This window comes from Maniola jurtina, chromosome 17 (genome assembly GCF_905333055.1).
Source record: "Maniola jurtina chromosome 17, ilManJurt1.1, whole genome shotgun sequence".
Taxonomy (NCBI): Eukaryota; Metazoa; Arthropoda; class Insecta; order Lepidoptera; family Nymphalidae; genus Maniola; species Maniola jurtina.
The window spans coordinates 11,890,028-11,946,513 of record NC_060045.1 but is presented as its reverse complement, the minus strand read 5'-3'; the positions used below and the strand labels follow the sequence as shown (position 1 = coordinate 11,946,513).

Below are 56,486 nucleotides of genomic sequence, written 5' to 3'. Positions count from 1 at the left end.
AAAGTCAAAGTCATCACCTTAAACCTGTAAAGAACAATAGAAGTAAAACTATAAATGGAAATAAAAGACTCCATGAAAATAATTCTTCAGAAGGTTTTTTTTATCATAATACATATTATTATCATGTATGTAGTAATAATTATTATTATACCTTTTAATCTATGCCACTAACTACTCATATCCGTTAAAATGGCGGCCTCAAAACAGCTGTTCTGTTTGGCGGTCATCACAGAAATCCTAATCTTTTTTCTAATTCTGTGGTGGTCATATTTTTAGAGCGGAGATTACGCGAGGCGACCGAATATACAGGATGTTTGGTAATTAGTATATAATGACGACACGTACCCATGCTACTTTGATCTGATAAATACAATGGACTCCATGAAATTCGTGTATCTAAATTTGTGAAATAAATTTTCATTTTCATTTTCATAAATGCTGAAGTAAAATGACGAAATAAAATTATAAAAATTTTCATACAAAATTTTAATTTTTTTTATGTCCAAGTTTTCATGGCTCAAAACTTTGACATAATTTTTTTTAAATTTTGTATGGAACTTTTATAAGTAATTTTATTTCGTCATTATAATTCAGCATTGTATTTATCAGATCAAAGTAGCATTGGGTACGTGTCGTCTTTATATACTAATAATAATTATTACCAAACAACCTGTAGAGTTTATTTTTAACAGAAATTATAGGGTAGGTACCTACCTAATCAAAAGTTTTCCGCTCTACATAATATGTATTAATAAAACTTATTGTTGAGTATGTAAGGTAAAGTAATTACTTAACAGCAATCAACAAAAAATATCTAACTTATTGCGATAGTCATGACATAATTCGGCATTCCTCTACATAATGCATTATGCATATGCATATGCATATGCATACACCTACCTACATTACCTATATTTATGTAGGTATATTAAAACCACATAAAACGTATTCAGCATTGGCATGAAGAAAGCATAATATTTTAAATTATGCCTATAAAGGTACCTTTTATTTACCGGTAAAAGATATAAAAAATACCATTTTGACAGCGATATTAACCGTGCGTTTTATTTCAGTTTTATTCGCTTTTTATTGAATTGTAATGCAAGAGCTGTGGTATTATCAACCTTGTTAAATAAACACGCATATTTTTTATATACAAAAATAAACTTGTCAAAATATGAGAGTCGGACTCACATACGAAGGGTTCCGCGTACCATCGTACATACTAGATACGATATTAGAGGATGCCCGCGGCTTCGTGCGCGTGGATTTTAGGTTTTTAAAGATCCCGTGGGAACTCTTTGATTTTCCGGGATAAAAAGTAGCTTATATCCGTCCTCGGGATATAAGCTAACTCTGTACCTTCGTCCGAATGGGTTAAACTGTTGGGCCGTGAAAAGGTAGCAGATAGACAGACACACTTTCGCATTATAATATTAGTAAGGATTACTTGATATTACTTGTGCTATACCTAAAACCCACCTACCTACCTTTCGTGATTCTAGGTCAACGGGAAGTACCTTATAGGTTTTCTTGACAGATACGACAGACGGACGGACAGACAGACAGACAGACAGCAAACTGACCCTATAAGGGGTCGGTTTTTCCTTTTGAAGTACGGAACCCTAAAAATAGAAACACAAATGAACTTGTACTTGTAAATACTCACTTGTAAGCTAAATAGGTTTTAGCAATTAATCAACTATGTGCGTTTTATAATATGCTCTTAAAATACATATTGGCGAAGTCTCTCAACAAGTTCAAATTTTTTATAAAACGGCACAATTATGAAGTTCCTAACTTCTCATCAAGGTTTTCATCTATGGCTGAGATCTATAGACCCGTACTTTGACTTTGCTCAGACTTAAGTGTCAGTTAAAACGAGACAGATATATCCCAGTGATATAACGCTGTCTCGTTTTAACAGTGTCTTAAATCTAAGCTAAGTCAAAGTGCGCTTCATCTATCTCAAACTACATATATAATTATGTGTATTCGAGCGCCAGCTCCTCGCCTAATGTAAGCTTTTAATAACAATAATTAGCGATGCACGTACCTTTGTAAGTTGCCGCTTTTTGCATTGAATAGACTACACTGTAAATGGTTTGTCGGTCTGTAATTTGAGAACGATAATTGAAGCATTTTATTGCATTTAAACCCAGTATCAAGTAGGTACGCTTTTTCAGTAAGGTAATATCCTTACCTACAACATCCATAATAGGATATAATTATTATTATAATAAACTGACTTAAGTGCTTCCTTCGACGCTAGAACCATAGTATAAAGAGAGACACAGTAATGCAACGCCTTTGATTTCGTGGTAAAAATCCGACCAAGTGCGAGTCAGACTCGCGTACTGAGAGTTCTGTACTCGGGTATTTTTCCCAACATTTTTCACCATAAATTAAAAACTATTATGCATAAAAATAAATAAAAAACTGTTTTAGAATGCACAGGTAAAGCCCTTTCATATGATACCCCACTTGGTATAGTTATCTTACTTTGAAAATTGAAACACATTTTAATCACTTTGTTGTCTGTCCGTCGTGTCTGTCAAAAAAACCTATAGGGTACTTTCCGTTGACCTAGAATCATGAAATTTGGCAGGTAGGTAGGTCTTGTAGCACAAGTAAAGGAATAAATCCGAAAACCGCGAATTTGTGGTTACATCATTGAAAAAAAAATTAGAATGTGTTTCAATTTTCAAATTAAGATAACTATACCAAGTGGGGTATCGTATGAAAGGGCTTTACCTGCACATTCTACAACAGATTTCTATTTATTTTTGTGCATAATAGTTTTTGATTTATCGTGCAAAATGTCGGAAAAAGTACCCGAGTACGGAACCCTCGGTGCGCGAGTCTGACTCGCACTTGGCCGGGTTTTTTTCTCGCCACTTTACATTTACGCGCTGGAGTAAGTCCTAACAATCGTATGAAGCCTCAGAGTGACGTCTTCCTGCCTCTCCGGATGTGGCGGTGCTGATAAGCTAAATAACTGGTTTAATTATTCGCAGCTGGTTGTCTACTCTATCAGTTATATCTAAGTATTAGAAAGTATAATCCATTATATACCGCAATTTGCTCTTCTAAAATCCTATGTCTGTCCCCTGGACGCGTATATAATATATACCTACGTTTCGATGTGCAATAGGAGGCCGTACTGTTGAAACACTAAGGGTTGAAGGGTTTGTGACGCTAATTTCTTTCCAAATCCGTGTTCAATTGTTGAATTGATGCGCCGGCGCAGCGTCTCGGGCAGGTTTCGTGGAACAATAATATCCACGCAACTACGCTCAATGGGAAATAAATTATACACCAACAAAATAGGGATGCCCACTTTATCGATAACTGTTGCAGATATTCTAAGAACATTTTGATGCCTGCGACAAATGCCGTAACACATCGGCGGTATCTCTGGTGCTGCAAATCTTCATGGACGGGAGTATCCATTTTCGTCGTGACCCGCCTGCTCGTTTGCTCGCTATTTAATTATTTAAAAAAATAAAGCTTGTGGCAAACAGCAATCGTGTGGACAGGTGGTTGTTTGCACATGCTTGCCAACACTTTGGAGCATTCTGAGTGGCAGGCAAGCCATCTGTGGTGTTTGCCGATGCTTGCTGTTTGTTGTTTGCCACAAGCGTCTGGCGCCAGCTTAAGAATATTAAAAAAACTTGTCATACCCTAACAAACTTATCCTAACCCTAGCAAAGATCGATTCAAAGCGATGCTGCCGCCAAATTTTACTGCTATTTTTGTTGTACTGTTTCACTTTTGTGTTTCATTTAATGATGGTTTACACTAAAGCATATGTAATTCATTCATTCAAACTTTCAGTTTCAAGCTAAGGTGTTATTATTATTGATTATTGGAGGGAAAACTTCTTAAGCTGTGATTTGAAACTCGATGAAACGAAAAACAACACTGAAAAGATAACACATACAATATTCATCTACAGGATTTAGTCTGTTTAGTCTCTCGTGATGTTGAAATTGAAATCTGTTTTACCTCATATGTAACCTAATATAAATGTAATAGGTAAGTATATTAAATACAATAAATTCTAAATCGAAATTACTTTGCCGGCGACTAAAAATTTGAACGGAGACTGTTGTACCTAATAAAAACCTCTAGTGTTTTTGTAACGCGCGAAATCAGAAGCTCAGCGAATGAAGGGGCGACGGAGCGAGTTTCTGAAGTAGCCTATAGAACGTCTGAAAATCATCGATAGTCGATAAAGTAAACATCGATGGTCATTTCGCAGCACTTAATTGCCCGCGGCGACGCGACGTTGGCAGCCGCCGCTCGCTTATTAAATCCTTCGTCCCGCCCTAATGCCCCTCCATTAGGGCAATAAGGGGCATGTAATAAAATGCACAAGATGTACCGGCCGAGGATGCTATTAAATTGACATTAGCGACTGGAACTCGAAGGCACAGGTACCTGTGCCTAAACTAAATAAGATAAAGTCAAACAGCACTAAAACCAGACTTGGGAATCCCACTTTTTGGGGCGAAACATCCGTCATGTCAATTTTTTCGTATAAAATGTAGCCTATGTCACCCGGGGCATAATAACGAATCGTTTGACACCTCTTTCATCAAAATCGGCTCAGTAGTTTAAGCGCTACGATGATAGATAGATTGCTAAAATCATAACCCTTCCTTTTGGCTTTGCCGTAGTCGGGTAACAAAGATGAGAGTTATCAGTACGATCATTATAGACAATAAATTACTATACATTTTTATTCAAAATTTCTTTAGGTCCTATATTATAATCTGATGGAACTGTTATATCTATTAAAAATGTTTGGTTTTTTTTTCTCTCGTCTGGCTTTACAAAGATTAGCCAATGTCAAGTTTGTAGTTATTTGTAACAAGTTAGGGAAATATACAAGTATGGAACCCGTCTGTGCCGCGCTCGCCGACACACGCACGGCACCCCCAGAGCGCTTTCCAGTTAGTTTTAACATAAAAAACACTTAAAAAGGCAAACATTTCTGAAAAACTGAAAAATTGTCTCAATGAATGGGAAGAAACTTCTGTTTAGAGGTAGGCATTTGCAATTACTTGATTTATTTATTGCTTAATACAAGTTTGGTAAATGAACAATAAAAATAAATAAAATAAGAATCATATTTTAACACTTTTCAGTGCTTTTATGTCTATTACAATAATAATAATTATTTATTAATGATATGCAAGGCATAAAGGCGACTTGTGAATAAATTATATGATCACGAAAGAGGTGTATCGGTTTATGTTTATGCGAGGTACGCGCTATGAAGACGTAGACAAGTTATGGCTTGCCTGCTATCGGTTTTATGAGCCGCGGTGTGCCTTTGATATGGAGGAGAGATTCTAGTAATAGGAGTAGCGAATTAATTGATAGCTTAGTCTAAAAAAAATCGGTCAAGTGTTATAAACAATGACACTTGACCGATTGACTTGCTTGACAATACAGCATTGTAAAGTCGAAATCTCCTGAGGATGCTCCGGTGTCGGGGCGAAACGTGCGTCGAGAGTAGTGGAAAAGTCTTGTGTGGTGGTGCATGTGAGTGGTGGTGGCAGTGCTTGCTTGGGAACTTGGCTTTATTGCTTGGTTGGGGAGGTAAGCGGTGCTTAGCTTGTAACTGCATGTTTGACCATACAGATTTTTTCTGTTGGCGGATTATAGCAAAATAATTTTAACTGTTTCTTGCTAAACATGAACTTCCGCAAAGAAACGCCTGATTTTATCCAAGTGTTATAAATTCGAAAGTGTGTTGGTCCATCAATCAGGCTGCAACAGAGCAACGTAATCAACGTACATAATATATGGAGACTTCGTCTGTGTTGGTGTTAGCTGGCGGGCGTGCTCTGCCTTTTTGGAGTGTTTTTTTTGTTAAAACTGACTGGAAAACGCTCTAAGGGGGTGCCGTGCGTATGTCGGCGAGCGCTGGCACAGACGGGGTCCATACTTGTATAGTTTAACTAACTTGTTACAAATAACTACAAACTTGACATTGGCTAATCTTTGTAAAGCCAGACGAGGGAGAAAATAATATATGGATATAGTTAAGGACTTCGATGTAAGTGACTTGGGTACTTTTCATCCCGTAAAAACAGAGTTCCCACGTGATTCTTAAAAACCCTCCACTTTTTTTTTTTTTTTAATAATAATAATTTTATTTGATACTTATACATGGGTTACATATCAAGATTGAGATTCCTACCTTCTGCACTAGGAAATACCTGTATTGCAGAAGGTAGGAGTACAAAGTTTACTACAAGTACTTGTGTTTGTTTGTGTGGGCGTGTGTGTGTGTGTGTGTGCGGTGTGTATGCTCGCGCGCTATTTCTTGACTATTAAAATATTTTCTGTTTCGTCATAGCCCTTAGCTACCAGCCAGCTTTTAACTGCTCTGGTTAGATCGAATTTATTTATTCTGCTTATGTTGATACCTTTGCTAACCCTGTTAAATATATTATATGCATATGATGAGCGAAATTCGAATATGGGTGCCTTCAAGTTAAGAGTGAATAGACATCTTCTAGGCAAGCGCGCTCTATCTTAGGCTGCATCATCACTTGCTAGCAGGTCTGATTGCAGCCAAGCGCTACTCTCTAAATTAAAAAAAAATGTGCATGTACATCAGAATTTTCATTCGTCTTCCGCTCCGCTTGTCGCCGTGAACCTGTGGTATCACAAAGATGAGCGATTGCGATTTCAAACACGGCCGTCTATTCACAGACACTTCGCGTTACATCGATGTCGGGTACCTTACTCACGTACGGTATATACTTAGTAGGGTTGGCAAATAAAATTGACAATTTTAAACTTTTTAATATTTAACCCGCGACTGTCCGTCTAAGTTTAGGTTAAAATCTGGTGGGAACTTTGATTTTCCGGGATAAAAAGTAGCCTATATCCGTCCGCGGATTTCTTTTAATATCCTTATTACTTTTAGTTTTCTGTAGACTGATTAGGAGTCATAACATCGAGTAGGTACCTACTTATTCAACAAATAAAACAAAAAGAAATAAATAAAGATCTATTTATTTATAACATTATATTGCGGTATAAATATGTTAAGGGCCTGTTTACAACCACCAAAATCGCAAGTCACAGGCTCTAACCAGAACGCTAGCAAAAATGAAGTCAGATGATAGTATCTACTGATGATTACAATAAGATACCATACAAAAAAAACTACGAAAAAAATTTAAGAAAACCGGTAGTTTCAAAATTACACAATATATTACAAATAAAAAATTTGACTGGTGCTAGAGGTCAACGAAAGTTCCGTAAATAGGTCACTCGAAGCCAATGCTCGTCGTAGGTGGGTCAGTGACCCGAGTTTTGCACGAAATACAATGCAGGTTTGAAAAATACAAAAGATAAGGCAAATTGTTATTGGCATTGGATTGTGTTAAGGTTAGTATAATAATAACGCTAAGTTTTTTCTAGCGTTCAGGTTTCACCCTGTATATGAATGCAACGTTTCTTAACTGTATGATTGCTAAACTGTGACAATATGCCTTAGGACGGCATCATGCCCCTCCTCTTCCAACACTCCCGTTCCAAAGCACCTCTTTTTGAAATTGACATATTACATATTGCCCGGTCATTTGAATAATTCCCTGACAAATTATGATTGATAACATTCAAAATAATGTCCGTGCAATACTCGTATCATAATGAATAACGAAATTTAAACGAAGTAATTTTTTATGCGCTATGTTAGATACATTTAGGCAATTTGACTGAGAAGTCCCAAAGTTCATGGCGCGAACTGTCAATGCACGCGTTTACACAAGCATACGATTGTAGGATTTGGTTATTAATTTGGTTTTTCGCAATTTGTAAACTAATACGACAAAATAGGCTTATGGCATTCTATTTGCGACAATGGCAGTATCATCCTCACCTATTTGTATAAAAATCTTTACTTGAAAGGGTCCAGTTTAAAAAATTAGCCCTACTATCGATTGTAACTCACAAATTAGTCGATACTAGAGCAAATTTTTTAAGCTGGACCTTATCAAATAAAGATTTTTATATAAACACGTGAAAATGACAATGCCATTGAAAAACAGATCCAGCTGTTATCCGATTTAAAAAAAACGGTAAAATTCCGGTCCGGTCGTACTAAAAAAATGCCGGATCCGATTTTGTGATTCAATCCGATTGTAAGATCCGGCAAAAACCAGAACAGGTGGGTTGGATAGGCGGGCGGGGAGACTACATTCGCCGACGACACTATACGGTTTTTTAGGATCCGATATGTAGATCTGACAAAAGTTGATGCCGTGTGAACGGGGGGTTAGGAAGTTAGGACGGCATCATGCCCTGACTGCGCTTCCACTGCGCGCCTTGTCGCCTGTTGTGGTTGCCGCGAGCTGACTTGTGCTTCTCCTTTTTATCCCTGTTTTGAAGTACCTCCTTCTCTTGACCTTGTCCTTTCTGTTTGCCAACCACATCTGTGTTTCTGTAAAAACAATAATTAAAGTAAATAAAAACCACGGCAGTCTTGTAAAATTTTGCTTCCCATGTAGTACGCGACAGGTCTAGATGGCAATCAAGGAACAAGGCGGGGGGACGCAACGCATACTCGCACGTCAACCGCGCTATCCCACAGCGGGCTAGTGCGGGGGCAGTGTGGGGCGCCTCCACCCCGATTACCATTTCAACCTGTGCGTAGTATACATACTTTTTAAATACCTACTGCACTTGTGCTTATTTATGGACTAGCTGATGCCTGCGACTTTGTTCGCGACGATTTAGGTCTTCAAAAATCCCGTGGCAACTCTGATTTTCCGGGATGAAAAATAGCCTATTCGACGTTCCAGGTCTTTAACTATGCCCATGTAAAAATCACGTCGATCCGTAGCTCCACTGCGACGTGATTGAAGGACAAACCAACAAACAAACACACTTTCGCATTCATCTTATAAAATGTGTAGTGATACTGCTCACGTGGTTATACTACACAAGCACAGTTATGAGTATGTTATACTATGGTATCAAAACTCAAATCATCTATTCAAAGTAGGTATTATTGCACTAATTTTGATGGTCAGAACTGTTAGATTTGTAAGATGATATTGTGGTGATAATTAATTGCGTAAACTTAAAAGTAAAACTACGAAATAAATCTAAAGTATACGAGCTGTGCCAGCTTCTGTTAATATGGTTGTAGATACGGATATAAATTATATCATTTGGACGGAGTTGCAGGTGAAGCTAATAGTTACTTAGCTTACCTAGTAGGCGGCGGTCGGTAGCCCTTCCCGCGCCTCGCTTGCATGTTAGCCTCTCTGCGCGCGCGCATCTCTTCAGGGTTCCTACAGAAGTCCATATTCCTGCTGCCTTCTTTTGGTTTCTCTTCTTCAACTACCTCTTCTTCTTCTGACTCCTCCTGTAGAAGACAAAATAGCATGTAAAAAGATAAGATCTAAATATAATCTAAATATAAAAGAATAATTATAGGCCATGTTTTTATTACGGCATATCGAAAATTTCCACTGAATTTTTAAAAACCTAAATCCACCCACCCTACAAAATAGGATCCGAAAGTGACTGTGATTTTTCCAATGGTAACAGCTTATTTAGTAAAGTGAAAAGGGACCGTAAATACGAATGTAAGTGTAGTGTCATCCATAGCAACTAAAAAATAATTATTGTCAACGCGGGTACCTGCTGTATTTGATTACGTTCCAGTAAGGTATATACCAATTTTAAATATTACCCCTTCATTTCCCATATTTCTACAGACTAAAAAATAAGAACTGTACAAATGCGAGCGCAGCGAGCTCAGAATTTTTCGATTATTTGTAAAATTTATTCAGTAAATATGTATGTATCGTCGTATTCGTCCGAGTACATTGATTCTTCGCTGTCAGTACACAGTGACTTACGTCTACTCCTCGTTGTGTCTGTTGCAGAGCCCGTGGGGTCACGAAGGGCCGGCGAGGGTCGTCCGCCACATCAGCCGTAGGCGCCACACCGTCTGAATCATATGTGTCGTCGTATTCGTCCGAGTACATTGATTCTTCGTCGCAGACCAAACTGTAATACACAAACAATATTCATAAATGGCTAAAAATTGCTAACAGTATTTACATTATCTAAATGTGATCAACAAAACAACACGATAGGGAGTAAACAGAAACGAAAATATTATAGATAGGAATTTTTCAGACTTATCACCTTAACCGATTTTGACGAAATTTGGTAAAGAGATAGCTTGCATCCCAGAGACGGATATAGTTACACTAGTATTTATTCCGAAACATCTAAGAGTTCCCACGAATTTTCGAAAACCTGAATCCACGGGCATCATCAGATGATTCTAGATTTATTCATTTGTATATTATGAATCGTTCTGTTGTTATAACGTTACTATTGTACCCCCATCAATTTGGGAAAAAATTCGGACAGAAGAGCGCACTTTGACCTTCATTATCACATAATATACAAACAGGTATGCCCATATTTTTTCCTAGAATATTTTGCTATTGATAACTAAATAGTATGGTCTCATACTCACTTATATTTGCTGTATATATCTGTCCTATTCTTCACAACGGTCTTATCGTTTAACATCGCACCAAGGTCTCTATACTTCTCTTTCTTCTTGCCGATGTGTATTTTGGAAAGGTCCACATCGTCCCGAGTCATAATGTCGAACTCGTCCCCATCGAAGACGTTTAGCCTTTGGACTCCAGTTTCCAGGAATTTCTCGTCTAAAATATCGTCTGGGATGATTGGAAGGTTTCTATCTAATCCTGGAATAATTAGAAGTTCGTGGTATTAATTCGGATGTACACAGAATCTAAAGCTGAGACACTGTTAAAATGAGACAGCGTTGTAGCGCTGGCATAAATCTATCTCGTTTTAACTGAAACTTAAGTTTAAGTAAAGTCAAAGTTCGCTCTATAGATTTCAACCTAAGACAAACTGCAGGAGTTTACACACACAAACATTGGCAATCAGTAGATAAAGAACAAACCAACACACTATCGTACTGATGACATGGGTAGTGATGTGAAACTGTCTGTTGGTTGGTTTGTTGATTTTTCCTTTAATCACTCCGCAACGGAGCAACGGATCGACGTGATATTTAGCATGGATATAGTTAAAGATCTGGAGAGCGACATTGGCTACTTTTTATCCCGGAAAATCAAAGAGTTCCTCGGGATTTTTGAAAACAAATCCACGCGGACGAACTTGTTAGTATAGGGCTCTCTGTTACGCAATCCCATACAAATGACAAAGACAAAGCTCAGTGGCTGTTAACAATTTTGAGTCACCAACCAAATTACTTAATACCAAACAAATTGGTGTTTTTTGAAAACAGGTTCTCTAATAGTGTTAGAGAAAACATACACCCATATTCACAAACGTTACTATGAAGTCTCACAGTAAGCTCGAACGCATAGTGTAGGTCCCACCAATCAGATCATTGTAAATTGACGTGATACAGTCATCTGATTGGTGGAACGGAACGTTTGTGAATACGGCCGTTAGTTTCGTTTGTGATTAGTTGGTGACTAAAAATCGTTAACACCCACTGAGTTTTTGTCTTTGTCCTTTGTATGAGATTACGTAACAGGGATAGCCCTATACTAAGTTCTCTCTATGGATAGAGCATATTAGGAATTATATAAAAAAACTACCTCTTAAATTATTTGCTAATGTATCTTCTAGAACTGCATTAATAACCCTTTCCGAATTAAACCCATAATGCTGCAAACACTTCAATATAAACCCATCCCCTAAATGTGGCAGAATATCCTTCACTTCACTTATTAAAGACTCCTCTCTTATCTTATCCGGTATGTCGTTGTCTTTGGACGTTGTTGGTATATTGTCTGTGGTTTCAACGTGGCCGTTCGTTAGTTTGTCTGTGGTTTGTACATCTTCCTGTTTGAATTCTTCGTCGTCTATGTTTGAATATATGGCTTGTAGAATAAAATCAGTCTTTACGGAATCGCTGTGTGCTAGTTCAGGATTGTACAACTTTTTGTGATAAATGGAATCACTAAAGTTATATTTTAGGGTTCAGTAGCCCAAGGGTGCCAACAGGACCATATTACTAAGCCTCCGCTGAAACATCCGTCTGTCTGACCATCCGTCTATCTGTCAGCGAGCTTGTATCTCAGGAACCGTAATAGGCGGACGTAAAATCTTTACAGAATGTGTATTTCTATTACTAATATGAACATTACATAATAAAACCTTCAAAATCGCCGCCATAAAAATTCATTTATCTTTCAACAGTAGCACGCAGTGCTTTAAAAAACATTAATATAATACAGTACGTGTGATATATTGTAAGTACTAGCCGATGCCCGCGACTTCGCCCGCGTGGATTTAGGTTTTTTGAAATCCCATGGGAACTCTTTGATTTTCCGGGATAAAAAGTAGCCTATGTGCTAATCCAGGATATTATCTATCTTCATTCCAAATTTCAGCCAAATCCGTCCAGTAGTTTTTGCGTGAAGGAGTAACAAACATACACACACACATACACACACACACACACACACACACACACACATACAAACTTTCGCCTTTATAATATTAGTGTGATAGTGTGATACGTGCTATCGACGGTCGAACTCGCACACGAAGGGTTCCGTCATACAACAAATAATACTTTTTATTTTCATTGCAGCCATTTTGAATTTTTTTTTCACGCACAAACATACAGAACACACAGAAGAAACTAAACATGAGGGTGCAATGGCGGCTTTATTGCTAAAGCAATCTCTTACAAGAGACTCTTACTTTTACTCTTTTGGTGAAAGGATTAAATGATCAAAGCGCAGGATGGTGTGCAAAGAAAAATTATATACGTTTTTTTATCTGTATACATATGTTGTTATAGCGGTAATAGAAATATATGTTCTGTGAAAATTTTAACTCTACCTATTGCGGATCACGAGGTATAGCCCGTTGACAGACAGACGGACAGCTGAGGCTTTATAATAGGGTCCCATTGGCACCGGGCACAGGTCCCTAAATAATGGACCCACAATTTGACAACTAAATGGTTTTTGATTATGATGACAACTATGTTGACTGCTAAATGGATAGTAGTTCAAAGGATACATGTCGGGGTAGGCCTGCCGCAGCACATCCAAGTCCTCGTGCACCGGGTAACACATCTGGTAGTCTTTGATCAGCAGGCGTTCGGAGAGCGCGTCCATCATCACTGACAGATAGGCTTCCACGTTGCTTGATATGCCGCCGCTGTAAACAATGCGTGATTATTCTCCTGCGACTCGTTATTGTTGTTACTAGCTGATGTCCGCGACTTCGCTCGCGTGGATTTAGGTATTTCGAAATCCCGGGGGAACTCTCTGATTTTCCGGGAAAAAAGAAGCCTATAATTTGCTAATCCATCTATCTCTATTCGAAATTTCAACCAAATCCGCCAAGTAGTTTTTGCGTGAAGGTGAAAGGTGAAGTTGAACAAGCATACATACACAAACTTTCACCTTTATAACATTAGTGTGATTTGTATGAAGTCATCAAACCAACGGCCGATGGGGCAGACGTGTTCTGGAGTGGTGACTACGTAACGGTAGGCGCAGTGTAATCATTATCATTTATTTTGCTCAAATATGGTACATGAATATTATTTACATGGGGTCTGAAAAATTAGGTAATCAGTATATCCTGCCAAGTATGAGGTGCAGAATAAATTGAACCCAGGATCTCATCTCACATTCTTATGTAATCATGTAAAAAAATTTAAGTTATTCAAAAATTCATCAACATTATGCTAAGACGACCCGCTGGTCCGATGACCTAATGAAGGTGGCAGAAAGCGGGTGGATGAGGAAGATGGAGGACTGTGCTCTTGAAATGGCCTATGTCAGCAAGGAGCACATCTTCATTGAGCCAGTTATCAGCATCAACCATCGTTAAACCATAAAATAAGCTTAAAATGGAGGATAATAATATGCATAGGATAAAGCTAGTCGAAGAAGCTACTGAGAATGAGTGTTTTTTTTTTAAAGAATATTAGCCATGCCAATTATGACTACTACCCCCCTTTCCCCTCCAATTAAGCGTAAAGCTTGTGCCAGGAGTGGGTACAACAATAGTGCAACGGGTGCGGTTTGAACCGCCGAAATTCAGGAATTCAGTCCGCTCCTCTACCGTTTATTCGAAGCTCGAATTAGCTATGTTGTTGAAATAATTAACTTACTCTCCATTCAATATCGCGTTCTTGTAGACGGCGAGCATTTCCCGCAGTATATCTATGAGTTCCGCGCGCGCCGTGTCTATGTAGCCTTCCACCTCCGTGTACGTGACGCTTGTCTCATCCCCTACTTCTTGAAGTTTCTCATACAACAGCGGTATTCCATACTCGTAGAGCTGGGCTATACTGGAAAAAATGGTTGTATTTAAGAGAAATTATAGATGTACTAGAGGATGACCGCGGCTTCACCCGCCTGGATTTCGGTTTTTTAAATCCCGCAGGAACTCTTTGATTTTCCGGGATAAAAAGTAGCCTATGTCCTTCCCCGGGATGTAGCCCATGTCTGTACCAAATTTCATCAAAATCGGTTCAGCGGTTGGGCCGTGAAAACGTAGCAGACAGACAGACAGACAGACACACTTTCGCATTTATAATATTAATAGTATGGATTATAGAAGCAGGCGTTATTTTGCTAAAGTCTATGATATACAAGGAACCAAAAGCTTAATTTGCTATAATCCGCCAAACCAATGAAATCTGTATGGTGCGTGGTATCCTCAGGAGATGTAGACCTTACAATATCTAATTGCAAAGCTAAAATCACTTTGCAATTAGACATTGTAAGGTCTACATCTCCTGAGGATGCTCCGGTGTCGGGGCGAAACGCGCGTCGAGTGGTGTTGGAATTTGTGTGGTGCTGCGTACCATACAGATTTCATTGGTTTGGCGGATTAAAGCAAATTAAGCTTTTGGTTCCTTGTAGAAATTATAGGAAAAATTCAATTTGACAGCGTTTATGTTAATACTAGATGATGTCCAAAATTTCATCAGCGTGGATTAAAGGTGCGTGCCTAGTGACGCGCGTTAATCCCTAACACACGGTGTTACGCATACGTCCACGCTTTACGCAAGCGGTGTGTCATCTTTCATACAGCTCCATACATTACCTACAATAAGTTATAACGCAATGGTACGCGCTACGTCTACGCTTACGCAGTTTGTGTAAACGAGCTATTAGTTACTCCTTCACATCATAATAACAACTGATTTGGCTGAAATCTAGAATGGAAATAGTTTATACCCTAAATAAACACATAGGACTACATTTTATCCCGGAAAATCAAAGAATTCCCATTTTTAACTTGAATGAACTAAGCTGTGGGCATTATCTAATAGATAAATAAGGATTTTGGTAAATAATAAAGCAGTTACTACTGAAGTAATTCGCATTTCTTTGACGCCTCCTATGTGGTTATAAAAATAAGTATGAGATCAACAGTGTGGGTACACTGTTGATCTCATACTTATTTTTAGTACTTATCAAAAAATGCCTGCCTTAATCTGTGATTAAAATGAAGAAAAAACGCGAAGCTCACCTTAAAACAAAGTTAGTTTTCCTCATCATTTCCACTCCTTTAGGATAGACCTCAACAAATATCCTCAAAGTCATGGCCGTATCCAGCATGTGTATGATCAGATCTTTGAGGACGCCAAAGGTCATCTTGTCCTGACCCTTGGTCCCCGAAGGTCGCCGGATCTCGCCGAAACCTTTAAAAGTTTCTGGAAGATTCGGCGGCTCTTCGCTCTCGTAGTCTTTGTTTACTTGCATTATTATGTATTTGAATGACTAAAACAACTGTAATAGGTTAATATCTTAAAAAGTTTGACAACTTTCTTGGACCATCTTTCTTTCTTTTATGATGGTGTAAAAAAACCTCTCTGACACAGTGGCAAGCATTGGTCTTATAAGTGACAGGTAAGGCTCAATAAGCCTTAAAGCCTCAATAGCTCAATGGTTATAGGAGCGGACTGAAATCCGAAAGGTCAGCGGTTTAAACCCCACCCGTTGCACTATTGTCAGTCGTACCTACCTAGCACAAGCTTAACACTTAGTTGGAGGGGAAAGGGGAATGTTAGTCATGATTAAAAATGGCTAATATTCTTTTGGCTTCCGCTAAGCGATTTAGCGTTCCGGTACGATGCCGTTTAGGAACCGATACCTAATGGATTTAATAAAACTCCCATACTTCTTCTTAGGAACGGCATTCCGAACCAGTGGTAAATTATTTGACGATTCAAAAGCACTTGTAAAAGTTTATTTGAATAAAAATCTATTCTATTCTATTCTATTCTATTCTATTCCAAGTTAGTTCGCTTCCATCTGTGACATCACCTACCACCAGTTAAGGTTGTAATTGCATTGCAACAAAGGACTTATTTTTAATTGAATAATAAAAAAATACTGTAGTTAAAAAGGTTGAAGTTTTTATAAAACGTAAACTTATTGAAAAATCCTTTTACAATATAGAGGAGTATTTGAGCTTGGGCGCGAGTTGCTTTAACAGCTTTGATAGTTCTAATTTTTTTTAACTGCCCACAATTTTTTTTTAAATTACACTCATAAGAGTAATATATAGGCTTGCAACGAATATTCGGTTACTATTCGGTATTCGGCCTATTCGGCTGGTTTTATTATATTCGGCCGAATACCGAATATCTACATATTATTCGGCCGAATACCGAATACTTAAATAATATATTTTGTCATAGAGAAATAATTGGTAAAATGAAAAATTAAAATCGATTGATTACGTATATATTCATATTTTCATTTCTGTTATAATCATTTAAGTAGTCATTGGTGCATAACACAGGTACATAATCATCTTCTGAATTGGAAAAATGGAGGATTCTATGTATTTGAATAATTATTGTGGTAATCAAAATTTAGAAGGGTAAGGTTCTCATTTCTTTTATAATCATTTATTAAGTAGTCATTGGTACATAAAACAGGTACATAATTTAATCCAATTTAATAAAAAAATCCAGCCGAATACTTTTGCCGAATATTCGGCTATTCGGTCAGGGGCCTCGCCGAATATTCGGTATTCGGTATACTGCCGAATATACTATTCGTTGCAAGTCTAGTAATATACAATTTAGGTAAGCGTACTTATAAGATGTTCCATATTAAAATAACAAAAAATCAAAAAGAACACAGCATCCAACAAGCGCAAGGCGTATTCTGATTGATTGATAAACGATGTGACATATATGGCACATAATAAACTCACTTATTGCACATTATGTCACACATGTACACACATGAAACGTTTTGCGTCTTCATTCCTCATACGCATGGCTAAGGTTTGGAATACTCTTCCGCGATCTGTGTTTCCTACCAATTACAATCCGGGTATCTTTAAAACAAGAGTGAATAGGCACCTTCTAGGTAAACGCGTCCCATCTTAGACCACATCATCACTTTCCATCAGGTGTGATTGTGGTCAAGCGCTTACCTATAGTGAATAAAAAAAAAACATGTGACCCATGACAAACTTACTTCTTGCACAAACATCAACGCCTGCACTGCATCAGCTTCGTATCGCGGCTGCAAGGAGAACACAGCCTCCAACAATCGCGAGACGTGCCGTTGATTATCTGCACCATATGTGGCACATATGTCCCATAGCACTGGTATCGTAAATATGAACTTATTGTATATTATATCTGCCATGTACTCTTTGGCCATCCATTGTGACTGAAACAAGGAAAATTTATTAGCCACAAGTGTTGGTTGTTTGCAAATAAGTTACAATTATTTAAAAAGTTCGAAGTGGATGTCATTTGGGTCAAAACAAGCGTATTTGTTCATCAACAGTTTCATTTTGTTGTAGTGTTATATCCACCTGACTTTGACATAAACATACAAAACCTTGTTAACTGAGTCAAGAGTCAAAAGGCATCTTCTAGGTAAGCGCGCTTTATTTTTGGCTACATCAGGTGGAATTTCTTAAATAATAGATTACACTTATAGTCATCCGGGTGGGGCTTATTCACCTTTTGACACCTCAGTGTGTTTCAAACTTGGTACCTTTGAAATTCAAAGGTACCAAATTTCACCTCAAAGGTCACCTCAATTTCAAATTTATATCAAAGTATGTAAAACTAGCTGGTACCCACAACTTTGTCCGCGTGGATTTAGGTTTTTCGTAATCTAAAAATAGCACTTACTAATCCAGGATATTATCTATCTCCATTTTACATTTTAGCCAAATCCGTCAGGTAATTTTTGTAATTTTGGATAAAGGAGTAACAAACATACACACAAACTTTCGCCTTTATAATATTAGTGTGATAGTCTTTTGATAACTACCTTAATCACACTTAAGGTAGTTATCAAAAGATTCCACTCCAGTCTGTCTGTCTGCATTGGCCCTAAAAGTTATTTTAAGAAACTTTATGCTCTTACCTTACTTTCCTTATTGGTGACAAGTCTGCTAAACACAACCAGAACAAGCCTCCGAATCTCTTCATACAACTTCTGAACATCTTTAGATTCATGTGGTGGAATGTATGGAGGGGTTGCCTCTTGTATGAATGATATTAAGGAGTCCATACATTGTGGGTGGTATAGTACTGTACTCCAAAACCTAAAAGCATTATAAAATAAATAATAAAAAAAGTAGTTGAAAAAACTAAAACCCGACTACGGAAAACTGAGATAACTTGAACCCGACTTGGTAGTAAAATAAACTAAAAAGAAAGAAACAAGATTGTGCTTAGTGCTATCATCGTCTTGAGTAAGATCAATACAAACGCCGTGGTAGTGCGCTGTCGACAGCGTATTTCTAATCCTTGATTGACGGCATTCCCAATGATTTTATTTGTCTACCAAATTAGAATATTTTCTTTTTGCTGTTTTGATTCCTTTTTCTAGACAGACACAACAGACAGACAACAAAGTGATCCTATATGGGTTCCTTTTTTCTTTTTGAGGTAAGAAACCCTTCAAAAATATATTATAAATTTTTCTTACCTATAATGTTCCAATCCTAGTAACCATTTTAAATTTTCAATATACATCTCCATTTTAGTCTTCCAAGTCTCTAGTGCTCCTAATACTAGTTCACAGCCAGACGGTGGTCTTTCATATAGGATTAAATCTCTCTTTTCCACCCAGTATGGGTCCTAAAAATAGATTAAATTCACAATTACGGGTTTCTATATTATCATATCCTGAAATACGGGGTACCCCGTAAAATACGGGGCAGGCAATCATGTGGTAGCAAAACTGTGGTGCAAGAGACAGATATGGAGTATTGTTCATGCGCTTACCAGTGCCTTGATGTGCTGCACAACACCGGCGTTCGATACACGTATCGTTACATTTTCCACTGATAAGTTTTCAGGATTCTGCAACACATTTAAATGAAAACACAAGTATGTGGCACAGTAGCTAACAGATGCTTCGGTTCGCAAAAAATTAAATAATTTTGATACTCACGCTGAACTCGACGGATGTATTGCTCATAATTTAAATGGTTTTTAATAACAAGTAACACGGTATAAAATGTGAAAAATAAATAGAAAATCGCTTAAATTACGGGAAATCCCGAAACACAACCTCTTCACCATTTGACATTGACACATGAGCTTTTTTTTTTTTTTCTCTCTCGTCTGGCTTTTACAATGATTAGCCAATGTCAAGTTTGTTGTTATTTGTAACAAGTTAGCTAAACTATACAAGTATGGACCCCGTCTGTGCCGCCGCTCGCCGACATACGCACGGCATGCACCCCCTTAGAGCGCTTTTCAGTCAGTTTTAACAAAAAAAACACTCCAAAAAGTCATAACACGCGCGCCAGCAAACGCCACCACAGACGAAGTCCGACACATGAGCTGTGACTGTTGACACTTCTGACGAGTGTTCCCACTTAGCATTTTAGTTTTACCCTGGTGTCTGTAGGAATTCACCCTAAATTACCCTATTAATATCCAGTTATTATACCAAGAAGAATATGCCGTTACGCCACAATGCAGAGATGCAGAGTGAAAAATATATTTTCCTACTTCTCATTTATAGCCCTTTTAAATCTATAAGTTTTTTGATAAATCTAAAACAATACAAAATTATCATTATGTGGGTATAAAAATTGTGTTACAGCCTGAAATTCGATTAACTTCTGACAACAACACCTGCGACCTAAGCTGTACCTATTGTAATAGTCATTTCGCTCTAAGCTATGGGGAAACACCTAACAGTGGTAACACTGCTTCTGACAATATCAAAACTTTTTTTAGTATTGAACACAGAGTAACTACATTGAAGCTCTGCAATCCAGCCTTCTAAACAGTCTGCAATGCTGATAAAATATTTATTACGTCCATCATTGAAAGTGGCTAAGGCCAGGTGGATAAGGAAGTGGAATTAGAAAAATGGAGGACATTTTAATGGAGTTATGGTAGAGATCTCTCCAAAAGGCATAAGTACATAATAACTATAATGTATTGTCCAGCAGTAGGAACAATACTGGCTCATGGGTAAATGGGTGGATTGTAAAATATTGTGATTTTGATATGCTTCTTCTTGTTTGGTGGCTTTTTGTACTTTGTAGTGCCAGCCCAGCACAATGCACTTCGTCTTATAGAAATTTTAATATGCTCTGTAGATTTCACTGGATTTCAAACAACTGTCAATGTCATATTTTCTCAAATTGTCAAGGCAACGGTTAGTTTGAATGGTTTTGTTTACAAAATAAGAAAATGTAGAAGATTATTGAAAAATGAAGAAAGCTGGCACTGATCCAAAGGTGAAAAAAACTCTTCTTCGCAACTACGAGCAGAAAGTTCGTTCTGATTTAAAACCGGTGGTAGTTAGTGCCGGATCATCGAAGGAAACCTCTTGTGCCAATAAAAAAGAACTAGACCAACCTACGTTGTGTTCCAGTGAAGCGTTAGCGAATTATTTATCAGATGTAAAGAAAAGCGTGCCACCTCCGCTCTCTGAAGAAGATTTAAAAGTTAGCAAGTCTCAGTTAAGTGCTAAAGTAAGTTGGTAAAAAATTTACCATATTCTAGTGACTAGCGCCTCTCCCGAAGGAGATAAATTGAACAACTCGTAATCAGCTCACTCGCCCCGGCTTTGCTTGGGTGTTCTTTCTTAAAATCCTTTTTAGAGGGATCAACGTTAGAGGAAGAATCTTTGTGCACAATCTTAAGTTTCTAGACCCAGTGGTTTGAGCAGCGCATTGATGTCAGTCAGTTAGTTTTATTTAAATAAGTAGATTGCTAGCTTTTTTCCGCAACTTTGTTGTCGCATACAATTTATAGCCTATAGCACTCAAGAATAATGTAGCTACTAGCTATCAATCAGTGGGAACATTATCAGGATCAGGTCATTAATTTCAAAGATCCTTACACCCAAACTTACTAACTTTACTGCTTTATAATATAAGTATAGATTGTTGATGGATTCTGTAAATTTAAGCTAACTGAATTCAAACTTTATTTATGTGAAACTTGAGTGTACCTGGCTTCAAAAAAAGCTTAGTTTAATTATAATAGCAGTACATACTTATTAATGAATCAGGTAACTTTATAATATTTATGTAACCTTTCAGATAACAAAAAAGCTGAACTTCCATTTTAATGACCGGATCTACAAAAATCTGGTGGAACTTAACATTGATGTTGCTAATACAAAAAATAAGAAGGATAAAAAGATAAAAAACATTTCAATAAAAAAGGATCTAGAGCCAAATATAGAAGACTTTTGCCACAATGAAAAAGAAGATGACCTTGTTCCAAACATTCCAGTATTAAAACATAAGTTTCAGCCAATAAGAAGTATTGAAAATGGACAGTTACATAGATTAGTTGCATCTTTTGAAAATTTGTAGAAATAATAAATGATTAATATTGTAAACATATAAATAAGTATCTATTGTTTTTGCTTGATTATTTTTTTATTTATTCCCGTCCTGATAGAATGATGCAATGGTGATTATGCATTTTGAGATGGAAAAAAGCTATAAACATCCAAAGTTAAAGAATTCAGAAACGTTTTTATTCTGTAATCACAAGCTACTTGGTCTACTGGAAGTTTATCCAAAAATATATAAAAGTTATATATTTATTTAAAGGTCTGATTATGGTTCTGACCATCAAGATATGATGATAGACCTTATGATTTTAAAATAGCCTACTTAATAAGGTATCATAAGGAGGTTTACGTTCTTTAGACAGAACAAGATTTCTTTCAAATCACGCTTTTCATGTTCAGCAGACTCCTGATTTTTTTTTTTGTAAATTAAATAAGTCTGCCTTGTTTCTATAAAGGTCCATACGCATAATTGCACTGAGTGCGCGACGCGACATGATGCGGCAGCGCTTTTTATTTTTTTGTTTATTTGAATGTAAAAGAAGAAAACGTCGGAAAAACTTTAACTAGGGGTTTTTTTTTTTAATATATTCTGGCAACTCAGACCGATCTCAGGAGAATTGGTGTATTATCTATGGCATCAGCGATTCCTGTTTCCAGTTTCCACCAATCGCAACACAATACACATCGCAATATCGCCATCAAAATCAACAACGCGACGCCGCGCCAAGCGTCGACTTCTACTCAGTGGAAAAGAGATGCTGACAGCCTGTCTCTTTCACTTAACCCGCATTTGCCAATAATTTGTTTCATTCACACGTTCAGCTGATTCAGTCAAAATCCCTGAAAAATCAGTCAACTTCTGAAGTTGAGCCATAGCGGTTGTGGTTATTTTCTGTCGAAAATTGTTTTGCTTTGTATTGAAATAAAATAAATCTTATAAAAATATCGCAATGGCTGAAACGGAAATAATATCTAATAGTGAGAATAATGATCAATTTTTCGAGGGTGTTGAGAAGTTGATTGAGATTTGGTTTACGCCGGTAAAACATGCGGATTTGAGAAAAATCACACGGTATGTATAACATAATTTTATTAGTTTTAATTAATCGGGAGAATTCTAATTAATAGTAGGTGCTTAATATAACAGTAAACTGTTCGTGTGATGTAACTTTATCTTTATAGGTTACCGGCGAATTTTTCGTTAATTTTTACTTTGTGAAAACAATATGGAATCAACTACTTAGCCTTTACCTATACTGTAAACGAAATATTAATTTTCTTTGAATAATTTCCGAACTTTGGACAGTTCATTTGTTATTTTTACATCGCAATGATTGTGAACGATTGTTATTGTTGCGGAAGCTTCTGGAATCAGGGAATCAGCTGTTTCATCGCCGGCATGAAGACCAATCGTTGGTTGGTTGGACTGAGGGAGACCACATTTTGATTTGTACGAGACTCAATAATTTTAACTTCGAAAAGAGAGGTCATTAATTTGAATATATTTTGTAATATAGGTTGTGAGTTTGGTGACAAAATGCTGAGCAAAACCTACCGATAATAATTATTATGTAATGTCTCAGTCTTGAGAATATCACCTCATCTTCATCATTGGGTCTAATATTGGGTCTAATTAATCTATCCAACTCCCTATACATAATGTACATACTATAGAGGTAGTACTACACTAGAAATACTATGTTTACAACCATGAACCTATAAACTTACAGTATTGCTAATAAAGCAACTTCATATTACAGGAAAAATTAAAAGAATAAGTAACTATTATACTTATGCAATATGCTACTTACTCAATACTTAGTTTTGATGATTCATTTTATCTGATAAATTGTTACATAATTATAAGTAAATAATATGTGTAAACAGCACAATGCTAACTCTATGCATTTAACACCTTAGATACCTCTGAGTAAATGAGTTAGGTACTAACAAGGTATTAACCATTGGAATTTTTTAAACTATTTCTCACTTCCTTGATGCTTGCGACTTTGTGTGGGTATAGATTTTTTAAATCCTGCAGAAACTCCGTTTTCCTGAGATAAACAGTATCCTATGTCTGTCTCCGATGCAAGCTGCATTGTCAGACAGATAGATTAACACACTTTCCCATATTTAACCTCCGATCCAAAAAGAGAGGTGTTATAAGTTTGACCTGTGTATCTGTCTGTGGCATCGTAGCTCCTAAAACGGATGAACCAATTTTAAATTAGTTTTTTTTTTTTGTTTGAAAGGTGGCTTGATCGAGAGTGTTGTTAGCTATAATCCAAGAAAATCGGTTTAGATGTTTGAAAGTTATCAGCTCTTTTCTAGTTACTGTAACCTTCACTTGTCGGGGGTCAAAACTGTTAGGGTGGGATTTATATAGCGCACTTTGACTTTGCTCAGACTTAAGATTGAGTTAAAATGAGACAGATTTATGTGAGAGATATACATCTGTCTCCTTTTAACTCTGTCTTAAGTGTAAGCAAAATCAGAGTGCTCTCTATAGATTTCACCATCAGTAACAGTGATCTTACGTAGATTGTGCCGCCATAAGGATGGCAACATTTTTGCAGTGTATTTATCCTGCTTTAGATTAAGAATAGGTAAATAAAACCACATTGTGGTAAAACCTATGCAAACAACATCCTTATCATACTATCCATATTATTACCCATACAAATCTACTAATATAATATAACCTGTGATAGCATAGTGGTGAAGATGTCAGCCTTCAAGTCAGGGGTCCGGGGTTCAATCCCGGGTATCAGGCACACACCTCTTAACTTCGGAGTTGTGTGCGTTTTAAGCAATTAAATACTACTTGCTTCAAGGATGATAGAAAATGTCGTGAGGAAACTTAGATGCCTGAAAGTTATCCGTAATGTCCTTCAAGTTGTGTAAAATCTGCCATAACCTACTTGGCCATCTTGGAATTATTAAGTTGTGGTTAGCTGATGCCCCCCACTTCCCCGTGGTTTTAGGTTTTTGCAAATCCTGTGCTATCTCTTAAATTTTCTGGAATAGATGGTCTCAAAATGTAAGCTATCTCCACTAAGATCGATTCACCGGTTGAGCCTTGAAAAGATAACGAACAGACAGATAAACAGTTACTTTCGCATTTTAAGTGATCCGGATTTCAAGTGGGCTACTGCAGATTCATCATATTTGGCGGCCTGACGAGATTTTCAAACAGGTTTCGGCACAAATTAACAACGGCTCCAGACTTTCGGAACTTGTTTCCAAAAGGTTCTTCAAGTTTTTTGACTGATTCAACAACTTAAATGTACTTACCTACCTACTGTAAGTAGATGGTGTGAGTTATATTGTGAAGAATATAAAAGTTAACTATGTTACAATTATGTAAGGTATAGTAGGGACAGGTTGAGATGGCGATGATGAAGGGGACGCGCTCATCCTCAGCGCGGGGCTTGTGCGGGTGTGCGGGGCGTCCCTACCCCGGTTGCCATCTCAACCCGTCGCGCGCTATAGGTAGGTACTAGGTACATTATTTAGGGTGACCCTTTATATCCAAAATTATTTACACCTGTACTAAAAACACTAGAAGTATATGTTATTTATTTATTTTATTTATTTATTTCATTTATTGCAAGATTGTAAGTAAAAAAAAAAGATTTTACATAAGATGTTGATCTATAGCACCTAAGAATTAAATAATGTAATTTTTAGGGTTCCGAATCTCAAAAGGAAAAAGGAACCCTTATAGGATCACTTCCTTGTCTGTCGTGTCTGTCAAGAAACCTATAGGGTGCTTCCCGTTGACCGATAATCATGTTTGGCAGGTTGGTAGGTCTTATAGCACACGTAAGGGGAAAAATCCCAAAAACCGTGAATTTTAACACAAAAAAAAATGTAGATGAAGGTTTTTGAAAACCATTTTGATTGTTAGATAGGTACTCGTACTTCTGTTAATATCCTGCTTTTGTTGTTCCAGCCAACAATGGGAGAATGTACTGAAGATTGTTCGCTGCGAAATCATCTCGTTCACGCAGAGCGACCAGGTTGACGCCTATGTATTGAGGTGAGTTTTGATTAAGTTTAAGGCCGAACTGAGTTTGTTGTGGGCTCTTCTCAGACCTGGGCGCGTTTGGAACCCTCGTACCACTATATCATCTTACAAATCTTAACAAATCTGACCATCGAAAAGAGTATAATAGCACATATAATAGTACCTACCTAATTTAAATTGATTTGACTTCGATTTTTAAGTAAGTAAGTATATTTTTAATGATGGGTCTACTCTAAAACATTCTATGAATCTCCGAAAGTGGCTTATTATAATACATAAAAGTCTTGGCAAGAATCTTGCAAATCTAAAAACGTACGGTTTTGCTGATCATTTTTCTAAACGCTGTATAATTTATTTGTAGAGTATAAATGAGACAGCATTTCACGTAGCAGGGCTTACACGTTTATTTATAGCCTCGTACATAAAAACAAAATAAAACTCTCTCTCACGAGACTCGCTATTTTGAAGGCTCGTGGGAGTTGATGGAACTATTTTGATTATTCTTTCTCTTATATGAAAAAAAAAAATAGTGCGTGTAACCTTGACGCGCGGCTGAAGTAAAATTAAATGCGCGGTTTTTTTAATCGGTCAAGTGCGAATCGCACTCACACAGGGAGGGTTCTGTACCATGGTACAAAAATTAATGTTATAATATGGCCGACTTCGAGATGCAAGATTCAGCGGTATCGTTGTGAAAAAGGATAAAACAGATAGGCAGACAGACAGACCCATTTATAATATTAGTATGGATTTATACGTAAGATAAACTGATACCTTTATTATATTAATTACTTAGTATGGAATGGATATTTATAAGTTGAAAACGCCGCACGTGGTCTGTATCGAAGGTTGAAATATTGGCGAACTTTAAACCTCAATCGTTCCAAATTTCATAAGATTACCCACAACCCGTCGGGTTATCTTCTCGGGTAAACTACTTCTCACACTTGTAAGCACGTCATAAGGTACCATGTGACTCAGAGACCTGGGGTCAGAACTGATAACACGCGGGTCATTTGTGGGTCACTTTAATGGCAATTCTACATTACACTGATAACTGTTGATAACTTCTTAATCTTCCTGTTACATTTTTATGTCGCGGAATTATTACTTTATATCAATGACATTGCCAGAGTGAACTAGAGTGAGGAAGCTCTCGGTTTGATCCTGAATCGACGATCTGTCAAAATATATCATGAAGTAAATTCAAAGAAACTCCGCTAATAAATTCTATTTTTTTTTTAGCGCAGTGGTAAAGTCCCCAAACACATTCATAGCTTGAAATAATTTTGGTGGAGTGGTAAAGTCCCGAAAAGGCCTACTCGTAGCTTGAAATAATATTTAGCGGAGTGGTAAAGTCCCGAAAGACCTATTCGTAGCTTGAAATCATTTTTAACGGAGTGGTGAAGTCCCCAAAGACCTATTCGTAGCTTGAAATAATTTTAATGGAGTGGTAAAGTCCCTAAAGACATTCGTAGCTTGAAATAATTTTTAGCGTAGTGGTAAAGTCCCCAAAGACATTCGTAGCTTGAAATAATTTTTAATGGAGTGGTAAACTCCCCAAAGAACTATTCGTAGCTTGAATTAATTTTTAGCAGAGTAATAAAATCCCGTCCAGACTTACTCGCAGTATGAAATAATTTTAGCGGAGTGGTAAAGTCCCTTCAAACATGTACCTACTGCTAATCAAGTTTGACAATCCAGTGAACCGACTTATTATTATATAGTATTCTCGCGATAAATAGCCGGTTTTCATTCTGGCTTGAGAAAATCGTCTTTATCATGAAACGCAGAGTCTGCAGAATTCTGGATATAAGTAGATCAATCTTATTACGTACTTCGTAGTTTGTACATAATGTAGAGTCATCGTTTTCGTCAACCCACATGCATCCAATATTATTGGACGTAAACTTTTAATGTCCTGCAGTTTTATATTCCGATAGCTCTTGGGTCTCTATCATAGATACTTATAGAATTTTAGTGGTCTCGATCGATACTATCTATTCAGCATTGCTTGTCGCCGCAATCCTGGTCTTCTATGAACTATATACTTCTATGAAATACCTTCCAGCCCGGCTAGCATGGGCAGTAGATAAAAACTATATCCCCGATTATATCCACTGATTTCTATGACATCGGTGGATATAATCGGGGGATATAATTTTTATCTACTGCCCATGCTAGCCGGGCAGACAACGTGTAGCTGGCCACTGAAGGTATTTCACAGAAATCATAGAAAGCAGTAATGTCGCAGCGATACGTCGCCTACTGCTGCTGCCTGTAGTCGGCTATGGACTTGAACTACATTGAGGATACTCTCGGTTTGATCCTGAATCGACATCTGTCAAATATAAGGTGACGTGAAATCAGAGACCTTCATGCCGAGTAATTCAGAGTCAATTCATAGCATACCTAGCGTCAAAACGTAGTTAACATTTAAGGTAACACTATGGTAACACATATATTGACGCCTGCTAGTGTAGATGAAGCCTCAACATTTTGTTACAAGTTTCCTTGCTGCTGGACCTAAAACGGCCCTCAATCCACCCAAATTCTTCCACTCTCATCGGCTTATCGTCAGTGAAATTCTAACAATGAGTAAGTCAAAATAGTCTTCTGTACAGGAGAGTAATAAAACTGCATTAAATATTCGTTATCAAACCTTGATGTATAATATTTTAAATATTTAAAATGAAGTTATTGACGAAATAAAAGACTTTCATATGATTCTGATTGGACGAATGTAAGTGCGTGAATATCTTCATCGCATGGCAAATGTTAAAACTCGCCAAAAATGCCTTACGCACTGTTAGAACTTCGCTGACGGTATTATGCAAATACCCGTAAACACTGCAAATATTTACCTCCCATTTATCTGAAGATAAAAATAAAGGTGAGACGCTGTTGTACGTACGTGTTGGTATCACTACGTCGCGTTTCGTAAACGTTGTCGACTCGTCTCGTCGCTGTTTGCGTACCTCTGACGCCCCCGGGCACGCTGCCAGAATCATCCGACTGATAGTGAAAGCAAACCCATAAAATAGATCAGGAAAATTAACGGCCTTTGCGGTTGGAACATTACTTTGTATTTGTTTTCTTCACACAAGTTCTTATATCAGCGCGACTTCGTCGTGGACTACACAGATTTCAAAACCCCTTTTTTACCCCCTAAGGGGTTGAATTTTCAAAAATCATTTCTTAGTGGATGTCTACGTATAGCCAAATCCGTCTAGTACTTAATTTGAGCTGTGCGTTGATAGATCACTCAGACACCTTTTTAACCCCCGACCCAAAAAGAGGGGTGTTATAAGTTTGACGTGTGTATCTGTGTATCTGTCTGTGGCATCGTAGCTCCTAAACTATTGACCCGATTTTAATTTAGTTTTTTTTTGTTTGGAAGTTGGCTTGATCGAGAGTGTTCTTAGCTATAATCCAAGAAAATCGGTTCAGTCGTTTGAAAGTCATCAGCTCTTTTCTAGTTACTGTAACCTCCACTTGTCGGGGGTGTTATAAAATTTTATTTAACACTTGTTATTGTTTGTGGTTATTGAAGTCGAATTTTATTTTTATTATGATTTTTTTATTGTTAGCAGCCAGTAAATTCCCAGACAAGGTTGGAATAATTCAGGATAATTTAGCCATTTTCCAAACTGCCAATGTTGCATGATGCCTTGAAACTAAAGCAAGCTCCTGTAAACTTCTGACGGCTGATCAATTGCATCAAATCATTTATTCATGATTGTCCCAGTTGACATATTTCGCGTCCTATTTGACCCTCATCGATCTCTGTCATGTCAATTTGTCATCTATTTAGACTGGACTGCGATATTGTTCAAGACATTTCTACCAAGGTTTCCAATTTGTCGTATTGATTAGTACACAATAGTTCAATGGTCGTATTGACGTTTTTCTTCTTGACTGGAAAAGTGCAGTATAACGTTTTCACTTACAATGTCCAAGTTGGTTCTCCCTGAAAATGCCTTAAAACCTTTAATTTTGCACTTTTTTTAATACTTCTTTGTTTACGACTTTTGCCTAAGTTACAGCCCGTTCCCACTTGTCGGCTGTTGGGTCCGGATTTTAATCGGATGTTCCAGTGACAGAACATTTTGACACAAAATCGGTTTCAGACAAGTGTGAATAGCTTCATATAAAATGTTTTGCCACTGGAACATCCGATTAAAATCCGGGCCCGACTGACGACAAATGGGAACCGGCTGTAATAAGTAGAATGTAACTGCTTTTTCTGTATCAAAAGGACCGAATTTGATTTACAGCAGCGTTGAATTTTTAATTCTTTTATCTGTTTATTGTACTTGTCTTTTTGAACAACAAACAATTTAAGTATTACTTAGTTAAAAGAAGCACTGCCCAAATACGTGGATAAAACTTAAGATTCTCTAGAACATTTACTTGTACTGTAAAAGTTAATCGCTATTGCGATTCAGTACATTTCATTGAACGCTTTGATAAGGATATATTATATCTCTTTTAACAGGGCTCTCTCCGTCACTCGCTTCATACAATCGTAGTTCCAATTTCATTTGAATATTAAGCAACCAAAGTCCATGAAATTTTGCTGACATATTCTAGAAACTAATATCTGTGTCTGTGTTCAGATTTTTCTAAAAATATGTAGTTTTAAAATTACAGGGGCTCAAAGATTTGTACGAAAATTTTTAAGACCGCGTAACTTTGAAACCGAATATTTACAGACATAGATATTAGTTTCTAGAATATGTCTGCAAAATTTCATGGACTTTGGTTGCTTAATATTCAAATGAAATTGGAACTACGTTTGTATGAAGCGAGTGAAGGAGAGACCCCTCTTAACAGCTTTTTTACTAAAGATAACGACTCAAATAAGATTTCGGCTGGGGCGTTTCCGTGACCCCACTATCTCTCATTGCAACACGAAATCCTAAACCCGATTTTTTTCATTAAGCACCACATAAGGAAAAGATAAAATTAAAGTCATTTTATCAAGTAAACGTTACGATTTATTAGCATCAACTAATTGATAGTAAGCAGTCGGCTCCACGTTTCTGGATGACCTATTTGATTGCGTGTGAACTCTGCAGACCACGAGACAAACTCATGATTTATCGTTGTTAGTTTAGTCGAATTTAGTTTAAAGCATAAACATATACTATGACAATAATCAAAAATCTTCTTGGGGTCTGATATACCCCGAGACAGCTTGATTTAAGGTCTGCTATAGAAAGACCACTCTCGATCAAATCACCTTTCAAACAAAAAAAAAACTAAATTAAAATCGGTTCATTCGTTTAGGCGCTACGAGGTCACAGACAGATACACAGATACACACGTCAAACTTATAACACCCCTCTTTTTGGGTCGGGGGTTAAAAAGGTGTCTGAGTGATCTATCAACGCACAGCTCAAATTAAGTACTAGACACCTCTCTTTTTGAGTCGGAGGCTAAAAATGTTTTTCATGACCACTATAATTGGTCAGATGCACATGTTTTTTATTTGTCCAGCACTTTAAACTGGAAGGAGATATGAATGCTGCATGATGCAGTTCAAATCATAATATTTAATTCTACGGGATAATATCTACTCATAATATCTACTCATAATATCTACTCATGTGATTCTACCGTCTGGAAGACGCGTACATTGGAATAATAAATAATATTGAACTCGCTCGCGAAGCATCAAAAGTTTCCACAACACTGAATTCATACGACCTTGAAGATAAATTTAGGTGCCTGCTGCACTATATGTCATACAGGCTATAAGTTACAAACCTATTGAGCCTGACGAGTTATTTATGGTGTGGTTTTCTTGTGTTAACAAAACTCGTTCAATTGAGACAGATAAAAAAAAGATTGGTAGAGCTAACGAGCTAGTATCAACGTTGTATGTTCTTGTATATGTACAAGGCTTTCAGCATTATGCTGAGCTGGAACTTTTTTCGGCTTGTGCTACTGCACATAGCACAATCTATTCCGGCATATCTTCTGCTTGAGGCATTATGAAGGAGGCCGCGGAGCGGGACCGAGAGCTGGACGCTGATGCCCACCCGCTCCTCAAAAGAAGACAGGGGAGAAGGAGATATTATGCTCACCTTGTCCCGCACGAGGAATTTGGTGCAAACCTGTGCCGGTTCAGCGCCAGGACGTCTCAATCGCAAACGATACCCGGGAACCAGGGACAGTTCATACCTGACGCGGACGGTACCGCTGGGTTTTTAGTGGGTATGCTGAAGCATTGCCAGTGAGTCCCACATATCCGCTTTGTGTGGGATGCGTAACTGCATTTTTACCAGCGGGGGTAAAAAATTAGCTTTACCTAATGCTCAAGTGGAGGTAGAGCCAACCCATTAAGGATATGAAGTAACGTGGCAACTTGGATGAATCATACTTGGATGGAATATTCATCCAAGTTGTCACTTTACTTCATATGGAAAACCAACCACACAACATGTCAATGACCCCTAGATATGATTGATCATTGTCGCAATCATGTGCAGTGACGTCCGCGCGTCTGTCGTATTGATTCGTTACATAACATCACATATAACATCATTCTCCTAGAAGCCGGGTTAGCTAGCAATTTATTATTGTCGTCTTAATTACCCAAGATCCATAATCAATAATATTATGAGATACAGCTAGACGATTTTTCAGTCTGACTTGGCTGAACTTTTATTTATTTTGTTAGCGAGGTTGCCATTGTTTTAATCAAATGTTTTAATTCATTTTGTTCTGAAATCTTGGATCAAATCGGATCATTAGTTCCGGAGATACATTCGAATTTACAAACTTTACCTCTTTTATAAAATTAGTGTAGGGCTTAAAAAACAAGTTTAATTTGAAGAAAAACAGCTTGCTATTGCAACGGAACGAAAAGGTTCTTCATTGCAGTATCGATTAAACAAGAGGTGTAAGGTGTAAGTGGCCGATGTGTCACTCAGTCGTAGGTGATGGAGAGGAAGGGGGTGGGAAGGTCAAGGTGGTGGTGTTCGCGCATGCGTCCTACAATCTACACTGGGCTGGGCTGGCGTCGAGTCGTCTGTTTTCCTTTTCAGACATGAAAAATAAAACCACGAGCCTTTTGTTTATTCAGATACAAGTTAGTCTTTGACTGCAATCTCACCTGGTGGTAAGTGATGATGCAGTCCAAGATGGAAGCGGGCTAACCTGGAAGGGTTATGGCAGTTTCCATTAAACCCTCCTTTGGTTTCTACATGGCATAGTACTGGAAAGCTAAATCGCTTGGCGGCACGGCTTTGCCAGTAGGGTGGTAACTAGCCACGGCCAAAGCCTCCCACCAAAGACCAGAAATTTAGAAATTATAAAAAACCAACCCCTGCCGGGAATCGAACCCGGGACTCCTACTTATAAGACCACTGCGCCAGGTAGGCCGTAATAAAGCCTGGTTGTATTTTCGAATGATTCGCGTAACCTGTGCTGATAATTTCGGCCAGATATTGGTTCAGAGTTCGATCCGGGGCACGCACCTCTAAATTTTAGAAGCTATGTGCGTTTTAAACAAAATATATCACTTAGTTCGGTGGAGGAAAAGTTGAGGTAACCTGCATGCCTGAGAGTTCTCCATAATGTTCTCAAATGTGTGGGCGTCTGCCAATGAGCACTTGACTAGCGTGGTAGATCACATCCTAAATCCGTCTCATTCTGAGTGCACACCCGTTCTCAGTAGTGGGCCGGACTATAGGTAGGACACTCGATTGCAGTTCAGGAATAAATTCTCATCGAATAAATTGTCAAAGACATACAATTAAATTTTCTGTATAATTATTTGAGCACACTCATAATCCACGTGTACCTATAGTACGCGACAGGTTGAGATGGCAATCGGGGTGGGGACGCCCAACACAACCCGTAATCCGGTGCGGAACGGCGCGGGTGATGTGCGGGTGGGCGGGGCGTCCCCATCCTCATAGCTCGATTGCTATCTCGACCTGTCGCATTCTTCTTCTTCTTCGTCGTATCACTCTTGGCAGAGCGGTCGTGGTCATTACGAAGCAACGTCTTCGAGGGCAGATGTTATACGCCTCATGAGCATTCACCACTTCTCCCTGCTGGCTGACAGCCTGGTACACTCGTGCAAGGGACCGCCCATAGCAGATTTAATGTGGTCGATCCATCGCATGGGCGACCTTCCTCGCCCTCGGGTGCCCTACAACATATTATATGTATTATATTCTCATCTCACTGTTCAAAGTTTGATTGGTAAAAAATACTATTAGCATTGTGTTCACCTTTTGTACATCATTGTAGCCGTGAAAATAAGAACACTCTATAGTAACAAAATTAACCATGACATCAGAAATGCGGTTCGATGCCAGTCAATCGGCCAACGAATGACAAAAACAAAAGCTAGCAAAAAGTAGCGTAGCCAGAATTCGTAACGCGATATGACGAACGTTGGACACACAATCTTCAAGGCCGAAGTTGTTACTGAGACGGACAGGACATGATATCGAATATAGTAGGTAGTTGTATAAACAATAGCACATCACATTGTATCCAAGCAGAGATTAAAGTGAAGGCTTTAAGGGGCATGAGACGGGTCTGCCCGCGAAATTCAAATTTAATTTGGTTTTTCGCAATATGTTAACTAATACGACAACGTAGGCTTATGGCATTTTAATTACGCCAATGGCAGTATCATCCTCACAGGTTTATATAAAAATCTTTACTTCAAAGGGTCCAGCTTAAGAAATTAGCTCTAGTATTGACTCACAATTTACTTGAGACTCACAAATTAGTCGATACTAGAGCTAATTTCTTAAACTGGACCCTTTGAAGTAAAATTTGAAATTTTTTGCCCGCAATATTCAAATTAAATTTGAATTCTGCGGGCAGACCCGTCTCATGTCTTTTAAAGTTTTATCTTGGGTTGCATTCTGAATAAGGCACTATCAGGTACCCTTCAGCGCACAATATCAAGGACTAGATCACAGAAGGATAGCTATGCTAAACCATAGCCGTGCGTACGCGTGTAAATAACGAACACGCAAAATGTTTCGTGCGTGTAGATGGATTATAGACGACGTCAGACGAATATCCACCCGTCACTTTTGCATTAAAAAAATCCAATTAGACCTAGTGGTTTCCATCCTCCGATAGTCATAAAAATAAAAGGATGTTGCTAAGTGGCAAATATTAGACGTGTACACAAATTTCTGGGGGTTGGAATACCCTCCTATGTGATTGATTCTGTGATTCATTTTTGTTTAGAGATTGTGTACAAGAGAATTAGCCACAGTGTCCAGTAGGCGGTAGGTACTTAGCCTAGTTAAAGACTTCTTCGGTCTCCTTATCGGGGGTGTGGAGTTCAATTGCGGGAACACATAACGCTCTAGGTTTTTAGAGTTATGCCCATTTTTACCCGACTACGGCAAAGCCAAAAGGAAGGGTTATGATTTTAGCAGTCTATGTAAGTTTTTTGTATTCGTGTGTTCCACCGTAGCGCCTAAACCACTGAGCCGATTTTGATGAATGAGGTGTCAATCGATTCGTTATTATGGTCCGGATGGCATAGGCTACATTTTATACGAAGAAAATCGACCTATAACGGATGTTACATCCAATTGGGGTCTCCAATTTTTTTTTTTTGCTATTGTATCGAGTGGGATATCAAATGAAAGAGACTGCTGGGCCGGGCAATGACTTGTGATGTTGATGATGGATTTTAGTTTATCTATTGTCCCTATTACAAGAAAAAAAAAAACTAAATATAGTGTTATAATAGTGTCTAACCATGTCTGGACAATTTGGACTCTAGACTACTATCTACTGTTCGAAGCTTCACATTTATTTATTTTTTAATCTAAATTTTATCAACCTGCGTTTGATGACAAGCATGCTTAATAAAACGCAATGATGAGGTGTCGGTTGGAGCGCACTTGCCTAGAAGAATGCATATTACATATCACATTGCAATGCATTAAGCTAAATTGATCGCATCGGATGCAGCCATTACACAAGCTTTATATAATGCCGCGTAATGTGAGTGTAGAAGATTGCAGGGGGACGGTCGGTACATAGTTGTATATGACCGGTTCACCTTGACAGTGGCGAGGACGCGTTAATTTGAGACCGACCACACGTTTAGGATTATGTCGATCGAATTCTTGGAGAAAAACCGGCCAAGTGCGAGGCAGACTCGCGCACTGAGGGTTCCGTACTCGGGTATTTTTTCCAACATTTTGCACGATAAATCAAAAACTATTATACATAAAAATAAATAAAAATCTGTTTTAGAATGTACAAAAAAAGCCCTTTCATATCATACCCCACTTGGTATAGTTATCTGACTTTAAAAATTGAAACACATTTTAATTTTTTTTTTAAATGATGTAACCACAAATTCGCGGTTTTCAGATTTATTCCTGTATCTTTGCTATAAGACCTACCTACCAGTCAAATTTCATGATTCTAGGACAACGGGAAGTACCCTATAGGTTTCTTGACAGACAGACAGATAACAAAGTGATCCTATAAGGGTTCCGTTTTTCCTTTTGAGGTACGGAATCCTAATATGCCTAGATATATGGATGGGTCAGACCCATAAACGAATAGCAACATTGAAACTTTTTTGAGGCGTAGCGCAAGAATCTTGAGCATTTTTTCATTCCTATCGTTTCGGAGGGATTAGTTAAAGTAGGTATTTTTTATTGTTGTTTGTAGCACGAGAGTCCTTGCCAAAGGCTGAGAAATCACCCTGGATAGTCTAATTTTTTTACAATAATTGTACCAATTTGATTTCCACTTCTTCGTTCTTTATTGAAAACCTGAATAGGTATCTCCTAAGGAATTCTGAAATACATATCACCCACTAGATCTACACTGGATTAGTTTCATGAGAGCAAGTTTCTACTTCTAAGGTTGATTTAGTATCCCTCTCTTCTATATAATGATGTTTTCAACCTATCGCTCGCCCGTCACTGGGTGGGTACAAGTCTCCTCTCAGAATGGAAAGGGTTCAAGCTACATTCCATTATCTTGGCTAAGTGCGGATTGACAGACTTTACAGACCTTTGAGAACGTTATGGAGAACTCTTAGGCATGTTTTTTTTATAACTACATGGGCTTGCGCTTGACTGCAATCATACCAAGCTGGAGATGATGCAGCGTAAGGTGGGGCGTGCTGGCCCAGAAGGTGCCTGTTCACTCTTCTTTTGAAGGCACCAATATTAAAACTAGCGAAAAAACCGAAGCCGGAACAATTTTTTCACGATGTTTTAGAACTTAGGTGTATAGATCCATACTTAGGTCTTTTTAGTTACTTATATTTTGTAATAGGTATAAAGTAGATACTCAATAGTTTGCATCGCGAAAATAAGCGTTGGTTTACTAACACTCCGATTAAATGGGGTGCGATTGAAATAAACGTGGTCGAGTGCCAATTCCTGGTTGCGAGTACGCTTGCTCGTGATTCGTGTCTTTGACTTTTGTAACACGACAACAAAACAGGTAAATCGACAGACGACACAAAGGGTGACAAAAGTTCCTAGGTATAAATATATGTAGGTATATAGGAACCTGTGTATACAATATTATGTGGAAGACCCTTCCGGCGTCCATGCCACGTATAACCAATAATATGTGCCTTCAAAATAAGAGTGAGCTTTTATCCACCGCGCTTCAGCCTAAACTTCAGCATTGCTTTCAATGTCACTATTGATGTCACTCTGATGTCTGTCTGTATGTCTGTCTGACTGTCAGTCTGTCTGTCACAGGTCTCTGCTTGTAGACCGAATGAGTTACAAACCTGAAATTTTGGTATTCAGTGCAGAATGCTGACCCAAAAGCAAATGTTGAATTTGAAATGTAATTCAATTTATTTTTCAGGGGTGCTTCCATACATGAAAAAGAAACCGATTTTTTTTTCTTACCCTAGCGTGTGGAGTATCATTGTTTAGAGTTCATCAAGGAGAGTATTTAAGCATGATACTTGTCAAGCGCAAGCCTATCACGCAATATCGATACGGAAGTCACACCGAAAACAAATCTACAAAGAGGGGAAAAGTGCAGTGTCTCACTTAATAGACTTGTTTCCTGTAACTTTTTGTGACTTAGACCCGGTATCCACGAGCCATTGATCATACAGTACATCTGTTACTGTCTTTGAAGACACCGAATAACAACTAAGTCTTGTGCAAATTAATAGTCACAAACAGGTGTGCCTACTCCACATTAGCGTCTAGTCGTGACGGTGGAGTCATGAATAGGAATGGAAACATTTCTAATTTTAGCGGCAGCACTGAAATAGTACAACGCGTGCTTCCTGAGGCGCAGATGGGCTTCAAGATCTAGCTAAAGTCTAGACAAATATTACACGTCTTATTTTTGCCCGACTACGGAAGGATAACAGAACAGTGGTGGCCTAGAAATCCAGAGTATGAATCCCAGGCACGCGCACCTCTACATTTTCGGAGTTGTACGAGTACTTATTATGTGCGTTTTAAGCATCGATGTATATGGATGGGCCCTTCGAAGATAAAAAACGCGCTCAAAAAGTCAATAGAATTTGCAAAAGTCTATTGACTTTGTCAATGACGATGACGTAAGATTCAAGCGTATTTTTGCAGACGGAATTGTATGGGAAAGGCTAATCCATATACATCGATGGTTTTAAGCGATGTTACTTGCTTCAACGTAAAGGAAAATCTCGTGAGTCTCCATAATATTTTCAAAGTTGTGTGAAGTTTATCAATTCACACTTGGCCAGACTATGGATTAAGAGGGGTCTCTCCATCACTCGCTCCATACAAACGTAGTTCCAATTTCATTTGAATATTAGGCAACCAAAGTCCATGAAATTTTGCAAACATATTCTAGAAACTAATATCTATGCCTGTGGTTTTCCAGAAAAATATTCGGTATCAAAGTTACGCGGTCTTAAAAATTCACATACAAATCTTTGCGCCCCTGTAATTTTAAAACTACATATTTTTCGAAAAATCTGAAACACCACAGGCACAGATATTAGTTTCTAGAGTATGTCTGATCAACAAAACAATCGAACCTAAAGAAATAGGTTCGATTGTTTTGTTGAGGAATAATTTAACTTTTTGAGCTTTATTCGTCAATTTAAAAAATGATTGGCTAACGAAACATCAGTCCCTAGATTTGAAAAAATTCTAAGTTCTAACCTCTATCTATCGATATTGATGATGATGAATTCTTTAGGTCCGATTGTTGTTGAGGAAAAATTTAACTTTTTGTATCAATTTGAAAAATGATTAGCGAATGAAAAATTAGTCCTCAGGTTTGAAAGAATTTAACTTTATGAATCTTTATTCATGATGAATAAAATGATTGGCGAATGAAAAATCAGTCCCTAGATTTGACTGAATTTAACTTTATGAATCTTTATTCATGATGAATAAAATGATTGGTGAATGAAAAATCAGTCCCTAGATTTGACTGAATTTAACTTTATGAATCTTTATTCATGATGAATAAAATGATTGGTGAATGAAAAATCAGTCCCTAGATTTGACTGAATTTAACTTTATGAATCTTTATTCATGATGAATAAAATGATTGGCGAATGAAAAATCTGTCCCTAGATTTAGAATACATTGAAGTTGAACACCAATGAGATGGGAACGTGTTTTGGCCACGATCGGTAAACGTGCTTCTGGCACGTGTGTTCATTACTCATACTCATTACCTGTGAGATGCTCTGTACGTATTGACAGTGTAATTTTTACTAACTGATTCGCTCGGGCTTTGCACAAAATTACTTATGTTCTACATCAGTGGTCTCTAAATTAACCAAGCATTATATATTATAGAGGATGCCTGCGAGGTCGTCCGCGTGCAATTTAGTTTTTGAAAATCCCGTAGGAACTCTTTGATTTTCCGGGTTAAAAAGTAACCTGTGTCCGTCCCCGGGATGTAAGCTAACTCTGTCCCAAATTTCGTCAAAATCGGTTGAACAGACAAACAGGCAGACAGACACACTTTCGCATTATGATATTAACTATGGATTTAGAATAGAGATGCCTTAGGACAATAGGGGCGGTAGTGGCATATATAACTTCAAACAAGTTTTAGAAAAGAAATGATGAATTTTTCTGCAGGCTCAATATTCAACTTGCCAGGATTATTATTAGAGACTAAGCTAAGTAGTGCTTAATGTTTAATTTGTATAAGTATTATATTCACATTGCTCAGTAGAATCTGTTTTCTGAACCGGTGCGGTGGTAGAGTCGCAGATGTAGCGTAAGAAACACAAGTCCTACATGCTTGCAAATGCTTTTATCTGAATTTACAGGAATACGGTCATCCATCCAGTTACCGACTTCGGTCAAACGTTGACCGAAGTCTCATGGAAGCAAGCCACACCCTCGTTAACTCGGCAATCGAGAGTAGAGTACAGCCTGTCTAATACCTGTAATTGTAAGTCGATGCAATGCCGCTCAGTGGGGTTATCGATTCGGGCCTGCGCGCTCGCTGCATGAGTGACGCAGTTGATTTACCTACGCTAGTGATGGGGACATTTTGCTGTAACACTACGATTTTTATGACACACACATTTTATATATATGGGCATTTAATGAATTAACAAGTACATTAGGAAGGATACGCTACCTATTTATATCAGTATTTGAACTCATCGGTCATACTGGCCAGCAGGCCGATTCAGAACCCTTCGATAACATAATTGTCGATCGATTCGGCAAGTTGTCGTTCGATAAAATGTATTTTCAATTCAGAATAACCGAATCGACAGTGAAATTGTCGAAACCGAAACCGAATCGAACAGACGTAGATATCGTTCGATTACAACTATCAAACGCTATTCACAACAACCTAACCGAATAATATTTGTCGAACGTCCGATAATTTTTGATGTTTACTTATCGAAAGCTATAGGGCATTCGATATCTTTTTGTTTACCTAGTTTCGTACCATTGTACAAGAAACAACAGTTTTGAAACTTTGAAATTTAATATTATTTGTTGTTATAGCGGCAAGAAATACACATTTTGTGAAAATTTCAACTCTCTACCTATTACTCTTCACGAGATACAGCCCGCTGACAGACAGACGGACAGCGGAGTCTTAGTAATAGGGTCCCGTTGGTGCCCTTCGGGTACAAAACCCTAAAACCAGCGGACAAAAATCACAACACCGAGCTTAAAAAAGCTAGAACCCAGAGCCGTAAAACCAGTTAATAAAAAAAACCAAACTTGCCATTGATTGACAGACGTAATTGATGTTTGACATTTGTGTTGTATTTACGAGGATAGCTTTAATAAAACTTCACTAGTACATTTCGATGTTTTTCTCTCGAAATCAATAATTTAATAAGCTATCATTTTAAGTAATGACTTAAATTACCTTCAAGATGAATAAAAGTTATTTTTTAATGTTTAACTTGAATTTAAAAACAAGTAAAATTTTGGTAACATAACATACTTTATAAATGCACATGTAATCGCAATGTTTCTTATCGAAAACGGTATCGTAATCGAAATCGAATCGAATCCTTTTGTCGAACGTTCTGAATTGCACGATAAAATTTGTTCGATTCGAGATCGATACCGAATCGAATCGATTCGTTATGTTATCGAAGTGTTCTGAATCGCCCTGCAGACCCGTGTTCTCTCTCTCGCAGAATGAGAAGGGTTCAGGCCATAATCCACTGGCATATTTGACAGACTTCACTCACCTTTGAGAATAATATGGATAACTCTCAGGGTGAAATTTATAGAGTGTACTTTGACTTTGCTCCGTTACTTACTCCATACAATCGTAGTCCCAATTTCATTTGAATATTAAGCAACCAAAGTCCATGAAGTTTTGCAGACATGTTCTAGAAAGTAATATCTGTGCCTGTGGTGTTTTAGATTTTTCTAGAAATATGCAGTTTTATAGGGTTTCCACGGGATCTTCAAAAACCTACATCCATGCGGACATAGTCGCGGGCATCCTCTAGTTTGTATATAAAAGAATGATAGACATAGCATACCTACAGTATCTTACATCTACAAGGGAACTAGTCCAGTTCTGTTACCAGCTCCTCTTAAACCCGAGACTGCATGACTAACCATATTTTGTTAAATAAATAACGTAAACTTATTTCTTGTTTCGATATAAAAATATCGGGTTACATCCCTATAATCTAACAGATACTGCTGTACCGTTGTTTACGCCTTCCCGAGTTGTTTATTATGATTCTGGAATATGATGTCAGCTTTACAAGAGAAAAATCCACTATTGACTTTTCCTCTCAGGTCGAATCGGTCAAACAAAATAATATACGTTGAGGATTTTTAGAACCTATTTGATGTAGCGGAACTATTACCACCTATTATTTCATTAAATAACACTAACGCTGCCGAGTTTGTTTTTATTGGACTGACTGATTTGACCCACACATTTCATAGGTCAGGGATGATAATTCAAATTTTTTAATTGATACTTATAATGGCACTGCTTTCAGCTCTTAGCTATCGACTATTTTCCCGCTTGAGAAATATTCAATAACTGATGTATAGTGTAAATCGTATCCCATTAGAGCTAAATAGGTAGGTTAGCTAATAGTTAGTTGATCGCTGACCGTGTGCACGCTTTCGACGAGAACTCTCTCTCCACTAGTTTGCCGCAGCGACAAAAGCTATCAGAGAAAAAAATCTCGTTCAGCAATGCTCTCTTGGCCACTCCCACAGTTTGCACAGGAATTAAGACAGCTCTCGACCTTTTATCCGAGAATTTATGTAATCGCCCATCGCACTCTCGCTCAGTGCCCAGCGGGCAGTGACAAAACTATCTAATCACACTCGCTTTTCGTTGCTCGCCAACTCTTTTCTAGTTTTTAGCTCATTTCGTTTCTTGCTAATCATCGGCGGTGATAAGTGCCTCTAACTGCATTCAATCCATAATACTTCTTAGTTCTTACTACTTTTAAAAACTGGATCTACAAATAAATGCATGGGACTTCAAGCGATATGATACTCGTATAATGCCGTTTACGTCATAATTTTAATAACCTAGAAAAGAGCAGTTACTTTGTTTCACACATGAGTTACATACTTTATCTCGGAAACTTTCTGATAACGCTGTACTACTATTTGCTTGAGGCAACGATTGTTTAAATTTAGACTGCAGTGTAATTTTAGCTCTCTTTGCCTTATAATTATAGCTACATAATATTATTACGAAGGATGTTTTAAATGGGAATGGATTTCACTTTATTTAACTTAACTTTTTTTTGCTGTTTATTCCGCAGATTAACATTTTCCTTGACTCGTCGTTCGTCTTCTGAGATTTATTTGTAGTTAATCTGTACCTATTCCACATATCACGATTTTAATTCATATCTCTAATCTTGACTATTAAGTCAAGTATGTACCTATAAAGTACAAAATTTTTATTCAGGTTTTTAACCCCCGACCCAAAAAGAGGGGAAAGAGGGGTGTTATAAGTTTGACGTGTGTATCTGTCTGTGGCATCGTAGCGCCTAAACGAATGAACCGATTTTAATGTAGTTTTTTTTTTGTTTGAAAGGTGGCTTGATCGAGAGTGTTCTTAGCTATAATCCAAGAAAATCGGTTCAGCCGTTTGAAAGTTATCAGCTATTTTCTACTTACTGTAACCTTCACTTGTCGAGGGTGTTATAAATTTTTAATTTACACTTGTCTTGTTTTTGCTGTTGATTTCGAAGGTTTCTAAGTAGGTACCTCTAAGTACATAAATAAACTAAACTAATTTAATCTTTTTGTCCCCTTAAAATTGAAGCTATTAAATCTTTAAGTCACAGTGAAGAATGAAGATAACAATTAGTTAACTTAAAAGTTCAAACAGAATTATCAGCAAAACGTTATCACTCGTTCTTTTTTTGTGAATTTACGTACGATAGACATTCCGTTATCTTGCGTGGTGATAGACCTTTGTCCATTCAAGTTATCATTCAAGCAAGCTATTTATACAACTTTAGAACCTGGTATGTATGTTTGTATGAAAACTTGTACTTAAAAATTAATACTATATACATATACTATTGTATTATATTAAATATATAATTATAGTATAATATTAAATATATAATTTTAATAATTCCTTGCGACTTGGTACTATCCAACACTAGCACTTCTCCTTTCAGCAAAGGTTGCCTGGTAGAGATTGCTCCAAGCAATAAGGCCGCCTTTGCACACAATTGTTTTTTTCTGTTTTCTTCTTTCTGTGTTGTGATCCGTTACATGTGTTTTTGTGTGCAATAAAGTGTTCTATCTATCTACTATGAAGAAGTTCTTTGTTTATTTAAAACCACTTTACTTTCACGCCATTTATATATACCTACCTACTATACATGCTACTCCGAGGTTTAGATTTAAGTACCATATCTTTGGTTTTACTCAATTGGAACTGATTTTCCGGATTTTTTTATAAACTGACTTCAATAACCACAAACACTAAAATGTGAAAATAATTTAATTTATTATGCGTGCGTGCGTGCGTGCGTGCGTGCGTGCGTGCGTGCGTGCGTGCGTGCGTGCGTGCGTGCGTGCGTGCGTGCGTGCGTGCGTGCGTGCGTGCGTGCGTGCGTGCGTGCGTGCGTGCGTGCGTGCGTGCGTGCGTGCGTTCGTGCGTGCGTGCGTGCGTGCGTGCGTGCGTGCGTGCGTGCGTGCGTGCGTGCGTGCGTGCGTGCGTGCGTGCGTGCGTGCGTGCGTGCGTGCGTGCGTGCGTGCGTGTGTGTGTGTGTGTGTGTGTATGTTTGTTACCCCTTCACGCTAAAACTACTGGACGGATTGAGCTGTTTAGAATGGAGATAGATTATACTCTGGATTAGCACATAGGCTACTTTTTATCCCGGAAAATCAAAGAGTTCCCACAGGATTTCAAAAAACCTAAATCCACGCGGGCGAAGTCGCGGGCATCGGCTAGTTATGTATAAGCATAGGAATGAATGTAGTTCTATAATAACATTTTTTGGAGCCAGTGCCAATGAGACACATGAACCATTTACTCTTCAAACCTTTTGTTTTTGTTCACATTGGCACCTCATTTAGGTATAATATCAAAGTATGACATCCTAAGTTTATCCATAATAAATACATACCTAGTACTGATATCTAATAACATGTCAAATACTACATAATATTAGATCTTGTATTTTAATATATAATTTTTATCAAGTTTATAGTAAGACTATGTAGTTCAGAGTTCACTGTTCTGATAAAAGTATACTTTTGTAACTTGTGATAAGATTGTATGTGAGTTACATAACATAACACAAAATCCGGCTCTGGTGTAACTGTTTAAGTTAACTTTAACTGTGCGATCTAAATCTATCGTTTACTTAGTATGAAGTTCAACTTTCATGAAAAACCATAATATTATTACATATTTCTTGAAAATGACTTTAATCTGAAGAATTTGTGCTAAAAACTAACGACGGTCAATCCTACATTATTCCCTTTTTATCTAGCCTTTACTTTCAGTTTATGAACTTTAAACTGTAGTAGGGTGTAGTGTAGTAGTACCTTATCTTTTTTTCGTATTGAAAGAAAAACAATAATAAAAATGTTAATTTTTTTTTGCAGCGAGAGCAGCATGTTCGTCTCCCGTCGGCGTTGGATTCTGAAGACTTGCGGGAAAACAACGCCGTTACGATGCGTCCGCGCCGTGTTACAGCTCGCGCAGGAAACCGCGGGCCACTCGCGCGTACAGAACGTGTTCTACTCGCGACGGGAGTTCGCGCGACCGGCCGCACAGCTCAAACCGCACGACAACTTCGATTCAGAGGTAAGACAGTGTCAGTAACGTCGTCATGTAGTCTGTTCGCACCGTGTTACAGCTCGCGCACTAAACAGCGGGACATCGCACGTAAAAAATGTGTTCTACTCGCGGCGGGAGTTCGCGCGGCCAGCCACACAGCTCAAACACGACAACTTCGATTCAGAGGTAAGACAGTGTCAGTAACATCGTTACGATGTGTTCGCGCCGTGTTACAGCTCTAAAAAACTTATTCAACTCGCGACGGCAGTTCGTGCAGCCAGCCGCAGAGTTCGAACAGCACGACAGTAAATCGCATCACGAAACAGTAAGGGAAAAAGTTCGTGCTTGCTACACTCACGCCTTTGAGGTAGGTATAGGTACGAGTAAACTATGTAGAATTCGTTTAATTTCAAAATAGTTTACATTGATATATGTACTTAAATAAATGAAGTATTTCATTAGTATACCTAGATACAAATACATATTTGGTAATATGTATATCGCTGCCTAGATATTATAAAACATTCTTGATTTGGCGCGTGTTATAATTAAACGAATTAAGATAAAGAAATCTAAGAAGTGAGAGTAATTAATGCTTATCAATGTAATTAGGGCTGCATGCATTTTCAAATAGAAAGGAAAATACCACCATTATCCAAACTATAATAGTCGCTGATTGTTCCTCCCTGTGTTGGGGACAATGCCCATAGAAACTTTCAGCTTTTATAAAATAATGAAGGTCTGGCCCTTACTGGCTCTTATGGTGAGATCTATAGAGCGCACTCTGACTTTGCTTAGACTTGAGTTTCAGTTAAAACGAGATAGATTTATGCCATCGGTATAACGCTGTCTCGTTTTAACAGCGTCTTAAGTCTGAGTAAAGTCAAAGTGCGCTCTATAGATCTCACCCCTAGTCCATTATCTCTTTTTAACCCCCGACCCAAAAAGAGGGGTGTTATAAGTTTGACGTGTGTATCTGTGTATCTGTGTATCTGTCTGTGGCATCGTAGCGGCTAAACGAATGAATCGATTTTAATTTAGTTTTTTTTGTTTGAAAGATGGCTTGATCGAGAGTGTTCTTAGCTATAATCCAAGAAAATCGGTTCAGCCGTTTGAAAGTTATCAGCTCTTTTCTAGTTACTGTAACCTTCACTTGTCGGGGATGTTATAAATTTTTAATTTACACTTGTTCAAGTTCGCTTCCTTAATATTTAAGAATGTTGGCATCCCTGACATCCGCTTGTTGTTTATCTGTCGCCTTTCTCGGAACGTGGTGTGAACCAAACGCGTAAAACGTAACACAAAGTTGAAAGTTCCACGAACTGCAAGCTGATACCAGCCATATTAATTATTCTTTGTGTTATATTTTGTAGTTCATTTATTGGCTGAATATGTATGGACAGTCGGCCTCAGAATTCGAGTAGCAATTCCGCGAAACTATTGCATTAAAAACCTGTCGCACTTATGACCTTTTTCTATAAACACGCCACACACACCTAACGCATGTGCATATCCGTGCCACGCGAATATGACCATTAAGATGCTAAACGACTTACGGCCTTTGACTGTATCTATCTATAATGTTTCACGCACGCACGCACGCACGCACGCACGCACGCACGCACGCACGCACGCACGCACGCACGCACGCACGCACGCACGCACGCACGCACGCACGCACGCACGCACGCACGCACGCACGCACGCACGCACGCACGCACGCACGCACACACACACACACACACACACACACACACACACACACACACACACACACACACAATTAGTGCGTGCGCAAGTACAAGTTAGCATATTCCATTGCGGATAACGAGGTCCTGGGTTCGTTAGATCTGGGAAACCTCTCATAAACTGTACGATGTATTTACTGGAGTTTAACTATTCATTAATTTGCCTGCAGGTTGAACTTCTGGATTCCTTCTTTGGTGACGGCCGCGCGTATATCATGGGTCCCGAGAAGGACTGTTGGTATCTCTACACACTTTTGCCTTTGGAAGGTAATTACATATTACAATGAGAGTAATAATAACATTAATAATTTTACTAAATTATCCATATTAAAACATAAATATGGAAGTGTGTCTGTCTGTCTGTGTGCTAGCTTTTCGCGGCGAATCCATTTAAACAAAGATAGCTTGCATTCCGGGGATGGACATAGGCTACCTTTTGTCCCGGAAAATCAAAGAGTTCCCAAGGGATTTAAAAAAACTTAAATCTTCTTGTACCAAGTCGCGGGCATCAGCTAGTTTACTATATGGATAACTAGAGGATGCCGGGGCATCGCCCGCGTTTATTTTGGTTTTTTAAAATCCCGTATGAAAAAAGTAGCCTATGTTCTTCCTTTGTCTGTTCCTAAGTCTGTACCTAAAATCGTTTCAGTGGTTGGGCCTTCAAAACATAGCAGACAGACAGACAGAACCACTTTCGCATTTATTATATTAGTATGGATTAGGTTACTAAATTATTGTTTAATAACCCAAACAAAATAAAATGAAGTCTTATTTCATTTTACTTGTTTTATAGGCACTGTAGACGCACTGGAGAAAGAGCAAGAAGAGGACGAGGACATCGGCTACTCCGGCACGGAACCCGATCAGACCATCGAGATCCTCATGTCGGACCTCGACCCCGCCGTCATGGACATCTTCACTCGCGCCACGTCCGCCAACGCCGCGGAGGCTACTAAGGTGAGAGGTCCTTGTATCCGACTACGGGAGGGTAGTGGTTTTACGATTTTTCATAATTCATTCATTGCAAAAAAATACGCGTGAAATGCTGTTACAATATTTTTGGAATCTGTGTTACCAAGTAAGCCGGGCAATTTTAATTAAGGACAGTAAAGCACAATATAATCACACTTCACACTAAATATTATACTGACTGACGCTAGAGGTCAACGAACATTGCGTAGATAGATACCGCGGGTTCAACGCCGCGTCGTAGGTTAGATATACCATACCAAATACCTTAATCGATCCAGTAGATTCAGAATAAATAAGTTGTGACAGATGGACGGACAGAGTCACGAGGAAACCGGTTCTATTTTTCATTTGGACGTACGGAACACTAAAAATGCTAACTTGATTTCTAAGTCTTAAGTATTTGTATTGCAGGCATCAGGCATCGATAAGCTGATCCCGGGAATGGTGATCGACGATTACCTGTTTGACCCCTGCGGGTATTCCATGAACGGGGTTGCCAAAGATGTAAGTGTTATAAATACTATATTGATATTTCTTTCTTTATAGTCGCATTCCTATTGCGTAGGGTTATGATTCCTTTTCCATTAATCACATAATGGCAGGAGTTCTCTTGGGATAATAATGCGGTGGGTTCCCAGATCCTTCCACATACAACTCACTGAGATGCTGAGGCCACATTAAGGTTAACGTCAATGCCCAACAACGCCATATTTTTTTATTTGTACCAAAAATTTGTAACAATAAAGAGAAAAAGAAAGAAAAAGTGAACATTATTGCGATAATTCCGCCATAATAAACGCGTTAAACTTAGTGGCCACACTTGAACGGTTAACGTCTAATGCCAATTGAATTGGCAACACGGCAATGTGAATGCCGTTGTAATATTATCGCGTTAGGTTGTGGCCGTTAAAGGCCGTTAACCTACCATTGACGGCGTTTCCCAATAATTGAGCCGGGCCAAGAGAACGAGATTTCAATGGGGATCCGCAGGCAAAACAGATCTCAGAGGGCGCTGCAAGAGGCCCGGCCAATGTCAATGTCAACATGACTTCGTCTGTGGTGGCGTTTGCTGGCGCGCGTGTTGTGACTTTTTGGAGTGTTTTTTTGTTAGAATTGGCCGGTTTTTGTGTTCTGCTGGTGTTTATTGCTGGTGGAACTGACTGGGAAGCGCTCTAAAGGGGTGCCGCGTGTATGTCGGCGGGCGCCAGCACAGACGAAGTCCATACTTATACATATAGTTTCTCTAACTTGTAAATAACTACAAACTTGACATTGGCTAATCAGTGTAAAGCCAGACGAGAGAAAAAAAAAAAATCAACATTGTTTGTTTTGTTGTTTGCTAGCTTTGCTAAGAATTGTTATATCGATACAATATACGATAAGTTCGTGATCGATTATTTAAAGATGTACGATACAAACATAAATAAATCCACTAATTCATCTTCTCTTTTGTTCTTCCAAAGCGAAATCTGGAACTACCCTCTGTAAGTTGTAAAGTACAATTTCAATTTACAAAAAAAAAAGTGTCAATTAGTAGGTATATTACATATATGTAACAACAAATTGTGTTAGTGTTGGCCAACTACGGAGATTGTGGTAATATTTTAGTATTTCACAAGTGTGATAATATTTTTTTATAGTCCAATTACCAACACGTACACATTAGAAGTATTCAACAAGTTTTGTATTTACAGTAATTTGTTTTTGTTATAAACAAAAATGGCAATATTACATACATTACACGAGGAATACGTCATGTTTCAGTCCGTTAACACGATGTTACAGAGGTACTAGCTAACCAGCCCCTGCTTCACTCAGGTGGATTGATTGTATGAATATCCGCAGGGTTGCTACATGACCATCCACATAACCCCCGAGCCGGCGTGCTCGTACGTGTCGTTCGAGTCCAACGTGTCGGCCAGCAACTACGAGGCTCTGCTGGCGCGAGTGCTGGCCGCCTTCCGCCCCAACAAGTTCCTCGTCACTGTGTTCGCTACTCCGGTAAGTTATATCTGCATAACCCCCGAAATTTATGTTTGTTTTTTTACTTGGTTTATGTTCCGTAAGGGGTTTTCAAGATCTAAAGTAAAATTATTGCGTTTTTACACAAACCCCAATTGAATGTATTAACTTTCAGGATTCCCCGGCGTCGGACGCTTCGCAGCAGCTCAAGAAGTTCTCATCCCAAGGTCTGTACGAGCAGAAGGATGCTCAGTTCTGCCGCTTTTCGGGTTACGACCTGCACTACGCTCTGTTCGCCAAATTCCCCAGCTGAGGACGCGCCTCCGCCCCGCCCCTGCCTGCCCGCGCCCGACACTCGCCCAAAACCGGGATACCACTCGCGACACCACCCGGGACACTCAAACCCGCCAAAATCGGGACTAAGACCCCCGCGCGCCACCTCCGACGCGTCTTAGCACAATCACCGCAAATACTGTACGATGACTCGCCGAGAAAATCCTACCGACTGCGCCAGACCGTGTCACAGAACTGTAAACAACGGGACGTGTATTTCGAAAAGGACGTGCCAGTTAAAAAGGAACTTGATGTGCCATCTGAAAAGTTACATGACATGACTCTCGGAAGATTAGACGATACATTTCATGACGTGCCACTTGGAAAGGGCTACAACATGACAATAATAAGCGAAAACGTGCAACATGATAATGAACATGACGTGACATTTAAAAGACACGACGAGGAACATGGCATAACATACGATGGCACATTTCGTGACGTACCACTAGAAAAACATGACGAAAGAGGTACGCGAATTGAGAAGGAACGCGATGTACCATACAGAAGAGAAGCTAGCGTAACACCAGTGAAATCAGATAAAGGAGAGGACGTGAGATACGACCGACACAATGTGCCAATTGAAAAGGGACACGATGAAACACTCGGTAGACATCACGTGCCGTTTGAAAGGGGTCACAACGTACCATTCGTAGGGGAACAAAGAAAATTTTCTGAAAGCACGCCTATTGAAATGGCACGTGACAGTGTAGCTTTACTGCGTTCAACGGGCCGAGAGAGCGTAGCATTACTGCGGCGCATAGCGTGCGTGCTGTTAGCGTGCCGCTGCCGTGCCAACGGCGCGTGACGCGGCGAAGCGTGCTACTCGCGGCCGCCTTAGGTGTGCCAGCGATGCCCCATGCCCGAACGTGCCAGTGACGTGCCACATTGCCAGTTCCGTGCTTATAACGCGTCCGTTGTCTTCATCCTGTGACTGCTAACATTAGCTTGGCATATTGCCATCTTAGCATCGTGCCAGCAATGTGCCACATTGCCAGTATCCTGCTTACAACATACCCCTTATCTGCCGGCTAATACAACGTACCCCTTATCTGCTCGTTGTCGAGTTAATATCGTATCAGTACCACTTTCTGATTCTGTACTGATTTCCGCATTCAGAATTTTCTGAATACGGAAACAAGATCTGTTGGCGTGAAGATGCTAATGACTGACAAAGTTGGCGTACGAAAGAAATCGCGGAATCCTAATACAGCTAAAAACAATGCTGCTGCCAACAGTGGACACAATTGGTAAAGAAAAACAGCACAGAATATATAACAAACAAATACAACTCACCAATTCCTTTGCCCAGATTAATTCCGGCCATAAACAACAGCAATATGAATAATATGTAAATACAACAATATTCTCGCTCTGGCAAACTAGTAATGTGACCAATACGAGCCAGTACCATGCCAGTAATGCCAATCGTTAGTAAGCGTATCCTGAAATGGCCGTGAAGGAATGCCAGTCCCATGCCAGTAATGCCAATCGTTGGCAAACGTGTCCTGAAATGGCACGTCTCGCGTTTTGTCTCAACCCGGCACCCCTAGCTTACTATAGGTACTTAGTACTTATTACTTTAAGTAGATTGTGTACTTTAAAATTTCCTGCACACGTCATTTAATGTCTCTTTTTTAAAGCTCCTTGTACATAATAAAAAAATGTTAGAGTCGGGGCACCTTTTCAATCTGTAATATTCATTATTATTTTTAAACTATTAAAACTTTTTTTACAGTGGATATAATCACTGTTTCATTAAAAAAAAAAATAGGTATATAACTGAAGAAAATAAATATTTCAATACACTTTCAATCATTTTTTCTATAACTTAATATTTCTCGTGAAATTTTTATATTTTATTGGTGATTATTGACTAGCATTTTATGGTGCTCTGACTCTTATCCTTAACAAACTTAAAATGGACGGTAGATTGAAATTTACTATCCGTTTTCAAGTTTCCGATATTTGCTAAAATTCTCATTGAAATGTAATGTGTGTTATATAAACACTATAAAAATTTTGTATGATAGGCGTCATCCTAATAAAAAATTGAGTATTACTTTGCCAATCTATGGCGCCCTGGTATACGTTGGGTCAACATTTGCAGAACCACTTTGCATTTGCATTAGTAGCCAATGCATCTGATAAAATTACTTCAACATTGATGGAGCACAACTGGCTGCCAATACAGCTATCCATATCCGCTATAAAATTGCTAGAAATAATAAATTACTACATTTAAATTTAAGTCAAATCAAAACTATATTTTCTATATTTTAGACCAATCCGATTCCATTATTAATGACAATAGTAGAAAACCCCTCATGTTTAAAGGAAGGTCATATTTGTGGCAGCGTGCAATGTCCCAACGTGTAAAAGGGTCTTATGAGACAGATACAAGTAATGCAATAACTACATAACACTGCTTTTTAATACTGCAATAGAGTAGACTATGTGACAATATTTTTCCATCTCTAAACAGCTGAATACTGAAACGTATCTTATAACTCAAACTCTACCAAAATATTTTTGGGCATGTCAAAAATCAGACACTAATATCAGTCGTACACATGGCGTTCCCTATTATCATAACACTGGTAGCTTATTTTCGCAAAATGTTCATAAATTCTAGCTAAGCTTCTTATATAATCTGTCTTTCTATGAGTGAACATCGTATAAAAATTCGTACAGTAGATTCTAAGATTCGCTCGAATAAACAGAAACTCTGCTCAGCGGGAGAAGTTTACAATATTATATAATTATTAAAAGCATTCAAAATTATTCTAAGACCGTTTTTGACATTTGCAAAATGTTATAAACCTGACATCCTCCTAAGTATAAATATAGGTTTGGGACTTCGTCTGTGTTGGTGTTAGCTGGCGGGCGTGCTCTGCTTTTTTGGAGTGTTATTTTTGTTAAAACTGACTGGAAAGCGCTCTAAAGGGGTGCCGTGCGTATGTCGGCGAGCGCCGGCACAGACGGGGTCCATACTTGTATAGTTTAACTAACTTGTTACAAATAACTACATTGGCTAATCTTTGTAAAGCCAGACGAGAGAGGAAAAACAAATATACGTTTCTGTATTTGGCTGTAAAACTTTCCTGTATTCGGCTGTAAACCGACTAATATCAGATGTGTACAAAAAACTAATGTATATAAAATAAGACGTAGCAGGGTGTCGTTCTATGTGATGTAACAGTTCCATTCCATGATATGCGTGATCCTAAAGTGATAATAGAATTATTAAAATTAATAAAAAAATACCTAGTAGTGATGTTGTGACGTGTACTAACACGATTATGTTCGCAATGAATTGACACGCTCGTATAGTACCCCGTCCACACACTGCCCGTGTGGCATGGGAAGGAGCGAGGAAAGGAGGCAGAGACGTACATAGTGTGGACGCGTTACTCTCATGTTCCTCGTTCTCTCCCATCGCTCCCTATTTTGTCGGTAAGTATGCAATAGCGTACAGTTTCGACGTCCATCGCGTTGCAAAGGCAAGCGACCTAGTGCGGCGGTGTCGCGATTAATTGCGCGAGTAGAGCAGTGTGTGGATGCGCTATAAAGAATATTGTAAACATTGATATAAATAACATTAGTGCGTGTAACATTCACGTAAGTAAAACTTCTTTGACGTGGTGGCAGATATTAAGATTATTAAAAATAATCATGTAACTCATGTTTTTAAAAACCTCGTAATGGCGACCTCAAAACCGCTGTTCTGTTTGGTGGCATTTTTAAACATAAATCTAAGGTATTCTCAAGTCGAGCCTAAAGAAGTTTACTTGTTGACTGAGTAATTCACTAAGGCGTAGCCCGCATAGCGTTTTTATTCGTGCCTGCACGAAGTATTTCTTCACAAATATTTGCGCGAATTTAACACCGCACCGCGTGAAAGTATCAAATCACCGATTTTTCCCCTTACGAATTTTATAGCGCAAGTAAGAGCATCTCAATAATATTATGATTGCAAGTGTTACAGAATTGCAAAAAAAAAAAATCGGGCGATTTTTATTCGCTATGCGGGCTAGCTAAGTTTGTGTATGTGACAACTAAAATTGACATACTGAAGTAATTTTCGAATATTCATTCTTTTTAATTTTTTTTATATTATCTTGTTTTAGATTAAATCGATAAATAGATTCCTAGTTTGGTTCTATTGGGTTCAGAATTAAGGATTCTTGGAATTGTTAATCTTTGGATTTTATATCAATGTTTCTATCGTACTTGGTAGTTTAACTTTACTTGGTAATTTTGAATAATCAAATTGCATTTTTTTTATGTAATGTATAAAAATTGGGGCGCACATGAAAAAATATGTGATAATGTTAAAAATGTAATTAAAAAGAAGGTTTAAAAAATTATAGGAAAATTTAACCTTAAATGTTTGTCTTTGTAAAAGAATTTGCGATGTTATTTTGAAAGTAGAAGTACATTATGTACAAAATCTTTGTTGTTGCCAAGCAACAATGTAATTCGAAGGTATGAAAAAAAATGACGCGATTTTCCAAAAAAAGTAACAATAAATAATAGATATGTAGGTATATTATTTGAATCATATTATAAATGGGTAAAAAAGCCCTTTAATTATATTATACCTGTCTAATGTTATATTACCATGTTACACAATGTCTCAGTTATTTAACATGTTATATACATGTTTTCTGGACTTAATTGGTGTTTGAATTATCTATTGAATTTAAAGCATGACCTATTGATTCCGAAACTAAAAATGACATTAGAAATACCTATGACAATTATAGTTTGACATATCAGTGAATGCACAAAATTTTCGAAAAGGCATTTAATTAAATAAAAAAAGCTTCATTAATGTTAGGAAATTTTGATATAAAAATTAACTGTACAAATTATTATTATGAATAAGGTGATATTATTATGGTTTTACAAAAATGTGTAACTCATTCAAATTAATAAAGGTGGAATTTTTGGGATTTTAATGCTAAGTCTATTCATTTTCCCACCATAAGAGGGATAAATGAAAATAAAACTTAGCTTGCCTATAAAAATGTTTTTACATTAAGTTTAAGTACTGTAGTGTTGGGGTTATATAAAATATGTTAAATCATTGTTAATTATAAGTTGTTACTTAAAAATGTACGTTAACTATTACGCAAATGTAATTTTTGCCTTGTTATTCCAGACAAATCACAGTGCACAGGCGTGTTATATTACAATGTTATATGGAAAATGTTATTACAATGAGCAAGCAATGTGTTATATTACCAATGTTACTGTATGCAGTCTGTACTATTTTATAAGTTTGTCTTCGGTACTGGTGTTGTGTCAAAGCGATTGGGCCAACAAGCCAACGTTGGTGAATTAGATTTAAAGTGGTTTAATTTGAATGAGTTATTGTACAAAATGACTTTATCGTAAGAATTTATTGTGTGGTAGAAATAGTTGTATAAACCCAGCTTAGCAATCATACAGTACAGAAACTGACTCCTGATTTGATCAAGGATTAGGGTCTCTTATCGTTTCAGGCGTATCTAAACCACACCTGAAAAGTCGCAGGTTCATTAATCACTTCTACAAGCTAAAAAATAAGACTTTCCGAACTGTATGGTTGTTACACAGTGGCAAAGGTCAATTTATTGCGAATGCTAGTTCATAAAGTCGTATTAATATTACAACGTCGGATGTTATCGTATCGCAACGACATCTAGTCAGGCAGGGGTGTGAAACGATCGTGGGAGATTTTAAATCGAATAAAAGATTTCTTCTCATTTAAACAAAACTTCTTTTATTTTATCATCAATTAATAACAATCAATACTCGACCTTTAGAAAGAGATTTCGACTTGGTAGAGCGTTGTCTCTG

At 38.0% G+C, this 56,486-nt stretch overlaps 3 protein-coding genes across 5 annotated transcripts; 2 read left to right on the top strand and 1 right to left on the bottom strand.

Annotated features, from left to right (window-relative positions):
- Positions 1 to 6,486: 6,486 nt before the first annotated feature.
- Positions 6,487 to 21,937, top strand: LOC123873743. 2 transcript variants are annotated; one of them, XM_045918766.1, is made up of 4 exons: positions 6,487 to 6,500; positions 14,813 to 14,817; positions 20,750 to 21,027; positions 21,601 to 21,937. In XM_045918766.1, the coding sequence occupies exons 3-4, from the start codon at positions 20,764 to 20,766 to the stop codon at positions 21,877 to 21,879; spliced, it is 543 nt and encodes a 180-aa protein (XP_045774722.1). In that variant the 5' UTR covers positions 6,487 to 6,500; positions 14,813 to 14,817; positions 20,750 to 20,763; the 3' UTR covers positions 21,880 to 21,937. The 2 variants fall into 2 exon arrangements, with proteins under 2 accessions (XP_045774722.1, XP_045774721.1); XM_045918765.1 differs by lacking the exons at positions 6,487 to 6,500; positions 14,813 to 14,817 and having other exon boundaries at positions 20,685 to 21,027.
- LOC123873708 (activating signal cointegrator 1 complex subunit 2) lies at positions 7,021 to 19,626 on the bottom strand. The gene is made up of 13 exons (XM_045918704.1): positions 19,485 to 19,626; positions 19,316 to 19,393; positions 19,017 to 19,168; positions 18,450 to 18,630; positions 17,541 to 17,738; positions 15,574 to 15,824; positions 14,204 to 14,383; positions 13,099 to 13,239; positions 11,661 to 11,977; positions 10,532 to 10,769; positions 9,900 to 10,050; positions 9,246 to 9,400; positions 7,021 to 8,470 (listed from the first exon to the last, which is right to left on the bottom strand). The coding sequence occupies exons 1-13, from the start codon at positions 19,509 to 19,511 to the stop codon at positions 8,314 to 8,316; spliced, it is 2,226 nt and encodes a 741-aa protein (XP_045774660.1). The 5' UTR covers positions 19,512 to 19,626; the 3' UTR covers positions 7,021 to 8,313.
- Positions 21,938 to 22,560: 623 nt separating the features above from the next.
- Positions 22,561 to 56,071, top strand: LOC123873726 (S-adenosylmethionine decarboxylase proenzyme). Of its 2 annotated transcripts, XM_045918740.1 has the most exons (9): positions 22,561 to 22,935; positions 25,819 to 25,905; positions 45,450 to 45,651; positions 47,543 to 47,639; positions 48,166 to 48,329; positions 48,756 to 48,848; positions 49,808 to 49,828; positions 50,190 to 50,345; positions 50,482 to 56,071. In XM_045918740.1, exons 1-9 carry the CDS (start codon positions 22,814 to 22,816, stop codon positions 50,617 to 50,619), a joined length of 1,080 nt encoding a protein of 359 aa, XP_045774696.1. In that variant the 5' UTR covers positions 22,561 to 22,813; the 3' UTR covers positions 50,620 to 56,071. The 2 variants fall into 2 exon arrangements, with proteins under 2 accessions (XP_045774696.1, XP_045774697.1); XM_045918741.1 differs by lacking the exon at positions 49,808 to 49,828 and having other exon boundaries at positions 22,565 to 22,935.
- Positions 56,072 to 56,486: the final 415 nt, after the last annotated feature.

What these genes read in the sequence shown, in the direction of transcription:
- LOC123873708 (XM_045918704.1), bottom strand. Translation starts at nt 19,511, where the DNA reads ATGAGCAATACATCCGTCGAGTTCAGC. An exon ending in TCACCAATAAGGAAAGTAAG is followed by an intron (nt 17,739 to 18,449) that starts GTAAGAGCATAA and finishes TCCTTGTTTCAG; the next exon opens with TCACAATGGATGGCCAAAGA. An exon ending in CGTTGATGTTTGTGCAAGAA is followed by an intron (nt 15,825 to 17,540) that starts GTAAGTTTGTCA and finishes CAGTTGTTTTAG; the next exon opens with TCATTCAAATACATAATAAT.
- LOC123873743 (XM_045918766.1), top strand. Translation starts at nt 20,764, where the DNA reads ATGAAGAAAGCTGGCACTGATCCAAAGGTGAAAAAAACTCTTCTTCGC. An exon ending in AGTCTCAGTTAAGTGCTAAA is followed by an intron (nt 21,028 to 21,600) that starts GTAAGTTGGTAA and finishes GTAACCTTTCAG; the next exon opens with ATAACAAAAAAGCTGAACTT.
- LOC123873726 (XM_045918740.1), top strand. Translation starts at nt 22,814, where the DNA reads ATGGCTGAAACGGAAATAATATCTAATAGTGAGAATAATGATCAATTT. An exon ending in GATTTGAGAAAAATCACACG is followed by an intron (nt 22,936 to 25,818) that starts GTATGTATAACA and finishes TTGTTGTTCCAG; the next exon opens with CCAACAATGGGAGAATGTAC. An exon ending in GAAATCTGGAACTACCCTCT is followed by an intron (nt 49,829 to 50,189) that starts GTAAGTTGTAAA and finishes GAATATCCGCAG; the next exon opens with GGTTGCTACATGACCATCCA.